At 42.1% G+C, this 72089-nt stretch overlaps 1 protein-coding gene across 2 annotated transcripts; it reads right to left on the bottom strand.

The window, feature by feature from the left end:
- Nucleotides 1-5560: 5560 nt before the first annotated feature.
- On the bottom strand, nucleotides 5561-41951 carry NUF2 (NUF2 component of NDC80 kinetochore complex). 2 transcript variants are annotated; one of them, XM_007075666.3, is made up of 14 exons: nucleotides 41834-41951; nucleotides 38384-38532; nucleotides 37058-37132; nucleotides 36016-36092; nucleotides 35458-35519; nucleotides 30658-30755; nucleotides 29444-29517; nucleotides 28050-28146; nucleotides 26697-26759; nucleotides 16416-16553; nucleotides 14285-14425; nucleotides 12946-13121; nucleotides 11716-11851; nucleotides 5561-5910 (listed from the first exon to the last, which is right to left on the bottom strand). In XM_007075666.3, the coding sequence occupies exons 2-14, from the start codon at nucleotides 38504-38506 to the stop codon at nucleotides 5776-5778; spliced, it is 1395 nt and encodes a 464-aa protein (XP_007075728.1). In that variant the 5' UTR covers nucleotides 38507-38532; nucleotides 41834-41951; the 3' UTR covers nucleotides 5561-5775. The 2 variants fall into 2 exon arrangements, with proteins under 2 accessions (XP_007075728.1, XP_015390122.1); XM_015534636.2 differs by lacking the exon at nucleotides 5561-5910 and having other exon boundaries at nucleotides 11755-11851; nucleotides 12954-13121.
- Nucleotides 41952-72089: the final 30138 nt, after the last annotated feature.

The raw sequence follows: 72089 nt of genomic DNA on the forward strand, positions 1-72089 counted from the left end.
CTTCCTCTGTCCCTCTCCCCAGCTCACACACTCACTCTAATAAAAAAAAATATAAAATAATCTTAAAAAGATAATAAAACCGGGTCAGAAATTGGAGCTTTGGGATGAATTATCCAGGTAGCAAAATTTTAAATAATTTTAAGTTACTGTTTAGAATCTATTTTGACTCTGAATAGATTGTCTCTCAGTTCTTTCTGACACTGGTTTTTGTTTTTTGTTTTTTTTTTTTTCAGTCGTTGCTATCACTTTAAATTTGTCAGCTTTCAAATCTGAAAACCAAGTTATTCTAGCATTGGTTATGCAAGTTGCGTTATGCCCCCTGGTGGCAATATGGGTAGGCAGAACAGAGTCCTGTTTTCAATCAAAGGGACAGAGCCAACTTAATTGAAGTAGGTGGCGGGCCCTGAATTTGAAATGGAATTTCATATAAAACTTTTCTGGTCTTACTAAAAATAGGAAACATCCCGCGAAGCTAAAATCAGATGTATTAAGTTTAGCCTGCAAGGTGCATATTTCAATTTCCCTTGCTTTGTCATAAAATGGATTAGCTCCTTGAAATATGTCAGTTGAATTGGAAATTAAATATTTGCTCTACATACAGCTGAGTGGCTGGATTCCTACAAGAGGGGCTAGAGTCTAAATACGTGCAGAACGTCCTTCAAGATCAGGCCGCAGTGAGTGTCACACACAATGCCATTTATTTCCTTCAGAGCACTAGTTTCCCCGCGAATAAACTTGAAAACGTTACGCTGCTCACATAAGTCATATATGTTCAAGAAGGCTTTGGGACAAAAACTTCAAATTTTGTACTGTATTCTTCAATGTTAACAGCCAAATACAGGTTATCATTTGGATTACACTGAGGGCTTCTTGAATGTGTTTGTTTTTTTACCTGTTTGGGGGGGGGGAGAGTAAAGCTCTCAAACTAGCGGAGCATATGTTGGTGTTTGGTGTGAAAAAAGACCAAAGATATGGGGGCGTCTGGGTGGCTCAGTGAGTCGTGTCCAACTTCGGCTCAGGTCATGATCTCGTGGTTCATGGGTTCGGGCCCCGTGTCAGGCTCTGTGCTGACAGTTCAGAGCCTGGAACCTGCTTCAGATTCTGTGTCTCCCTCTCTCTCTGCCTCTCCCCTGTTCCTGCCTTCTCTCTCTCTCTCTCTCAAAATTAACAAAAAAATAAAAAATAAATCAAATAAAGGATGAGAGAAATAAGTTTCTTGCTGGATTCAGATAAACCTGACCTCGATGGATACATTATTTGGTCACGGGAGGAAAAAATGGCAGTGCCTTAACTAAACATAAGTGACTACCAGGTGCTTAGCACGATGCTGCCCTAGAAAGTACTAGAGAGAACTGGGGGAGACACGGCCTCAAGAAACATTAAGTGTAGCAAGTGAAGATGTGTAAAAACTCACAATGATATAAATTAATGAAAATAATAACAGATATAAAGGAAAACCTGATATAAAGTTTAAAAGGGTGTATCAGCTGTAGTTTGGACTGAGACTTGAAAACGGACTACTTTCCACATGAACATACAAAGGAGAAACATAAGCTGAGGGAGAAAACACGTGCAAACAGAAAGTTCACGGAAGTGAGATGGGCCAAAAGGACACTCAACCAGTTTGCTACCGCTTCCAGGATAAAGTTCTGATGAGAAATGGCGAGAGACAAGGCCAGAGTCTGGATTAAGAAGGGTCTTAATAGAACTCATCACATTTACTTTATCCTGTAAGTGAGGGGTTCCATGACTTTCTCATTCATGAAGCCCGTCTTTCAGAGATTCTTTCACTGTGCCCCTTGGCCAAACAAAACAAACCAAAACAAAACAAACAAACAAACAAAAAAAACAGGTCCATTAAGAAGTAGTTAGATTAGAACAACTTAAGGGGCATTTATGTCCTAACAATGTGTGCTTAGGAAAAATAACACAAAAACAGAAAGACTATTTTTATTGTGCTCTTAAATAACCAGTTACTAAGTGGATACGCATGCCTGTTGGGCACTGTACACATTCTCGAAACTTGCTCTGGAAGCTTGCAATCAGATTAGACCTCACTACCCTCATTTCTTATTCCATAATGATTTCCATGTGATACTTATTATCACAGCAAATGCCAGAAACCCACTTCATAAAGATGTATCATGGAAAGGAATGCAGGGTGATCGAACTTTGAAACCTTGGACTACCTTGGGCTAGTAGTTTCCATGGTGTCCAATAGGGAGCAACTATCGCTGTTTTCCTTTGCAAATCGCAACTATCCTGTGGTTCCCCCGTGGGGTCACCACGTCACCCTGGCACAGCTGGAAAATCCAGAAAGACTTTGCACAAATCGCTGACATAATCTAACTTGCATGTTTAAAATGCCCTGATGCCTTTGTGAGGGTGGTGAGACCAGGATCCTGGTAAGATCATGGCAAACATCGGGTAGGAAATGAGGATGCGAATTGCACCACAGGTGAAGACGTGACAAGAGGCAGAGTGGGGTCCATCGAGCCACAGCTCTTGCAACTAAATGATATGAAGGAGTGAGGCGAGTGTCACAAGAGGGAAAGCAGAGGAGTTACTTTTCCAACACGGGCAGAGTGTAGTTAGTGATACTGTTTAGCAGAACGTGTGTTGAGTATTTTGATAATCGTGCTTGAATCTAATTGGTTGCCCTGGCAATCCTACATTTTATTTCATGCGCGGAAAACATCATTTTGAGAGGGCCCATTAAGCTCCACCAGAATGCCAAAAGGTTAAAACCATCTACTGACTGTTGGATATACAAGTGCGAAATTCAGGGGAAACAGGAAAAATGTAATTAAACGTACGTAGTGCAAGTAAGAGTTGCATAGATGTTTCTAGCTTGTGGTGGAAGCTATGGGTGTAGATAAAAGTTTTCAAGGAAAAGTAAGAGGTAGGAGATCAAGGGCAGAAGCCTGGAACACAAACACTTCAGAGGTGAACGTTGAAAGTGGCCCCGGGGGAAAAATTTAAAGGGACAGGGAGTGAAGAGAACCAAGAAAGTGGTGCTACGGAGACAAAGAGAAAAAAGTATCGGGCAGGTGGAATGTAAGAAACATAGAGATTTGAACAAGTATCCAGGGAACTTGGATATCAGCAATGTTTTGGTGATCTTAGAAAGTCCAATAAATTAGCATGGATAGAAGGAACAATGTCATGAAGGGCAGAGAAGGACGCAGATTCACGTGGATAGATTACGGTTTCTAGAAATCCGGTTCTTTTTGAAGGTTAATTAACCAGTCATGGTAACTATTACTAGTTTCAGGCGTACCATATCGCGATTTGGCAATTCTGTCCATGAGTCAGTGTTCATCATGCTAAGTGTGCCCTTGATCCCCCTCCCCTCACCCTCTCCCCGTTGGTGAGAAGCAGTTTGCTCTCTGGATTCCAGGGTCTGTTTCTCATTTTTCCCTTTTTTTTGTTTCTCAAATTCCGCCTGAGTGAAATCATATAATATGTCTAATTTCACTTAGCATTATACTCTCTAGGTCCATCCATGTTGTTGCAAATGGCAAGATCTCATTCTTTTTTATGGCTGAGTAATATTCTGAAACACACACACACACACACACACACACACACACACACACACCTTGTGTCCATTCATCCATCGATGGACACTTGGGTTGCTTCCCTATCTTGGCCTTTCTAAATGATGCTGCCATAGACATAGGGGCCCATGTGGCTCCCTGAATTCGTGTTTCCAATACCCAGTAGTGGAATTACTGCGACATATTCTATTTTATTTTTAATTTTGTGAGGAACCTCCATACCGTTTTCCACAGTGGCTGCACCAATTTACATTCCCGCCAACAGTGCATGAGGGTTCCTTTTTCTCAACACCCTTGCCAACGCTTCCTCCCTCTCTTTTTTATTTTAGCCATTCTGACAAGTGTAAGGTGGCATCTTGGTTGGGGGTAGGGGTGGGGGACAACAGCTTAAAGGTGGAGATAGGTCCAGGGGGTTAAACTTTTAAATATAAAAAGAAAGAGAGGGTCGCCTGGGTAGCTCAGTGGGTTGAATGTCCGACTTCGGCTCAGGTCATGATCTCACAGCTCATGGGTTCTAGTCCCACATCGGGCTCTGTGCTGACAGCTCAGAGCCTGGAGCCTGCTTCAGATTCTGTGTCTCCCTCTCTCTCTGCTCTTCCCCCACTTGTGGTCTCTCTCAATAATAAATAAACATTTAAAAAAATTGTCTAGGGGTGCCTGGGTGGCCCAGTCGGTTAAGCGTCCAACTTCAGCTCAGGCCATGATCTCACAGTTCCTGAGTTCAAACCCCATGTCGGGCTCTGGGCTAACAACTCAGAGCCTGGAGCCTGCTTCGGATTCTGTGTCTCCCTCTCTGCACCTCCCCTGCTCCCACGCTGTCTCTCTCTCTCTCAAAAATAAATGTTAAAAAAAAAATTTTTTTTAATAAAATAAAATAAAAAGAGACATGGTCATGTTTACACCTGTTACCTAGCCTCATAAACAGACCTTTTAAAGGCTTAAAATTCTAACTATTTAAAAAGAAGCAAGAAAGGAACAGCGCAATAGTTCAGCCTTAGCCCAACTATCCCTCCCTGGACACCCAGATTTCTCCAGTGCCTCCATTCCAGGGCTTTTCCTCTCACTGAAAGGCTGGTCTCTACCTGCACTAATATTTTATTATCTCTGACAGAGACAGAAATACCCGGATTTCCCATGACTCCAGATGCTAATATGGAATACGTATTGATATCTTCTAGGCACTTGGCGCATTTTACCTCATTTTCCTCATAAAGGTGTCATGGCGCCATGAACATGAACAAAAGGAAACCTCACCACAGTGGGGTCTGGAGGCTAGAAGGGGGAGCCCTACCTCTCAACATCAATCACTGGAAGAACGACAGCTGCAGATCCCAACAAAAGAATCGTCCACAGTAAGGAATCATCATCCAACAGGGAGTGATGAGCTCTGCATCTCCTACCAGGAAGAGACCACGCTGGCAACTCAGCCGATGAGAAACCATCATCGCCTTCAACTCTCACTTCTCTCCAACGGACCTGGGATCAAACGACCCCTCCCGACATCCATCTTTTCCGGAGACAGTGTTCCTCTCGTTTGCCGGACCCGCCTGTGGTCCCGCCGTTGCCCGCACGTCCTGAACTGCAATTCTCTATTACTGAATAATCCCATTTTTGCTGGTGGAAAAACTGACAGTTTATTTTTAAGTGAAGCATCAGTGAAGAACTGGACCGCCACACTCAAACCTTCTCTCGCAAGTAATCACGCTAGAAAGTGGTACAGCACACACGTTCCGCACTCCAGTACCAAACAGAGCCCGGTTCAAATCTTGGCAAACCCGTTCCGTCTCTCAGGACCCACAGAGCAGTAACAGAAATATGTACGCGAGTTGCCCAAGTGAGCAGCGAACAAGACCCGGACCACGCTGCTCAGTGATACCACACCTCCTGATGTCCACAAAGCAAGCAAAGGCAGCAGAAGGCAACAGGAAGATTTTGCATTCCAGTGCACCCATTTTTGTCTTACTCCAACTACTGACAACGAGGGGCAGAGGAGACACATGAACAGCTGCACAGGTTATTTTAATTGTAAGTTAATAAAAGTCTACATCACACGTGTTCTCTTACAAAATAACAACCTAGAAGAGCCCGTGAAAACGGCTGAGCCAACATTACGTGCTGCTTCCGATACTTCCAAGAACTTCAACCGAACTGTCCTCTTTCCCAATGTAAAAGGAAGGCGGCTAGCTGCTTGCGGAAAGCCAAGTGCCTGCGTTAATCAGGCCGACGTTCTGAACATGTTCTTCTTCAGTTCAGCCGTTTTCGCCTCGATTTTAGCACCACAGTCCTCGGCTGCCTTTTCAATGCCTTCATGGTACTTCTCCAAAGCAGCTTTCAAACTCAGAAAGATTTCCTAGGTGGGAAATGAACTGGAGTAAGGATTATCCCATGCATCAAGCTAACCTGATAATGAGTGGCAAGAACTCGAACCATCTCGTTAATATGCATTAGTCATATTTTAAAGCCCCAACGATCGTATGTGCACACGCACGCACACGTGTACCGGCTCGTTTTAAAAATTCCTTCTGCAAGCTGGGCAGACACAACGAAAAAGTCTGCTACTCAGAAGAAAGCAGAGATGTGCACAACAATGCCTTGGATTCCACGATGTCAAGAACATATTTCTAATTGTCAAGGAAGAGTTCCTACTTTGGAGCTTTTCATCTGTACCAGGCAAGTACCTGGGTTACTGACTGTATATACCACTACACCCTGTGCATCTGGCCCCGATCACCACTGAAAAGCTGTGTATGCAGGTCTAAGAAGTAATCGGGAGGACTGGAAAATACATGGTAGAGCCGCTTTAATAAAGCCATCAGGTAATTCTAATAAGCAATACTGAGTTTTCATAGAAACATGGGGATGGGCTAAGAATTTAGAAAACCACGAGAGAACAATTTTTATAGATGGAATAAAATAAAAGAAGCCAGTTGGCCTCCATGCATTCTCTTCTCTCTCGTACTTTACATAGTATGATTTTGACCTTCATATTATTCCTTTTTCTTGAACAAAACAATTCTCAAACCTCGGTACAAGAAAAAGTGGCATTCTGAAAGTTTATAGTTTCATCACTGAAATAAAATAGCAGACAGCAGTCCTTTTCCAATGAGAAGAAAAAGCAGTAAATGGGTGTGACGGGGATAATGTTCTTAATTTTAATCGTCCCTCCCATTAACTTTTTCTTAAACCTATACTTTGTCTACTACTGACCTTAGGGGTTTTTGTTTGTTTTAAAACGTTTATTTGTTTTAAGAGAAACAGAGAGAGTGCACGTGAGAGCAATGGAGGAGCAGAGACAGAGGGAGAGAGAGAATCCCAAGCAGGCTCTGCACTAAGCAAGGACCGTGGACCGTGGAGCTCGACGCAGGGCTCAATCCCAGGACCCTGAGATCACCACCTGAGCCGCTATGGAGAGTCAGATGCTTAGCCAACTGAGCCACCCAGGTGCCCCACTACTTATCAAGCTTAAGTTTTAGTGTAGACACTACCTCTTTTTGAACAAACTATATAGATTATAATTTAATATATTGCAGTTCACAGTGTTTCCAAAAAGAACAAAACTATTTCCAGACTCTGACATCTATGCAAGTGTGAGCACTCCTGCTCAAGATTCCGTGAATATAAATAGATGCTTAAGGCTAAACACTTCCCCAAATCCAAACACAGATAGTTATTAAATCCTAATACAAAAATAGAAGAGTCTTATTTAGATTTCTAAGATCTAATTGGGCATCAAATTACTACAACTATGGGATGTGAATCATTAAGAAAATAAATCAAACATTTTTGAAAGCTTTATTTCTTAAGTCTTAAAGGAAAAACAAGGTGAATTAGTTGCTAGCTTGTGTAAACACCATTTTAAAAAACTCAGCACATTCAGCAGCCATAGATCAATTTACCTTCCCAGTTCCATAGGAATGTACATTTATTCTTACTAAAAAGGAAGCTGAATAAATTTGGTAGTAAGGCAGTACTCGTGAAAAACTATTAAAACTAAGTGTTTAAATAAAGATACACAATCTAAATATCTGAACCCACCGCTTCAACACCCCCAAACCCCCTCCTTCTGAGAACAGACAGACTCTCACGGAGGAACCAAAGCCCACAGATGGAGCCAGCTAAATGAGTGACGCATCAAAGCCCATTCCAGGGCACAGCAACAGAAGCAAGCCGACCCTCATGGCCCTCACAGGACGTTAATGACAAGAAACCACAGCCCAAACAAATGCAGTTTTAGTTTCCAATTAAATTCTGTATCCAGGGGCACCTGGGTGGCTCAGTCGGGCAAGTATCCAACTTCGGCTCAGGTCACGACCTCGCAGTTTGCGAGCTGGGGCCCCGCGTCAGGCTCTGTGCTGTCAGCGCAGGGCCCACTCTGGATCCCCCGTCTCCGTCTCTCTGCCTCTCCTCTGCTCGTGCACGCACGCACGCTCTCTCTCTCTCTCTCTCAAAAATAAACATTTAAAATAAAAGTCCTAGAAGGCAGGGATCATGCCTTCCTTAGTCACAACTTATTCCAAGACAGGTGTAGCACCTGGCACCCAGACGGTGCACAGGCCATTTGGAGAACGAGTGCCTGGATGAATAAAGTACAGAAAAAACAGGGAGCTCCTGTTTTCACCAGGGAAGTGTAACAACAGTGATATTCAGCAGGATGAATCTGGCAGCACTTAGGGCAGATCTGATGTAGAGAATCCTAAGTCAAGGAAGAAACTTAGCAAGTTTTTGGTACAATCCACGAGCATCACAGAATTTCGCGACAGAAGTAGACCAGAAAAGGGTGGTTGTGAACAGTGTCACTGACTTTTAAAAAATCCTAACATTAACTTGGTGACCAGACACCAGGATTATCGAAACAAAGTCCAAAATTTCAACTCTTTGTGATAGAAAGTGATGATGCCATCACATGAAGACATTGGGAAGAAATGGAGTAAAAGGGAAAGAGACAAAGGGCAGAGGGGAAAGAAAAAGTGAGGAGGAGGAAGGCTGCTGGAAGATGCTGGATGTCATCTGGATGTCACTCTGAAAACGTTATTTTTGTCGAGGTGGGCAAGCCCACGGAAAATATCCAGCAGGCAGTTACGAAAAAGAGCACAGTTGAGGCCACTGGACAGAACAGGAAGAGACTATGAGAAAACCCGTCCAAATAAAGGTGGTAACTGGAAGCAGAAGAGGCAGGTATCTCTGGGAAAAAGGTATTTAAGGAAGAAAGGAATGTGAAGATCATTAGGGTCCCAGAGAATCGCACACAGCATAACTGGGCAACCGCAGTGCATCTTTTCCTTTCCAGGGAGGGGGCTTATGAAAGAAGCTAAGAGGAGCTCTTTGGCAAAATGCATCGTGATTGGCCAAGGATTCAGACGCCCCCATCCTGTTCACAACCAACGGATATCACAGTGCAGACTGGGTAAAGGTTAGAGCCACCAGGCACCTTCAACAACTATCTCCCAAGTCTTGATCAGAGGTTCTCTGCCAGTCTGAAGGAAGAAAAACTTAACACAGCAAAGGGCCCAATTCTAGTCAACATTCTTATTCTGGAGAAAAAGGCATGTTGGTCAAGTGTGCGGGTGACAGCTAAGCCACGAAAAACAGTTAATGTGAGTGATACAAAGATTTCAAACGACCTTGATCCTTTGAAATCCACACTGAAGGAAATAAATGAAGCCTTGAAAAAATAGTAATAAAATTCTAAATTAAAAGTTCCAAGAAATGGCTGCATTAAAGTACGGTGAGACATTTTAACTAGGCAGAACTACATGTGGAAACGATAGGGGTCATTTAATTGATCACCAGCTCAATATGAGCCAAGGGCAAGCTGTTGCTCTAAAAATCCAAGCCAGGATCACACTTCATTAACAGGAGCGCCGTGCTCGGGGGCTGGCCACACCATTATTTGGAAGGCTATGTTTAGAACCAGGTCCTACATTTTAAACAGAATAATGACAAGCAGGAAACGGGGCGGAGTGGGGGGGAGAGACAGTAAACAGGATAGTAATGAATCTGAAAATTAAGCTATATAAAGAGTGGCTGGAAAACTGGGGCTCATTAACCCAGATGAGAAGGCTGAAGGAACCCATGATCATTATCCTCAAATGTCTGCAGTGATATTAAGCAGAGGAGGATACAGATTTGTTCCAGAGAGATCCTGGTTCACTAGACTACAGAAATTATATTCTAAACTAAAAACGACAAGTAACATTTTAACAACCAAAGCTGTCCTGGTAAAACAGCTTGGGTGGTTATGGGCTCTGTGATACTGAAAACAATGAAGCGGAACCTATCAGTGGTTCTCAAAAGCCACAATAAAAAATTCCAGTCCGTGGACCCCGTTGCTGAGGATTCTAATTCAGGACATCTGGGTGGGGGGTTGTGTTTATTTTGCAATTCCTGTTTGAATTCTAATACAGAGCCAGTTTTAGCAATTTCATGCTAGAGGACCATCCAAGTTTACAAATATTCATGAAAAGCACACTACATAGAAGGCACCCGCCTAGGCACGGTTTCACGTACAATGATAAAAAACACGTAATTGCTGCTGTCGAGAAACTTGAAATGTTACTGGCCAGACATCTCTGCGTTGCACACAGTAACATAAGGCAAGCAGGGCTGAGGGGCAGGAAGTCCTCCCACAGTAACTGCTTCACTAACTGTGCTTGACCCTGTGATAACAAATAAATATTAATTGATTGAGTGATTTGGTTAAGAAGGAGGATTAAGTATCTCCTCTAAGATCTTTGTAAGCCACATTTTAGAGATAAATAGAGGGACAAAGCCTGAGTCTTGGTGCATATCCAGGTAAGAGGCAGAAAAAAGAGAAGCCGTTGAAATGTAGAAAGAAAAGGGAAGGGCAGAAAAAGTCAGGGCAGCACACTGGGCAGACAGGCACAGGGAAACACAGCCCTTTTCCTTTCCTTTCTTGCTTCCTTCCCTCCACAGTGGCCTCAAGACAGCCTTCAGTGTATGCACATGCACACCTACAAGTGGCCGTGCAACAACCTCTTTCAAGGAGATGACAGTCCCGAGAACAGGTGAGGGGCGTGTCTGCAGTGGCTTTTAGCATTCTGACTCCTGGCAAACTGGATGTGGATGGTGGAAGGTAGTGACGGCAAGTATTTAAACACTTTTCAGCTTTCAGGTTTTAGGAAACCTTGATCCAATATGGCAATATAGGTAAGGTGAAGAATAAGAAAAAAAAAAAAAGAGGCCATGGGATTTCACGTGATAAAGGGCTGTTTTCAGTGATTTCTGGTAGCAGTTTGGGCCAGTCTTGAGGATATAGGTCAAACTTCAAAAGTGAAGAGAAAATGAGGGGCTCCTGGGTGGCTCAGTCGGTTGAGCGTCCGACTTCAGCTCAGGTCATGATCTCGCGGTTCACGAGTTGAAGCCCCACGTCGGGGTCTCTGCTGACAGCTCGGAGCCTGGAGCCTGCCTCGGATTCTGTGTCTCCTTCTCTCTCTGCCCCTCCCCTGCTTGTGCTCTTTCTCTCTCAAAAATAAAAAAAAACATTAAAAAAAAAAAAAAGATTAAGAGAAAATGAGCTCTAATCAACACATCAGGAATAGATTACTTCTTTGAGACATCAGCAGTTAAGAAAAGGACAGAAGGTAAACACTTTATGTTTGGCACTACACTGACATTTTGGAAGACACAAACGTGGAAGTCAAGATGTGTGTCCTCATTAAACTTGGAACTATGTACGAAATAAAATAAATACGCTGAAACAAGCAAAGAATAAAACCAGTAAGTAACTTTCAGGAATTGTGATAAAGATACCATTAAAAGTCTCCTCACACAGGGACTAACCTAAGCTATTTCGTTTCACGTAACAACTCAAACACACTGAACACTGATGATAAATCATTTGGAGAGAAACTTTTTAGAGGACATTACTTACGATCATTATGCAAGTTTACTTATCAAAAAACGGTCAGAGCCTTTCGGGAGCACCTGCTCTTAACTGTAGTCAGGCCAGGGGGAAAGACCAGTGAAGAAAAGGTACGAAGGAGACAAACAAACACAGGTGAATGGAGACAGAACCCAAGGACGTAGGAGGTCAAGTTCTGCTTCAGAGAATGGACAAACCCCGAAGATGAGGGTGACGGAACCGCCACTGTGAGCTGGTAGACGATGTGAAATTCACTTGTGAACACACACTCACTTGGGACTTCAGTCTCTCCCTTTCAGTGGCATCTTTCAGTTGCTGAATTCCCAATTTAATCTTTTGGATTTCTTGATTAATTGTGGTTACTCGCTCATAGACAGCTCCTCTTTTTTCTTGAACTTTATTGCAATCTCTAAAGGAAAACAGAGACAGCTAAATTTTAATTCCACTCAAGCATCTGAAAAGGAAAACATTAACTCTAATACCGACTCCGAAGTGATCGCATCGATTTGTTTGACAAACCTAAACCCCTTCTCAAGACATAAAAGCAAATGGATGCAAACTCCGTGTGGTGCAGCCCCCGAGGGCTATTATTTAAAGCGGAGACTTGAAGTTACACTCCCCCAGGTGTCTTCACTCCTGTACTACGGGTGGGGATGTGAATCAGTACAACTTTTCTGCAAGGCGGATTGGCCACAAATACAAAATCCACCGCTTCTGCCCTTTTTCTTCATCCGCATGAGGCAGAACAAAGGAAATCTTCACCATATACAGGCTGAAACATGGGTCTTATGGGCATACATGCGGTGCGTACTCTAAAAATACAGTCTCTGGGGCGCCTGGGTGGCTGAGTCAGTTAAGTGTCTGACTTGGGCTCAGGTCATGATCTCGTGGTTCATGGGTTGGGGCCCCGCGTCGGGCTCTATGCTGACAGCTCGGAGCCTGGAACCTGCTTCGGATTCTGTGTCTCCATCTCTCTCTGCCCCTCCCTGGCTCACACTCTGTCTCTCTTGCTCTCAAAAATAAATAAATATTAAATAAATAAACAAACAAACAAACAAAAGGGAACGGACAGGAAGCACACTGGCTAACAACAATAACATGCTTACTGAAGTATTAATTCTTACTAGATTAAAAAACGGGGGCAACCTTTTCTCAAAACAAAACATGGATGCTATAATGTCATAGCCCAGCTGGACTGTAAGACGGGCCAGGCGGTTCATCTTCCGAGAGGGCACGGACATGAGCAGAGATACCAGAGGCCCTTCTGGAGAACCAGGCAAAGGAAACACTAGTGTAATGTACGGAAAAGGAAAAACCGAGGACCTACAACATCTCTCCATCCACACACAGCATTAGGAGATTCATAATGAATTCATCTCTGGTCACCCAAAGGCGGGACACCTTTTTGAGATTACAGGAGCTTTGGAATCTTAGGGAGGTGACAACATGCTAGCTTTCCCCGCTTATTTTCTCTAACACATTGAAGTGACAATGACTCCATACTCAATCACCGTGCGTTTGTACTGCTTGACGTCCTCGTGCTTCTTATTTATTTTGAATTGTGCTGTGGCAAGTTTTTCCTTCTTCCCAATCATCAGTCTTTTGAAGGAATTTTCTTCAGTCTTCAGTTTCTTCAGTTCTGACTCATCACTCTCAATTTGGTCCTCCAAGTTCAGGCTCTGCGTTTTACCACAAGGACGTAAAGTCAATACAACCCATTAGGATTTATAAACAAGAGGAATGTCTATTTCTTGGATGAGCTCTACGAAGATACAGTTGGAAGATGAGAAAAACCCGGACCGTCCGGAGGGCACGGGAAGGCGCCGGGGACCCTGGGAAAGGACGGGACACCCGGCGAGGGGTCCGTACGGGGTCGCTCATCGGTGAGGATGAGGACAGAGCCGTGTGCTAGGAGGACCGGCCGAGAGGCTGTGCCGAGGGCGCTGGGCCTGAACTAAGGTAGGAGGAACAAGGAGAAAGGGGAAGTGCAAGGAACTGTTACAGCAGGTGCACCTCAATCTTCTTGCTGACTCTAGACGGCAGATAAGGGAGTACGCGCTTGGGAAAGATTACCCCAGGCAACCTCACCTTCTACCCCTCTCTTCCCTCAAAGAAGTCCTTTATCAAATGCAAAGTCAGTGATCCTGGGGATAGTCTGGATTACTATGATAGAGTGAAGACGTGACAAAGGATTTTCAAGCTTCCAGCCTGAGAAACTTAAGTAACATTAGTATACCTGTGGACCCCCAGAGCAGGGCCTACATTGTAAACCTAAATCTCCTTATAGACCCCAGGGACGGCGCATTTGCAACTGTTAGTACAGGTTTAAAATTCCATTACTTTTCCCCCAAAATACACATGGCAATATGCCATGTTACTGAATTTATTATTCATCTCATCTGAAAGTTTAACATAGGCCTTCCCACTACTGTGTGCAACAAGAAAACTGTTTTGGGGCGCCTGGGTGGCCCCATCGGGTAAGCATCCAACTCAATCTCGGCTCAGATCATGATCTCACGGTGCGGGAGATCGAGCCCCATGTTAGGCTCTGTGCTGACAGCTCAGAATCTGCTTGGGATTCTCTGTCTCCCTCTCTCTGCCCCTCCCCGACTCTTTCTCTCTTTCTCTCTTTCTCTCTCTCTCTCAAATATAAAATAAGGTAAGTATTTAAAAACAAAAAAAGAAGAATGTTTCGTTGCCCAGCATACACTGCCACATCTATTATTCTCTAGAATGACCTTGCTTTTCTTTAGGAAAATAGTAACAAAAAGTAAAAGCAAATCCAAGCAACTATAGTAAACCATTACATAATAAAAGCATTAAAATGCTACATAATACAAACCTCCTTTAAGATGTTGGTTAACTTTTCCCTATTGTCTGCAAGGTCCTGTATTTTCTTCTGATATAACTGTACCTCCAGCTGACATGAAGGCAAGCACTCAACTGAGTCTCTGTAGATTTCGTATTTCTCCATCACTTCTTGCTTTGAGAGAGAAAACAAAAAACATAAAAGCCAGTGTGATAGTCTCCTTTATGAAACTGCAGTACTGTGTTTGCTCTTAAATAATTTCTGCACTTAATACTGAAAGCTTAAGAGCAGAGAACAATTAAGTTTCTGGGTCCGGGAGAAAGCACTATTACTGACACGTGTCTAAGTACATATAATTATGCTTCCTAATTGCCAGATATCCTTGCACAGTGGAGAACTGCCACAATTTTACTAAATCACTCACTGAAGTACCTTCCAAAGGTTATTCATGGTGAGTTTAAGAGAGTTCGTGTCTGCTAATATTCAAACTACTCCTAATTACTCCTGGGCAATCGTATTACCAATGATAATCTTCCTGTTCATCTTTCTAATAACCATTGCTACAGCAGATTCTTTTTAAAAGATTAATTCGTCTTCTGAAATTAGAAAATGAGCATGTTTACTACAACCCCTGGAACAACAGGCTTCCTTTCCTTCTCCCAGGGGCCCGTCCCCGTCCCCGCCCACCTTATTGGCCAACTGGACTTTGTCCTCAGTGAAACGCTTCATCAGATGACTGCTCACTTTTCTGTTGTCTTTTTCTTCCCAATTTGTAAATACTTTTGCATCTCTGAGTGTCATAGATATAACCCCTTTACCTCTCATGCACTATAAACATGTTCCATAGGTCCTCTTTTCTCTACAGATTTGATTTCCTGTCTTAATTTAAAAAAAAAAAAAAAAAACTAGCCCAGTTCAAGATTATACAAATGTTCTCCTAAAATTTCTAAAATTAAGTTTTAATCCACATAGAATTTACTTTTGTAAATGGCACAAGGTGTAGACCCAGCTCCCTTTTCTTCTAAATGAATGGCCAACTGAGCCAGAACTGTTTACTAAATAAACTACACTTTTCTCTTAAATACTCAGATCTATTTGTTGGCTTTCATTTCCGTTCTGCTGTCTATTCCTGTAATAGGATCTTAATGATCAGGAATGGCTGGAATAACGAATTCAGAGATAAACCAGAAATGTTCCTTTAATGGAGTTTAAAAACCCTGCCTCACAAAGGATGCTAAATTGTCCACCCACTTCTACTTCTGTCCCTGTCCACCTCCATCCATCTCCCACAGTGACCCATCATCTTTTTAAACATAAATTATATCATGTTCCAACATCCCCCTTTTAAACTAGTCAGTGGTATGTCCTGCTCCCACAGTAAAATCCAGCACCCTGAAAAATCTGCCAGTTTTTCTATCATCACCTCATGCCATTCCCCTTCTTACGTTTAAGGTGTTATTCTTTGAATATACCTTGCTCCCTTCTACCTCAGAGAATTTGCAAATGCTGTTCCCACTCCTCAGATCCTTTTCCATGCATTTAGTAGGATAAACATTGTTTATCCTTCAGATGTCAGCATCAATTTCTACTTCCTTCCCCCTCTACTCCCAGAGTTCCAAAATATTAAATTAGACCACCATCATTGCATTATTTCAAAGAACCCCATATTATTTTGTTCGTTTCTCTTTTTGGCACTTTTTAAAAAGTATTTTTAGAACAGTTTTAGGTTCACAGTAAAACTGAGCAGCAGGTACAGGGATTTCCCATGTACTTCCTACCCCAACACATGCACACCCTACGCATTTTCATAATACATATTATAATCCGTAATTATGTAATTGATTATAAACTTAATACCTTTCTCCATCATATAAAGTAAGCAGGTCTCACAAGGACAAAGAATTTCTATTTTGATCATCCAGGACAAGGTCTCAAAACTTTGTTGTATAATTGAACAAATGTCTTAAAATTGTACTTCCTTTCCCTACACCTGCTTTAGAGAAGAGCTATATCTTAGAGACAAGGGCAAGAAGCTTGAGAAAAAAAGAAATGTAGATAAACTGGATACCACAAAATTAACACACCACTAAGCAAGAGTTGCTAAAAAGAAAAAATACATATAGAGAAAAGCATTAAAATTTTTTTAAATAAAAAGGAAATTCACCCTGGAATTTTTAAGTTTCTGGACGGTATCTTTCATTTTTTCTTTATAATTCTTTAGTTTCTCTGGAGAATCCACAATTTTTGTTTTCAAACTCTCTTGCACTTCTTTCAAAGAAACTACGGACAATTTTAGTTCATTCTGTTGAGAAAACATATTTATATTAGATACAGTAATAAAACTGGTAACTTACCATTACGACAACGGAAAAGGACAAAGGAACGGGGTCTCTGCTCGCCGTGGTGGGGGCGGCTGTACAACTACGACCCTGTCACTCGCCTGCGTATTTGTTCCCATTCGTCTGTGGGCCGAAGACCAAGCCCCTGAGCAGGACATTCAAAGGCCCTTTGCCGTGTACCCCTCCCGTCCTCGCCAGGGTCCTCTTCCACCAGGGCCCCGCTCTACCTACGACCTGCTAACGTCAGGCCTAGGCTCGGAAGGTGCCAGCAATGTCTCTCTGATCAGCACGGTCCTTCTGAAAACCGTCAGCCCTGTGCCGCCTGTGAGCTCCATTAATCCTTGGAAATCCTGCCCCCACTGCCTTTACGTCCTTCTATAAACAACACCATCACTGTTCAGGGGACGCTATCCGTATGTACTTCATATGTGTTGCTGACTTTGGCTGGGTGACCTGGAGTTGTGTAAAGTTCTTTTGTGTTCCCAGAGCACACACCAAGCACTAGCACTGGGGGGGTGATCGACACATGCTCGCTGAATTAAAACAAATTTCCTTAGTCTCCCGAATTTCAAACCACCCGGGGAACTGAGGTGAAGGGCATCAGAAAACGCTATTAAAACTTCTGTGTAAGTGTAAGGGCGCCTGAGTGGCTCAGTCAGTTGAACCTCTGACTCTTGATTTCGGCTCAGGTCGTGATCTCACGGTTCGTAGGTTCAAGCGCGGAGCCTGCTTGGGATTCTCCCTCTCTCCCTCTCTTTCTGCCCTTCCCCTGTTCATGCTGTTTCTCTCTCTCTCTCAAAATAAATAAATATTAAAAAAAAAAATCTCTGCAAGTCTAAAATTATATAAAAAGAAAAATATTCACATGAACTTCCTCCCAAAGTATTAGCTGATAAATTACATTGTTTTGAAACACTCTATGACTCAATGAATCGATATAGAAAGGTTTCCAAGAAATATGAAGTGCAAGAACCAATTACAGATCAACATACAACACAAAACGGAATAGTTTCTACGAAAGCAGAATAATGAAAAAGCAAGACAACCATATGCCTCTACACAGGTGCACACCATGTCAGGGAAAAGGACGGGAGGGTGTGGCCTGCAGGGTAAGCGGGCCCAGAGAAGAGGGGCTTTGTGTCTCACTCGCTGTCCCTTGTCTCTCCCTGCATATATAACGATATACACGTTATGCCACTTGAGTGTTTCACAACAGGAATGTACTGCTATGTGGCTCGTGTAACTTGTCTACAAGTTATTTTTTTTAACTAAAAAGTACCACAACTGATCTCACCTTTTTTCCAACTAACTCAGGGAGGCAAGTTAAATGTTTGAAACAGTGTGTCTGTTATTTTAGTAGACCGCCCCACTGTCCGCTCCCTCATGCTCCACAAAACTAGTGATCACTTTCCTTCCAATTGATACTGACTTTCATCACAGTTTTTCCCTTTATAAAAAGCTTAGATTGGATATTATAATTACAAAATGATTTTATTTTAATGTAGCTTTAAATGGGACAGAAAGAAATGAATAATAAAACTGAACCACAGCCAATACTACTCAGATAAAAGCCTTTGCTAATAAAAAGAGTGACAGAAAAACAAGGAACATGTTCCACCAAAGTAAATTTCAGGTGGATCTAAAGTGTCAGCGTTAACAGGGAAGCCATAAAAGTACAACGAGACAATGTGGGATTAAACAAATGAGAAGTGGGACGGTATTTTCTACGTAAAGAATTCAAGCCACAGAGGTATCCGGAAGATGGCGGCGTAGGAGGACGCGGGGCTCACAGCGCGTCCTGCCGATCACTTAGATTCCACCTACACCTGCCTAAAGAACCCAGAAAACCGCCAGAGGATTAGCAGAAGGGAGTCTCCGGAGTCAAGCGCAGACTAGAGGCCCACGGAAGAGGGTAGGAAGGGCGGCGAGGCGGTGCGCGCTCCACGGACTGGCGGGAGGGAGCCGGGGCGGAGGGGCGGCTCGCCGGCCAAGCGGAGCCCCCGAGTCTGGCTGGCAAAAGCGGAGGGGCCGGACGGACTGTGTTCCGACAGCAAGCGCGACTTAGCGTCTGGGAGGTCATAAGTTAACAGCTCTGCTCAGAAAGCGGGAAGGCTGGAGGACAAAGGGAGGGAGAGCTGCTGAGCCCCCAGACGGCAGAGCTCAGCTTGGTGGGGAACAAAGGCGCCAGCGCCATCTCCCCCGCCCATCCCCCAGCCAAAATCCCAAAGGGAACCGGTTCCTGCCAGGGAACTTGCTCGCTCCGCGCAAACACCCAACTCTGTGCTTCTGCGGAGCCAAACCTCTGGCAGCGGATCTGACTCCCTCCCGCTGCCACAGGGCTCCTCCTGAAGTGGATCACCTAAGGAGAAGCGAGCTAAGCCTGCCCCTCCAGCCCCCGTGCACCTTGCCTACCCACCCCAGCTAATACGCCAGATCCCCAGCAACACAAGCCTGGCAGTGTGCAAGTAGCCCAGACGGGACACGCCACCCCACAGTGAATCCCGCCCCTAGGAGAGGGGAAGAGAAGGCACACACCAGTCTGACTGTGGCCCCAGCAGTGGGCTAGGGGCAGACATCGACATCGGGTCGGACTGCGGCCCCGCCCACTAACTCCAGTTATACACCACAGCACAGGGGAAGTGCACTGCAGGTCCTCACCACGCCAGGGACTCTCCAAAATGACCAAACGGAAGAATTCCCCTCAGAAGAATCTCCAGGAAATAACAACAGCTAATGGACTGATCAAAAAGGATTTAAATAATATAACAGAAAGTGAATTTAGAATAATAGTCATAAAATTAATCGCTGGGCTTGAAAACAGTATACAGGACAGCAGAGAATCTCTTGCCACAAAGATCGAGGGACTAAGGAACAGTCACGAGGAGTTGAAAAACGCTTTAAACGAATTGCAAAACAAAATGGAATCCACGATGGCTCGGCTTGAAGAGGCAGAGGAGAGAATAGGTGAACTAGAAGATAAAGTTATGGAGAAAGAGGAAGCTGAAAGAAAGAGAGATAAAAAAATCCAGGAGTATGAGGGGAAAATTAGAGAACTAAGTGATACACTAAAAAAAAATAATATACGCATAATTGGTATCCCAGAGGAGGAAGAGAGAGGGAAGGGTGCTGAAGGGGTACTTGAACAAATTATAGCTGAGAACTTCCCTGAACTGGGGAAGGAAAAAGGCATTGAAATCCAAGAGGCACAGAGAACTCCCTTCAGACGTAACTTGAATCGATCTTCTGCACGACATATCATAGTGAAACTGGCAAAATACAAGGATAAAGAGAAAATTCTGAAAGCAGCAAGGGATAAACGTGCCCTCACATATAAAGGGAGACCTATAAGACTCGTGACTGATCTCTCCTTTGAAACTTGGCAGGCCAGAAAGGCTTGGCACGATATCTACAGTGTGCTAAACAGAAAAAATATGCAGCCGAGAATCCTTTATCCAGCAAGTCTGTCATTTAGAATAGAAGGAGAGATAAAGGTCTTCCCAAACAAACAAAAACTGAAGGAATTTGTCACCACGAAACCAGCCCTACAAGAGATCCTAAGGGGGATCCTGTGAGACAAAGTACCAGAGACATCACTACAAGCATAAAACATACAGACATTCACAATGACTCTAAACCCATATCTTTCTATAATAACACTGAATGTAAATGGATTAAATGCGCCAACCAAAAGACATAGGGTATCAGAATGGATAAAAAAACAAGACCCATCTATTTGCTGTCTACAAGAGACTCATTTTAGATCTGAGGACACCTTTAGATTGAGAGTGAGGGGATGGAGAACTATTTATCATGCTCCTGGAAGCCAAAAGAAAGCTGGAGTAGCCATACTTATATCAGACAAACTAGACTTTAAATTAAAGGCTGTAACAAGAGATGAAGAAGGGCATTATAGAATAATCACAGGGTCTATCCACCAGGAAGAGCTAACTATTATAAATGTCTATGCGCCAAATACCCGAGCCCCCAGATATATAAAACAATTACTCATAAACATAAGCAACCTTATTGATAAGAATGTGGTCATTGCAGGGGACTTTAACACCCCACTTACAGAAATGGATAGATCATCTAGACACACAGTCAATAAAGAAACAAGGGCCCTGAATGATACATTGGATCAGATGGACTTGACAGATATATTTAGAACTCTGCATCCCAAAGCAACAGAATATACTTTCTTCTCGAGTGCACATGGAACATTCTCCAAGATAGATCATATGCTGGGTCACAAAACAGCCCTTCATAAGTTTACAAGAATTGAAATTATACCATGCATACTTTCAGACCACAATGCTATGAAGCTTGAAATCAACCACAGGAAAAAGCCTGGAAAACCTCCAAAAGCATGGAGGTTAAAGAACACCCTACTAACGAATGAGTGGGTCAACCAGGCAATTAGAGAAGAAATTAAAACATATATGGAAACAAACGAAAATGAAAATACAACAATCCAAACGCTTTGGGATGCAGCGAAGGCAGTCCTGAGAGGAAAATACATTGCAATCCAGGCCTATCTCAAGAAACAAGAAAAATGCCAAATACAAAACCTAACAGCACACCTAAAGGAAATAGAAGCAGAACAGCAAAGGCAGCCTAAACCCAGCAGAAGAAGAGAAATAATAAAGATCAGAGCAGAAATAAACAATATAGAATCTAAAAAAACTGTAGAGCAGATCAACGAAACCAAGAGTTGGTTTTTTGAAAAAATAAACAAAATTGACAAACCTCTAGCCAGGCTTCTCAAAAAGAAAAGGGAGATGACCCAAATAGATAAAATCATGAATGAAAATGGAATGATTACAACCAATCCCTCAGAGATACAAACAATTATCAGGGAATACTATGAAAAATTATATGCCAGCAAATTGGACAACCTGGAAGAAATGGACAAATTTCTAAACACCCACACTCTTCCAAAACTCAATCAGGAGGAAATAGAAAGCTTGAACAGACCCATAACCAGCGAAGAAATTGAATCGGTTATCAAAAATCTCCCAACAAATAAGAGTCCAGGACCAGATGGCTTCCCAGGGGAGTTCTACCAGACATTTAAAGCAGAGATAATACCTATCCTTCTCAAGCTATTCCAAGAAATAGAAAGGGAAGGAAAACTTCCAGACTCATTCTATGAAGCCAGTATTACTTTGATTCCTAAACCAGACAGAGACCCAGTAAAAAAAGAGAACTACAGGCCAATATCCCTGATGAATATGGATGCAAAAATTCTTAATAAGATACTAGCAAATCGAATTCAACAGCATATAAAAAGAATTATTCACCATGATCAAGTGGGATTCATTCCTGGGATGCAGGGCTGGTTCAACATTCGCAAATCGATCAACGTGATACATCACATTAACAAAAAAAAAGAGAAGAACCATATGATCCTGTCAATCGATGCAGAAAAGGCCTTTGACAAAATCCAGCACCCTTTCTTAATAAAAACCCTTGAGAAAGTCGGGATAGAAGGAACATACTTAAAGATCATAAAGGCCATTTATGAAAAGCCCACAGCTAACATCATCCTCAACGGGGAAAAACTGAGAGCTTTTTCCCTAAGATCAGGAACACGACAGGGATGCCCACTGTCACCGCTGCTGTTTAATATAGTGCTGGAAGTTCTAGCATCAGCAATCAGACAACAAAAGGAAATCAAAGGCATCAAAATTGGCAAAGATGAAGTCAAGCTTTCGCTTTTTGCAGATGACATGATATTATACATGGAAAATCCGATAGACTCCACCAAAAGTCTGCTAGAACTGATACATGAATTCAGCAAAGTTGCAGGATACAAAATCAACGTGCAGAAATCAGTTGCATTCTTATACACTAACAATGAAGCAACAGAAAGACAAATGAAGAAACTGATCCCATTCACAATTGCACCAAGAAGCATAAAATACCTAGGAATAAATCTAACCAAAGATGTAAAAGATCTGTATGCTGAAAACTATAGAAAGCTTATGCAGGTAATTGAAGAAGATATAAAGAAATGGAAAGACATTCCCTGCTCATGGATTGGAAGAATAAATATTGTCAAAATGTCAATACTACCCAAAGCTATCTACACATTCAATGCAATCCCAATCAAAATTGCACCAGCATTCTTCTCGAAACTAGAACAAGCAATCCTAAAATTCATATGGAACCACAAAAGGCCCCGAATAGCCAAAGTAATTTTGAAGAAGAAGACCAAAGCAGGAGGCATCACAATCCCAGACTTTAGCCTCTACTACAAAGCTGTCATCATCAAGACAGCATGGTATTGGCATAAAAACAGACACATAGACCAATGGAATAGAATAGAAACCCCAGAACTAGACCCACAAACGTATGGCCAACTCATCTTTGACAAAGCAGGAAAGAACATCCAATGGAAAAAAGACAGTCTCTTTAACAAATGGTGCTGGGAGAACTGGACAGCAACATGCAGAAGGTTGAAACTAGACCACTTTCTCACACCATTCACAAAAATAAACTCAAAATGGATAAAGGACCTGAATGTGAGACAGGAAACCATCAAAACCTTAGAGGAGAAAGCAGGAAAAGACCTCTCTGACCTCAGCCGTAGCAATCTCTTACTCGGCACATCCCCAAAGGCAAGGGAATTAAAAGCAAAAGTGAATTACTGGGACCTTATGAAGATAAAAAGCTTCTGCACAGCAAAGGAAACAACCAACAAAACTAAAAGGCAACCAACGGAATGGGAAAAGATATTTGCAAATGACACATCAGACAAAGGGCTAGTATCCAAAATCTATAAAGAGCTCATCAAACTCCACACCAGAAAAACAAATAACCCAGTGAAGAAATGGGCAGAAAACATGAATAGACACTTCTCTAAAGAAGACATCCGGATGGCCAACAGGCACATGAAAAGATGTTCAACGTCGCTCCTTATCAGGGAAATACAAATCAAAACCACACTCAGATACCACCTCACGCCAGTCAGAGTGGCCAAAATGAAGAAATCAGGAGACTATAGATGCTGGAGAGGATGTGGAGAAACAGGAACCCTCTTGCACTGTTGGTGGGAATGCAAATTGGTGCAGCCGCTCTGGAAAGCAGTGTGGAGGTTCCTCAGAAAATTAAAAATAGACCTACCCTATGACCCAGCAATAGCACTGCTAGGAATTTATCCAAGGGATACAGGAGTACTGATGCATAGGGGCACCTGTACCCCAATGTTTATAGCGGCACTCTCAACAATAGCCAAATTATGGAAAGAGCCTAAATGTCCATCAACTGATGAATGGATAAAGAAATTGTGGTTTATATACACAATGGAATACTACGTGGCAATGAGAAAAAATGAAATATGGCCTTTTGTAGCAACATGGATGGAACTGGAGAGTGTGATGCTAAGTGAAATAAGCCATACAGAGAAAGACAGATACCATATGGTTTCACTCTTATGTGGATCCTGAGAAACATAACAGAAACCCATGGGGGAGGGGAAGGAAAAAAAAAAAAAAAAAAAAGAGGTTAGAGTGGGAGAGAGCCAAAGCATTAGAGACTGTTAAAAACTGAGAACAAACTGAGGGTTGATGGGGGGTGGGAGGGAGGGCAGGGTGAGAGGGAGGGCAGGGTGGGTGATGGGTATTGAGGAGGGCACCTTTTGGGATGAGCACTGGGTGTTGTATGGAAACCAATTTGACAGTAAATTTCATATATTAAAAAATAAAAAAAAATTAAAAAAAAAAAAAGAATTCAAGCCACAAACCATGAAGGCCATGTCTATACATTTTACCACATTGAAAACATAAGCCTTCTAATGGGGAAAAAATGATGAATTTTTTTTTTTTTTTTTTTTTTGCCCATAAACCATCATTTTAATTGCAGCATTACGACCTTTTATTGAAATCATCTGATTACATGGATATTTTTATTACTACCTATAGGACAGGTAGAGACTGCATCTTGGGCATTTTTATATTCATAGAAATTCTTACTATTGGCTTCATTGAGTAATTGAGTATGTATATAATAAATATCATATAAACAGTGATTTTAGAAAATATAAAACACTTAATAGAAATATGGGTAGAAGACATGAGTATACAACACATATACAAGACAATCCAGCTATTTAAGACACAACAAAAGTTAAATATTATAGTAGTTAAAAATTCCATTAAAAGGCATGATGAGATACTATTTTAAGCCCTTTAGATTACCAAAAAAAAAAAAAAATCCCAAACTATTGAAAGCATCATTGATGACAAGAGCAAGAGAAAAATCAGCAGTACTGTAATACTGGTGGGAGCATAAACTAGTATTATCTTTTAGATTCATAAAAATCTTCACTGTTTTTGGCCACATCATTTCACTTCTTGAATTCAATTTTAACAAAGTGATTTGAACTAATTTTGTTAAAAATGATTTAAAAAGAAAAAGAAAAAAATATCATTCAAAAGTAAACAGCCTTAACGTTCGTTTTTGGATCTTTAGAGGGGCAAATGATTTTAGCTTGATTTATTATGTTGTTTTATAATGAAGATCAGGCTCCTTTCTGAACTATGGTTGTTTTCAGCTTTGTTTCTTAAACCTTTATATATTATCTGAGGATATCTTTTCTTTCCTTGCCTTTCTTTTCCCTTCTCCTTTCTTCCTTCAAAAAAACATTTTCCTTTCCTGTACAAAGACTGTGTATTACTTTTAGAATATCTACAATGTGAATGTGTTCATTCAAAAAGTCAACTTTTATTATAAGATAATTTATAAAGTAAAAGACAAATAGTTAATACCCCAAACTCATAAATCTTCTTTAAAAAAAATGAAATAAGCAGGGTGCCCGCGTGGCTCAGTTGGTTGAGCGTCTGACTTTGGCTCAGGTCATGATCTCACGGCTCGGCTCGTGAGTTCGAGCCCCGCGTCGGGCTCGGTGCTGACAGCTCGGAGCCTGGAGCCTGCTTCGGATTCTGGGTCTCCCTCTCTCTCTGCCCCTCCCCCACTTGTGCTCTGTCTCTCTCTCAAAAATAAGTAAACATTAAAAAAATAAATTAAAAAAATGAAATGAAATGAAAAGAACGCAGATAGCTTACAAAATAAGAAATAACAGTAAACCATTGAATCAAGATGTCGAAATCACTAAGAACCAAAAAAAATCAAAATTAAAATGAGGTGTTTTTTTTCCTACAAAAGTGACAAAGAGAGCAAACTAAAAACATCCAATTTTGGCAAGAGTGTAGGGAAAAGAACACTCATATTGTATCAGTAGAAATGCAAGTTGATATCTTTTTAGAAGTCAGTTTAGCAAGGTGGATCAATTTTAAATACTTTTTCAAGTTTATTTATTTATGTTTGAGAGACAGACAAAGAGAGTGAGCAGGGGAAGGGGAAGGAGAGAGGGAGAGACAGAATCCCAAGCAAGCTCCGCACGGTCAGCACAGAGCCCGACGCGGAGCTCGAACTCACAAACCGTGAGATCACGACCTGAGCCAAAACCAAGAGTCAGAGGCTCAACCGACTGAGCCACCCAGGGGCCCCTCGGTGGGTCGATTTTACACGTGTGTTCCCCTTAACCCAGAAATCCTACATGTGGGAATTTATTCTAAGATGAAGGGCAGCAGGTGCACAAATATCGACGCCCGTACGTGTGTAGCCCGTACACGCTGCTGTCCGATCGCAGAAAAATTAGAAGCCAGCGGACGTCTATCAACAGGACACTAGAAGTAGCTACGTTAGCCCAACGCACAACCATGGGTAACCATTTAGATGATGAGGATCGACGGTGACGTGCTAACTCTCTACACTCTTTTGTTACGTGAAAGCAGGCAGGTCTGAGGCGTGAAGGGTCTAGCATTCCCCGTGTACAATCACACGTGCTTGTCCGCAGAGACAAGCGTCATCTGGGACACATCTCAGACTGTGCGGGAGCTTTCAGGTGATTTTTGCTCTCCTCACACATTTCTGTGTTTCCGTTTTTTGACAGTAGTCAGCTATTGTATTTAAATTGAGAAAAGTTCAATTAGTCTCGTTTTAAGGAAAAAGGGAGAAACATGTGACCGTAACACACACAGTTCAAACATTCCTCACATAACACAGTCAAACCTTCAGGGCTAGTTATATGAAAAGGAGCTTACCAAACGCTTGGTTTTCTCTGAAATCTCTGACTTCTTTTGGGAATTTCCGTCTTGTAGCACTATCTAAGGAAAAAAGCAAACAACTCTTCTCTAATGATTCAAAATAGATTTAAATTTGCCGCTAACATAAAGGTAAGAAAGAAGAGGAGTTAAATGGATTAGACCATAATATATATTCTCAAACTTATCTATTTGTGATACCACTGCTCCAAAACAAGTATCTAACAGCTCCTCTACTAAGCAGTGAAGTCCAAATAAGTGCATAAGTACTTATGTCCTAACAACTCAGTAGCCCTTTGAAAAAGCAATATATACAAATTGAAAGAAAAAGATGTTTATTTTATTCTCAAATAACCACAACTACTCCCAAATTGGATGTGTGTACCTGTTGCACACTGCACAAATGCACACATCTTGGAATCAGATTGGACTCAGACAGTCTCATTTCCTGTTCTGAGATTTTTTCACGTAGTACTGGTTTTTTAGCATGGCCAATGTCAAAACCCAGGTTCACAAAGACACGAAAGGAAGGTAATGTGAGTTGTTGGAACTGTGGACTATCTTCAACAGGTGGTTCAAGCAGGGTATGGCAGATGCTGCTTATCATTGTTTCCCTTGAAATTTTAAAATATCCTGAAGCACCCCTGCGGGTTCGCTGTGGTGTCCAGGGTGCCATGGGACAGTTTGGGAACGGCGGGAGCAGAAAAAGGGAAATCCTAAAAAACTCTAGTCAAGGAGACAGCGTGTAACTCTGACAACACGAATAAATAACTCATGGTCAACAGAAGTATACATCCATTCTAAGGGGCACAAGTGGGCACAGCAAGGTACCCTGCATCTTTAGCAACTGGAAGTAACATTCCCTTACCCCTCCACACCCACCAAAAAAAAAAAAAAAAAAAAAAAGCGGTGTTTTTAAATTTTAAGCTAACAACCGTGAAAATAAAACGAGACCTCGCTCACGTGGAGTCGGGAGGCCAGGAGGGGGAGCCCTCACCCCGCACCACTCCATGTCAATTACAGGAAGCCTCGGCAACCGCAGGCCCAATGCTGGCAGGAGGTTCGTGGCATCTCCACTGGGAATCCACTCCCCCAACCACCGCGCCACTCAGCCAAGGAGAAGCCACCAGCAGCCTCAACTTCTGCTTTTCTTCCGTGGACTTTCTTTCAAAGTCGCCCCTCCCCACCCCCTCCTTCTCCATAAAGTAACATCGCTCTCCTCGTCCGACTAGCCCTCGGCTTGTGCTCAGCTGACGTGTACCAAGCTGCAACTCTCTGCTCTTCCCACATAAACCCATTTTTGCTGATAAGATTAACTGGCTGTTTCATTTTTACGGTCAACACAGCTGATACCGTTTTCTGACGAAACTCTTGATTCAGTGATTGCTGCAGCTCCTGAATATCATCTGAAAGCTGCTTGAACTCTGCTTGTTCTTCGACTGGAACAGAACTAAACATAGCAAAATAGATTAAAATGACACATATCAAGTTCTTAACTGTGCAAGGCCAAAACCGTCCCTGTCCTCAAATAACTCAGATGAAAAAACAAGAAACAAAAAACTGTTTTCATGTGTCTGAATTCTCATCCTTTCATGTGACAGGGGTTTAAAATAGACGACCTGACCTCTACGACACAGAAAATAAAACTCAGATGGGCTCCTTCGGCCTCCCACCTCCCAATCTATGGATGGACTCCTCTGCACTCATACCTGCCCCTTCTAACTCGGCTCCTGATACGAGGGGCGGGACATCCCTTTCTGTTCGTGCCGGTTCCTGCCTGGCTGCTCTCCTCCCCTCTCTCTCCTGGGTCCCGCATTCCTTTACTCTGCCCGTCCTTCCTACCAGCACTTGCCCACGTAAAGGTCTCTGCCCTGCGCGTGGCTCTCAACTTCGGTTTTGAGACGCGGTCTAGAACTGTGGTTTTTGCTATCACTTCCCTGGCTGCTAGCGCGCCGAATAATCTTGACATGCTTTCAACTGGCTATTTGCACGTATTCCTCCGTAAATCCCGTTTTCAACCTTTGCCCATTTTTCTCTCATCCTTTGGCTCCTGGTTTGTACATGTGTGTATCAGGCTTCGTTAGGGACAGGGCCGTTCTGCTGCACATGCTGGAAACACCTGCTCCTGGTTTGTTACTCATCTTTCCCCTTGGCTCACGCCAAATTTACCTGTTACATTTTACTACCTGCCTCCTACCCCTAGACTTCACAGCTCCCGGCTGTCTCTAAATCTACACACGGACAGGTGAGGAATGTTCTCCCCGAAGCAGGTCAACTCAAAACCGTCAAGAAATCAGAAGGGATAAAAAAAAAATCCCTCTGCTCAAAGTCCATGTACCTGGCCAAGAAATCACAACTCCTGAATGACTCTCCCCACTGACCAACGAAGCAAAACAAAGCTCTGTTGAAGGAGTAAAACTTGCCCAGAATTAACAGACCTTAAGGAACAGAGGCCAGTTAGGCCCCTACACTAGTAACTCCAGACACAACTTAGGAGGTAAGTTCACGGCTTTACACATCTCAGGCTAATTTCACTAACCACAAGGATAAAGTTAAAGAATATATTATGTACGAAGAGTTAGAAAGAAGGAAAGCTAGTTTTTCTTTTTAGAACAGGTAAACTTAGACCGTCTGCTATTTAGTGAGGGCAGTGGGGGAGACCTGAAGGGGACCGCAGGACTGCAAAGTCCTACCCGCGATTCACTCTGCGCCCCGAAACCGTACTTATTCGTAAATCTCCGACTTACTCAAGTCTCTCCAGTTTCATCAGTGCCTCCTGGTGTGCAGTATTCAACTGGTGCATTTTGTCCACAGAAGATTTCTGTTAAAGCAAATTTTGTATTAGTGCTTTTCAATATAAACAGCGATGTGTTTCGAAAAACATCTACCGGTTCACACCACAGAATGCTTACCCCTCATCTTTCACCATCAGAAATAAGAAATTTAAGAGAGAACAGGCATTCGTGATGAGTGAACTAGAAACTTTCTTGTTCACACACAAATGCCCAGTTCCTACCATAGGCAGGCACTGCGCTAAGTGCCAGGAACAATACCCAAGAAGGCGAAGTTACACTTCGGACTTAAGTAGCTCCTAGAAGAGTCAGACACACGCCCGGAAGACCGCAGAGCAACCTGCTACAGGACTAGATACAATGACACCCAAACCCGACGTGGGTAGCGGCTGGGGAGGAGTGTCCCCGGGGCTTCGTGAAACCAACAGATGTTTGAGCTGTGGCTTAAAAAATGAGAAATCAGCCAAGCAAAAGTGTATGTTTCTGTGTGTGTAGCAAATACGTGTGTAAGCTCTGGAGAGTGTGTGATGTTGAGGAAGCATAAGCTTAACGGGATTTGTGCAAGGAAGCACTTACATACACACTCAGTGTAGCTGGAGCTTAAGTTCTAATTGTCTGGTGGTCCTCTGGCACTCTTCTAAGAATATGATAACCCCACACTGAGGACAGATGGAAACAAATCACACAGATGACCCATAATCTTTCCAAATTCTCTAAATTGTTGGCGAAACGAGTTTCCATCTGTTAGAGTGATTTACTTGGCTTGAATCTTGTAACACAATGTTGGGCAAGCTTGATAAACAGAACATCCTTTTAGGCTATTTTTTAGAAAGCAAATACAAACCTCAAATATCTAATTAAATAAAAACAGACAGATTCGTTACTATTTCTCTTCCAATTCCTAATATAGGAAAAGGAGCCTCAGCTACAAGAAGAAAACAAAAGGGAACAAAAGTTCCCTAACATGATCAAATAGCAAAGAAAAACTCCTTTTGGTAGATGCTTTCCAGTCATTAAAATCTTCAACTTCACATAAATATTAAAATAAATTGGGCTCTAACAGCCATACGACAATTAGATACCCACGACAACTATTTCAAAACAGGTTAGTAGCTCATAAATGATGTTACTGATCTGCTATGTGACCCCAAAATATATTTAAATCTTACGTATTGCCAAAGAAATTCCATGTATGTCTCACGGCACGCTTCTCTGAAGTGAATAAAGTTGATAATGCCACTTAAAAACCGACTTGTTCGTTTTGCCTCTAAAACAGAAAGCAAGACTCCTTAAATAAATCCTGGAGACAATGTGAAAATAAAAATTCATCCTCTCCCACTATATACGTGGCTCAGTTTATAGAATAAAACTGAGAATGTGCTATAATTAGCCAAAGTGCAAAAAAAATGTGCTCTAATATAAAGATCAGAATGATCTTTGCATTAATAACTAAAAAAGAAAAAAAAATGGCAAATCATTTCTGGCTGAGAGAGAATGATAGGGAGCAGATTTACTCTCCCATCTTAAACAACTAGGAAACCAGACAAAATGTATGAAGCAACAGATTTTAGACACCGGACAACAGGCACCACAGGACAGCAGTCCCCAAGACAAACACATGAGTGAACCCTGTTCATGCACCAGCCTGCTACTTGGGACTTTTCAGGCTGGGAGGGAAGGACACCATCAGAACTCACAGGTCCTGCTGAGTCACAGAGATAGAGTGTGGAGTTTGGGGACCCCAAGGCAACTAGAATTTACGAGTTCTAGATGCCTTGGCCTCTCCAAACTAATATCTTCCTGACAGCCTTTATTCTATACAGATATTGTTTGTTCAGGAACACAGAGAGACACATCAGCATTAAAAAGGGATGATTTTTAATTTTTTTTAACGTTTATTTATTTTTGAGAGAGAAGACAGAATGTGAGCAGGGTTGGTGGGGGGTGGAAGGTTGCAGAGAGACAGAGAGAGAGAGAGAGAGAGAGAGAGAGAGAGACAGAATCGGAAGCAGGCTCCAGGCTCCAAGCTGTCAGCACAGAGCCTGACGTGGGGCTCAAACTCATGAACTGTGAGATCATGACCTGAGCAGAAGTGTGAGGCTTAACTGAGACTGAGCCACCCAGGTGCCCCGGGGAAGAATTTCTTTTTTAAGGCCCGAATCAAACTTTTATACTTAAAAAATATCTGAAATGAAAAATACACCAGATAGGATGAACAGCAGAACGGCCTGAGAGATGGATATATTAGTGAAAATGAAGACAGGACAATCAAACCTATCTACAAGGCCAGAGAGAAAAAATGAATAGAGTATCTATGAGCCGAGAGACATCAAGTAGCATAACAAACGTGTCATCGGAGCCCCACCAAAAGAACTGGCAGAAAAAACTTATAACAGATATCTGAATATTTTCCAAATTTGATAGACACTATAGACATAGGCAAGGAAGTGAGCAAATCTAAGTTGGGTCAGGGGGAACACGACAAAGAGAAATGCCCCAAAAAGCACATCATAATCGAACTGCTAAAAACTTACGATAAGGAGAAAGTCTTACAAGCAACCAGACGGAGGAGAACCAAAAGAGATAAGTCCAGACTAAATAAGCAAATGGTTTGGATTATGAACTTTCACGTAAGAAGAGTTGCAAATGCCTTGGGAATTGGAGCGGAGAGGCCCCAGAAGACGTGGGATGCTAGAAGGCGACATGTCTAGTGGAAAGGTAGACTAGGGAAAGAAAATCTCTCACGCCAGTGAGGAAAATGTCAGGTAACACTGTCTCTTAGCCTTATCTCTGGCAAGAAGACAAACACTGAGAATTCTAAACCCGGAGCCGACTACCATAGTGATTTCCGGTTTGAATTCAACTACATATGTGGTCTGAGAACTACCAAAATTAGGAATTAAAAAGTGATCTTTGTCCAATGATAACCCCGGAACAACTGCCAAAGGCAAAAAAGTATCTCAGGAGGGATGTGGCCTCAACCCCAGAAGCAGAAGACCGCAGGACTACTCTGTTAAAGACAGACTGTTGAACAAGCTTAAATTTATTACACTGCAAAGGCACACGTGCATGTGTACGTTAGTGCACACACACACACGCGCACAACACACACAGAAGACACAACCTGTCATCAGTGTGTGGGATGCAGCTAAAGCAGGACGAAAAGGAAATTTATAGCACTAAACACCTGTATTAGGAAAGAAGAAAGCTGTCGCATTCATGTCCTCAGCTTCTACTCAAAAAAAAAAAAAAAAAAAAAAAAAAAAACCAGTGGGAAAATAAAGAGCAAATCCAAAGAAAGCATGAGAAGAGAAGGAATAACAATAAGCCCAGAAACCAATAAAATAGACAAAAGAAATAAAATACAGAAAAATCAATGAAATCAAAGGCTGGTTCTACAAAAAGATAAAATTGATAAGCCTCTAGCCAGACGGGTCCGGGAAAAACAAGAGTGAAAAAGAAATGATAAATATTAGAATGAGACAGGGGACTTCACTACTGAGCCCAAAGACTGTTAAAAAATGATACAGGAAAATTACGAACAACTTTATGTTAATAAATTGCCAATTTAAATGAAGTGTATAAGTTCCCTAAAAAGGGGAAACACCAAAGCTCACTCAGGAGTTTGGCAATAAACCACCAGCATTTGATATTATCAGTGTTCCAGATTTTTCCTCTTCTAATAGGTGTGCAGTGTTTGGTCAACTGATTTTTTACAAAAAGTGTTAAGGTTAATTCCATGGGAAAAGAATAATCTTTTCAGGGGCGCCTGGGTGACTCAGTCGGTTAAGCGTCCAACTCAGCATTTCGACTCAGGTCATGATCTCACAGTTCGCGGGTTTGAGCCCCGCATCGGGCTCCACGTTGGCAGCGCAGAGCCTGCTTGGAGTCTCTCTTTTTTTCTTATTCTCTCTGCCCCTTCTCTAAGTAAATACAGAAACTTTAGAAAAAAAGAAAAAAAGAAGAATACTGTGGTGCTGGAATAATTTGATGAGTATATGCAAAAAGGAAACAATATGAACCTTGACCTTACATAATATATAAAAATTCAAGCATTAAATAGTAAAAGCATATTATAGTATGCTTAAAGCAAAGTATCTGAGTAACTCTTAGCAACCAAGATTTTTTTAATAGTACATACAAAAAACTGGTTTTATGAATCATAAATGAAAAAACTGATCAATTAGAATCTTCAAAATGGAAATATATTTTGCTCTTCAAAAGACACTATTATAAAATTAAAAAGGCAAGTAATGGGCAGAAAATATTTGCATAATACATATCTGGTAAGTTATGTATTTTCATATCTGAAGAAGCCATACAATTCAGTAAGACAATTCAAAACATAATTATTAGTTAATTAATTAAACAAACAAACTCAAGCAAATGATTCAAAAAGACACTACACCAGAGAAGATACGTGGATAGTAAATAAGTATATGAAAATATGTTGCTATTAGTCATCAGGGAAATGAAAATTAAAACCATGAGATAAAACTATGTAGCCGCTAAAATGGCCAAAATTAAACCATTCTGATACCAGGCAAGTCAGGAGAGGATATGGAACAACTGAAATGACCAGATGTTGCCGATGGTGCGATGCCGCCACTTTGGCGAACGCTTTGGCAGTTTCCTAAAACAGTAAGTATGCATTTGCCCCGTGAACCAGCATTTCTACCGCAAGGTATTTACCCGGAGAAATGAAAACACGTGTTCTTACAAAGACTTGTAACCTAACGTTCCGAGCAGCTTTGTTCATAACGGCCAAAAATTGGAAACAATTCGAATGTCTCTCAACGGGTCCCTGAGTAAATCATTGGGTAAATAAGTTGTGGTTTATACTTTCAAGAGAATATTATTCCAAAATAAAAAGAAACAAAGTACTAATAAATACAATTAACATGGACGAATCTCAAAAGCATTCTAAGTTGAGGAATCCGAATGCAAAAGGCTACAGATTATTTCATTTATATCAGATGTTAGAAAAGTCAAGAAACTACAGTGACAGAAAGCAGCCCAGCAGTCGCAAGGGAAGGGGCGTTGGTCAGAAGTAACCAACTGCAAAGGACCTGAGAGAACTCTCGCAGGGTCATCGAAATCTCTATACTTGACTGTGGTAGTGGCTATACAACTCTATACGCCTGTTAAGATTCACTTAATTATACATTTAAAACTGGTGAATTTTTATTTTGTGTAAATTATACATTGATAAACAAAACAAAAAATTACATCAGAAAGAGGGAAAAAAAACAGTTTTAAATGGCACACTGAATCTCTTGCAACATAAAATAACTTGACATAGAAATATCAAAGAGTCAGGGGTGCCTGGGTGGATTGGTCGGTTAAGCGTCTGACTACAGCTCAGGTCATGATCTCCCAGTTCTTTGGTTCAAGCCCCACACCGGCTTTGCACTGACTGACACTGCAGAGCCTGCTTGGGATTCATTCTCTCTCTCTCTCTCTCTCTCTCTCTCTCTCTCTCTCTCTCTCTCAAAATAAATAAATAAACTTTAAAAAGTAAGTAGACATATATCAAAGAGTCAAACGAATTAAGGACATTTAAATAGTTAAGAGAAATTGACATTTTAATCTAATATCAAGGCTCTTCTTAGCAGTGCTAAAAGATATTCTCTTCATGGTAAAAAGTAATTCTTACATTTGATAAAATTGTAATGAAGAATCCGCTATGCAATATCACAGCTTGTATATTACTCATAAGCTTATTTTCAAATTTACAGAGTGTTTTTTAAATGTAAGCAGTTAAGAAAAACAGATCAAGAAAAGAGTTTTTCTGCAGATCTACGAAAGAAAAAATTCCAGTCATAGGAAATGAAAAAATTCATCCTTAAGAATGGGATACACTTTCTAAAGCCAATTTCCTACAGTTTTTTTTTTTTACATTTGTTAATGGAAAGGTAATATATGAGATTGGAGTCAGATATTAAAAACTGTTTCAAATTCCCACTTACTTGGATATAGGATATCAGCAATCTCAAAGTCATTCACCCGACAGATGGGCAGAAAGGAGTCCCTTGAAGACGAAGGAGAGAAAGAATGTCATAAATTATATACAAACCATAGGACATAAACATTTCATTTTCAGAGAGCTCTCTGGAGATGTTTCTCAACATCAAAAGACCAAGTCAGAAGCCTACTACCGTGCATAATCCTGCAGTACAGAAACCTATGTTTTGTGCACACTCTACGGGTATTCATGCCATACCAAGGTATAAATTCTAATAAACAACACACACTTAGAGGTACTAGGACTCTTTAAGAACTCAAAACACTGCCAACAATTTTAGATTCACAACATCTCAAAACTTCCATCGCAAGCAGGGTTCAAAGTGCCACAGAGGGAAGCAGTTAGTTCTATCCGGGGCGAAGTCTGCAATTTTGAACGTACTGATGGAGTGGAGAGGGAGATGACAGAAATTCTCTCTCCAAGAAACCCTGTCATTAAGAAAGCTTAATGTAATGCGCATGTGCATGTAGGTGGTCCAAGAAAATAAAAGCACTTTACTCACAGATGAATAAACAGATTGCTAACTGGCAAGAAGCCTTCCATGATATGTGGATACATGACTTCTGAGTTCACGGGCATCTAGATGTGACACATCACAAAATCTAAGTTACACACTCATTGGACAAAACGAGAAAAATCTTCAACCTCAAGATAACTTTAGTCATAAGTTAAGATTAAAATAATCCTATTATCATTAAAAACATTTTTAAATTCAGCCAACAATATAGATCCTAGCACAAAACTAGAGTTGTTGCTAATATTATAATCTAGGTTCACAGCAGGAGCTCAGTAAAGATGTTTCAAATGAATGAAACAATGGAGGGGTAAGGCTAGCGCATATTAGGTATCAGGAACCAGGCTAAGCATTTTCTACATATTCTTTTTTAATTTTCACAAGAACCCTAGGACAGGCTAGGACATATTCTTTTTTAATTTTTACAAGACCCTATTTTATAAACAAAGAAACTAAGCCTTGGCAAGATTTCATAGCAAATAAGCAGCAAAGCCTTTGATTTTTAAACAACATGTAATCATACTGGTGAGATTCTAAAGATACTACATTTTTAGTTAAAACTTCAGATAATGCCCTGAAGATGTAACAACGACAAAATTAAGAAAAATGACCTTTCCTACTAGAAATATCTAATTTGCTAAAAGCTCAGTTGCCTCATTTCATTTTTTCCCAATCTTAGTGCATATCTTCTCCCCTATTTTGGGAGTCCTGCCCCGGAAGAGAACAGAATCTGTGGAGACTCCACCGTCGTTCATTATTGTCTCTGCAGACCAGTCTGTACGTCTGTGAATACGTGCACAGCGTCGAGGAGTCGTGCCATTTAAGTCTTTTACTTCTGTTCTTGTCTTACTAAGGCTATCAATATAAGCCACTATTATGCCTAAGATTCTTCTGTAGGTGACATTAATTTTACATAAGCCTTTGACTTTGTTAAAAACAAAGTCAAGAACTTCTTATCCTGAAACCAGCATGCGATGCGAACGAGGGAAATACAGCAGAAGAACGTAATTTTGCCTCATCTTAAACCCACCATGTAAAAATGCTCCAGTCGAATCCCATACACTATTTGCAAGGCTCGCATGTAGATCATGTTCAAGACTTCGGGCTACAAGAGAAAAACAACTGTTCACACTCGGACGCGTGACTGTAACGCTGTGTCACTATCATCGTCACCATCCAATATTGTCACCACTGGATGCAGAGAAGAAAAGAGAAACAAAATGGCTCTATTGCCCTTGAAATATTCAATTTTTCCAAATTTTAACACACTTCTACACTTACCAGTCTGTTCAGATGTAGTAGGTGGTGAATAAGATTATTTGTCTCAGCTTCTGAACAGAATGAGAGCAAGTATATTCAATCCAACCCAATCCAATCCAAGCAATCCATCCACATTAGGGAAGGGAAGAAGGGTTAGTCTTTCAAAACAGATTGCGGACATGTGGCAAAAATTAAAGCACACTGAGGGTGGGGTGTTCTGTTTTCTTTTCGTTTTTTAAACAAAGACCATGGGCAAACTTAGTTCATGTTCTAGATGTTAAGGTTTCCCAACATGTTAATAGTTTAAGTGAACACCATGACCTTGGGGATATAAACTTAACAGGGTAGCCTGGGATTTTTTAAATGTTTCCTAATACAGTAGTTGCCAAACGCTGGCCTGTAGAACCTGTTCTGTTCCATATACAAGTTCATTTATTGGGAGATTATTCATTCCCTTTTAAAGAACTAAAAAGGCACTGAGATCACCAAGTTTGAGTTCTACATCATTAAACCAGGTTTTATTATGTTATCACTTCAAGACCAACACAGGAAAATGGAAGGAGACTCTGGGATTTTCTGTGACACATAAATAGTTCATTTTTGCATTTAATAACTAAAGAAATAAGAACGATGCCTGTCAAAACAACTCAATCCCCCCTTGGGGCACAATGCAAGAAAATTAATCTGCAAGCTTCCAAAGAGAATTGTTTCTAAACAATTTTTTTGTGGTTGGAAACCACCTGGAATAGGTTCCTTCAAGCCCTACCAATAAATAATGCACTCAGACCACCACTCCAATAATAATAAAAAATTTAATATACTTTAATACGCTTATGATTTAGAAGGTTTGTTGTTTTTTTTTTTTTAAAGAAAACTACCATATTAAAGAATTGAATTCCTAATGGAAATGTAGAAGTCACCCCAGATACAGACTTAACATTATTTTAAAATTACAAGAAGTGAGAGATTGCTTCTGGATTAAAATGACTGGCTTACATCAAAAGGTAGCATACATGCCCTTCTCCACAAACACTGCAGACCTAAGTAGTTTCATTTGTATTTAAAGGCCATCACCCACATGCAAATCACATATTACCTTTGGATTTGGATAAAGATCATTCTTGGAGAGGTTTTTACCATCAGCTCCTGTTAAGATTTTGTTGCGAATATGAATCACAATCTCCGCTACATTGTATCTGGGGAAAGACAAAGTTTCCATCCTGGGAATGTCCTGCTAGCCTGAGTCTGAAGGAAGAAAAACAAAGATCAGTAACCTGGCAAGAGCAGCTGATCTCTTGATCCAGAAGCTGATAAACAGGAGTAAAATTAACAAGCCGAGGTTGAATATTCATAGTAGTGATAACTATCATCAAACATCCCAGGAAGAGAACACAAATGGCATATATATAAAAATCCTACATCATACATCTGAATTATAAATGTGGATATATGGATCCTAAAATATCTTTTATTCTGAAATGGCACCATCGTTCTCTAAGTTTCCTAACGCTGTTCTCTTTCATATGGGAAAGAGGACTTTGCATGAATATACCTGAAAAAGCATGTTTTTTTTTCTTTTTTAAATTTGGGGGGCATGGAGTTTAACAAGTTTGGTCCTGAGAATTATTCTTCAAACCAAGATACAGAGGCAACCCTATCAGCAGAAGCTGTATATAAACAGTAGCAACAGAGGGCACATAATAAAACCGAACTCTGACCTTACATTCTATGCAATGTACACATAGTGAGACGGGTAATAAGATTTAAGATGCACATAGGAAGAAGAGAGGGGAAACAATACAGGAGGAATAGAATGCTGCAACTGGAAGGCATTCCAATCACCGGAGAAGAGAACTTTAAAAACAACAACAAAAACCACTTGCCCCTCAGGGCCCTCAGAGGTACTCCGGCCTGTGCCCCTAGATCAGTAGTTCCCACAATGTCGCCCACCCCCCCACCCCCCGCCCCAGTGGGGGGACATCTGGCAATGTCTGAAGACATCTTTGGTTGTCCGGACTGGAGTGGGGGCGCTACTGGGACCTATGGGCAGAGGACCAGCACGCTGCTGAACAACCTAATGCACAGGGCAGCCCCCCACAGCAAAGAATTATTCCGTCCGATTGTGGATACCGCTGAGGTTAAGAAACTCTGCCCTAGAGCCTTTAACTGTTCTAACGCCTGCCACAGCGTATTGCGATTGTGTTTACAGAACGGACACTACACTTGGAGCCCCGGTAAGCCAACGCTTTTTCACTTTCTTCGTATTTCTAGCTGTGCCCAGGAGAACAGCAGTAGTGGTAACACAGCAGGAGGAGCACCGGAGAGCAGCTCCTGCCTCCGCCACTCAGTTAACAACACCCGGTTTATTACATACGGACCCCCCACTCTGTAAGGCAGTAGCGTAACTCAGGAGATCCCGTGTGGCTACGTTCCATTTTGCAAACAAACTGAAGTGACCCACAATTCTGGACGCCCAATTCCTTAGGTTCCTAATGTTTCTTAGAACACTACAGTTAAAAAGCAGCTTCGGTAACTTGCCTCAACTCTGATAAACGTAGCAAGCCAATCTGAAAGACCATTGGCAAGTAACTTCCCACTTCTGCTTGAACACGTGCAAACATCACAAAATTCGCTAACTCTCAAGGCAACTTCTTCCCGCTTCACTATGGCTCTAACGATCAGATAACTCTTGGGCAGACTGTGCAGAAATCCGTGCGTTGTAACCTTCACCCACCGGTCCCCTTTCCAGTCTGTGCAGCTACAAAGAGCATGTTCATCTCTGTTTACGTGACACCACTCTCAAAAGTGTGAAGAGAGCTACCACGTCCCTGTTCAGCCGCCTCTTCTCTAAGGTTAAGCATGATGTAAGTATAGTCGCTCCTCACACATCACTTTGGAGACTTTACCGTTCTACTCACTTTCCTCTAAAACCAACTATTTTGTGGTCAATGTCTTCTTAAAATCTGATGCTTAAACTGAACACGAGACTCCAGAGATGGTTTGTCGAGGGCAGCAGATCAATACAGTGACCCTGGCCACTGCTGCTCTGGTCTACCGCTGTAGCACTTACTGTCTGTCTGTCTGTCTCCCTCTCTCTCTCTCACACACACACACACTCACGCACACACCCACGATCAACTAAAAACTCCCAGAACTTCTCCAGTGCGACCCACTTTTATGAAGCCAGGACTTCTCCATGTTTTTCTTAGAGAACTATTTGAACCTTAGGCGAGGATTTGCACTTCCCATCACTGACCCTCATAAATTCAAGCTTTCATTCCATAGCCCGCATCTTTCTGACTCCAAATCCTGACACACCTCACATATTAGGTGTCCTTTTCAGCACAAATACACATTCCACATTTTCATCTAAGTCACAGATTTAAAAACCAACAAGCTACATCTGGATCAAGGATCGTCACGCTAGAGAAAGAGCAGGTGTAAAAGACCTTCGTAATCATTGTCGCACATCCTTCTCCTCTCTGCCTTGCACACTCTGTTATCAGATTAACCCTTATAAACATCACATGCCTCAGGTAACATCGCTACAAAAATACTTCAATTACCCTACCCACCACATAAATTCAAATTTTAGCGTTGGTTTCTGAAACCTTCCAATATTTAGTAACTCAATGACTTTTCTGTTTCACGTTGGTCTCCTCCAAGATGTTTCCCAAACTCCCAGTGCTTCTTTTTGGAATCATCTGCCATTTCCAATTTCAATTTCAGTTCCGATTCATTTTTGGCCGGTGGGGGGAAAGGCCTCCCACCTACACCGTCTGAGCTCTCTCCTGGGATAAAGCATACAAATGACCTAATAATATACGTAGAGTGACCCTCAGAGAGCTTAGCAAGGAAGCAGAGATTATCTGCTAATGCTCACTCCGGTTTCTTATGTATTTGCAACACCAAAGACGCTGGGCCGAGTAGACGTTGGCAGAATACCTCTTAAATGGTACACACTTCGTCTTGCTAACACAAACTAGTTCATGGAAGTCAAAATTCCGGGAGGCAAAGGCGATAAACAAAAACAAACAGAAATGACTCTCAACCTCAATAAATTAAGTACTGTAAAAAGTTTCCCGAAGTCGTTCAGAGAAAAGGATCGTCCCACGCAGGCACAGTGCCATACATGTACGGCTCTTTCCTTCGACGTTTGGGTTAAGTATGTATGTTTGCCTTTCTTGATTTTGTGGGTAAGCGATGTGTGAGCAACGGAGGTCTGCAGGAAGTTGATGAGCATCTCAACCCTACCGCCTTCTAAATAAGCGGATTAACAGTACATATAAACACAAGCTGCACACGGCCAGCTTCAGCTCAAGTGTCTTCTCACACAGTCTACGCGGCACCAGACGATACTCGTTCGTTTCGTAGGAACGGAGCCTAGGTTGTTTCTGGGACCAACGCCAAATCCAAAGAGCCCCCACCTCCCGGGGGCTGGCTTCTCCGGCCTCCTCCCCAGCGCTGCGCGCAACGAAAACACTGCCAGGCCCGGCGTCCGGGCTCCAGTCCTCCCGTCCTCCCGTGTCCGTTCGCGTTCACTTACCGCGCCAGCCGCCCGCGGGAGAGCAGCGAGCCCCGGGAGGTCCTGCAGGCGAAGGCAGAAGTCGGCCGACAACAACCGTCGACGCTTTTCAAACTTGCCGCCTCCTCCTGGAAGTCCCGCCCCCTCCGCCCAGCCCACTTCCTGCGCGGCGGCCGCGCCGGGTGCCCGTAAGGCTCAACAGACTCCAGGCGGGCGGGGCTTGTGCTGCGAAGCGAGCGCGCCCGACTCCAAGCGGAACCCTTTTTCGCGGCGTCGGCGTCCAGTCGGACCTGGAGTCCGCAGGACGTGGGGGCGTCGCGGCTCGCCGGAAGGGTCGGGCGTTTAGGGGGTGGGGTGCTGCGGCCTTCCCCCGGACGTTTGAGAGCGTCTGGGGCCCAAGGTGAAGAGCAAAAGCCAGCGAAGACGTCCTAGAGTCTTGAGCCAAGCTCAGAGTGAGAAGGGAGAGGATGTAGGGCTCCCCGTGGGGCAGGGTGAGTCCCAGGGTGATGATAATACCGATGATCTGATATTGACCGTGAGCGCACGCGTTCTGTTAGGCCACATTAAAAGGGGGAAGGAAGGAGGGGCGAATAGATACTGTCATCAGATGAGGGATCTGAATCAGAGACGTTATGGAGCTGGCCCAAGGACGCGCACGGTAGTCTGTGAGTAGCACGGCCAGTATCCTGACACAGGCCCCCTGATCCGGCGTTGGTGAGCACGACTTCGAGAGGTGGATGGAACCCACGAGTACGTCTGGTCAAAGCCGTTCACCTTTGCCGACAGGCGAACGGGGGTTAGCAGTGATTTGTACCAAGACAGTAAGCGGCACTGTCTGTAGCAGAACCCAGGTCTCCCGATTTTAGCTCCTCCCTCCCTCCGTGCATCTCTCCATAGAAGCCAGGCGCTGCAGGTGCTGCCCAGCACCAACTGTTCCCCAAACGTGCCGGTCCCCCAGTGAAGGGCCCTTCATACATGATCACAAGCCAAGAGTGTTGCAGACTGGACTAGATGTCATTGGAGAAGTCCTTAAGTTTTATGGCGGTTTGGGACACGGAGAGGCCATAATAGGACCTGCGTCTGGCTGCAGGCAGGGTAGAGTATTAGCTGGTGAGGGTCGTATGTTGGATGGGGAGTCTGGACTGGATAAAGTGAAAATGCTGAAAATCTTGTGTTGGAAGTAGACGTTCTGGTGCTTTGTTGTGCGTATTCATAGAGAAGTCTATACCGTTTCGAACAAATACGTTCCATATTAAGTAGTTGAGGGCTAATTTTCCCCTATCTAAGCCCATGTACTTAGGTAAATCTCAAAGTCAGACTTTCGTAAAACTCAAAAGTAGGTTAGGAAAATAGAATATTAGAGATCTCAGAGAGTCAGTGAGGAAAGGAGAGAAAAACGACCTTTCATTGGCACTTGCCAAATCAAATTCATTACTTGTGTATACACTTCCTCTACGGGAGCACATCTCCTCAGAGGCAGGGGAAGTGGGGACACTGAAGGACAGAGAGCACAGGTCTGGAATCAGAAGTAGCTGGTTCAATCCCCAATCACACTACCTACTACTACCTATGTGGACTCAGGCTAGTTGTTTAACCTAAGCTGGTCTCCACCTGTTCAAAAATGGAGATAACCTTCCTATTCAACGTACAGGGTGTCATGAAGATTAAATGAATTAGTTCTTATAAAGTACCTGGCAGAACTGTGGGCCCTTGGGGCACCTGGGTAGCACAGTGGGTTAAGCATCCAACTTCTGCTCAGGTCATGATCTCATGGTTCGTGGGTTCGAGCCCTGTATCAGGCTCTGTGCTGACAGCTTGGAGCCTGGGTCCTGCTTCAGATTCTGTGTCTCCCTCTCTCTTTGTGCCCTCCTCCCTCCTCTCTCAAAAATGAATAAACATTAAAAAAAAGAAAGAAAGAATTGTGGGCAATCAAAAAATGTTAGCTGTTCTTTTGACTGATAGTATTTATACTTGGTCCCTGGTAAAATATCTTGCAAATGGTAAGAGCTTAACAAAATATGTAAACTGTTGAGAGTCCAAAGGAGAAAAGAGTGACCTCTGTGTAGGCCAAGAAGAGAATGGACCCAATGGGGGAGGAAAAACTGAGGTGAAGGACGAGCAAGAGAACTCTACAGCATAACTGTTCAGTTGGGGGATAATTTTACCAGAGCTGTGGCGATTTGGTAGTTCTATTAGAATGAAAAGTGTGAAAAAGCAAATGGGTATTTATTAAAATCAACTCAGTTACAAGGGTAAGTGTGATTTTTTAGAAATTCGGTTGCCCAGGGGTGCCTGGGTGGCTCAGTCGGTTAAGCATCCGACTTTGGCTCAGGTCATGATCTCGCAGTTTGTGAGTTCGAGCCCCGCATCAGGCTCTGTGTTGACAGCTCAGAGCCTGGAGCCTGCTTCTGATCCTGTGGCTCCCTCTCTCTCTGCCCCTCCCCTGCTCATGTTCTGTCTCTGTTTCTCAATAATAAATAAACATTTCTTAAAAAGAAAAGAAATTCAGTTGCCTGCCACTGAGCAGTGTGAGGTAGTGAGGTAGAGACTGGAAGGGTAGAAATCTCTAGAGTTTTCCATCATCATCCAGAAAGACACTAACTACAGCAGACAATTAAACCTATAGCATTCTTTACAACTGTGGCATCTTGTTTTTCGGTACCTGTGTACCCTCACATGCTCTAATATCTATACTTTTATTTCATTATCCTTGTTAGCCCTCAGGCCATTGCCTCCCTTCCCAGCCTAAACTGCAGGGTTTATCAGCATCCAAACTCCCTGCGTCCAGTGCCTCTGACCCGGGTGCTGTCAAAACTACCCCTGAATGGATCCCACAAATCCCTACCCTGGCACCCTCGAGGAAATAATACACGGGGACAGGTGACAGAGTCTTGGTCTCCAGCTTCAGCTCACCTCTTGATTCTTGACACGCCTTTAATTTATCATTCCTCAGTTTCCCATCTTAACAGCTTTCAGGAAACTTTGTAACAAACTACCACTTCCCTCAACCCCTTCCCAGCCCCTCCTTCTCTCTAGGAGGAGGGGGCCAGTGTGGCCAAAGGTATTTTTCAAGCACTTCACACACATGCACGTTCACCTGCAGTTTTTATGCCTGTACCTTTTCTCATTTCCATTTCATGTTCCCTCCCTAGAGTGCAGAGAGATTGTGTGACAGACCTGTAAGGACTGAACAGAAGTCACGTGATGGGGATGCTCAGCTAGACGATGGCATCCTGTAACACAAAGCTAGTACTTTGGGTTAAAGTAAATCCCTTTTTTAAGTGCTGGGTTCCAAATTGTTGCTCTGCTTTGTTTGGAGGAGATAAGTAAGGATGAAAAGTCACTTCACTTGGTCTAGGGTGGTAGAAAATAGGGGAAATCCTAAGACTGGATCCTACTCCCTACTTGCCATCAGGCACCCATTCATGTGAACAGAGATTGTCTAGGGGCCACACACATTCCCTGTAGTCTTGTTTCCAGGGAAGTGAGAAAACTCAAGCCATCAGGCAACACATTCCTGCCTCTCCCTTTCCCTCCCTGCCACATGTACCTCCTTGCTTATTTCAGAAAATGAAATATACCACCTCCACCAATGCTATGCATCGTGCTTCTCTTTCTAGACCTCTGGGCTACATTTGTTACCATAGAGCAGACAGACCCTCCTTGAAACTTAATTCCCTTTGCTTCCCTCCCTGTTTCTTCTACCTGCCTCCCACTTCTTAGCTGGCTCTTTCTCTGTCTTAACCAGTGTAAGTTCCAACCTGTTGTTGTTGTTGTTGTTGTTTTGTCTATATTTTCTCCTTGGGATTATCATCCACTCTCACTTTTTTAATCCGTTTGCTCATGGAGCCTAAATCTATTGCTATTCCTGACTTCTCCCTTGAGATTCAGGCTTTTATTTCTGTTGGTTCACAAACTCCTTGGCCGGGTGTAACCTGGGTGTAACCAGACCCATACTTGGAGGGCTGGGGGAGATGGGCCACTCCAGGTTGGTACATAGCACATTGAATCGGCAAGGGAATTTACACACAAGGCTTGTCTTGGGTGCCCACAAGAGGAGTGGACCTCCACACTTGCCTGCCAAATCTTAACAGTTTATATAGAATCCTTCAGTCACATATACAATCCAGATGGCTCTCCACACCACATCACTGTCACAAGGCTGTGTCCTTGGAACCTCCTCTGGGAGGGGGGAAGGCAAGCTGGATGCACGTTCCAAGGACGGGCAGGGTGGTCAGGGGGGAGCCTCCAGTTGCCAGCGTCCAACTCGTAGGTCAACCAGCGGTCATGTCCTCCTGGTGACTCCTTCAGTAATTTCTTTGCCTTCTAAATAGTTACATTGGGAGGGCGCATGAGCCATTCCAAATTTAACTTGACCCTTTCATTTCAACTATCTCAGTGCTGTCTCTAGCCTTACCACCCCTGCCCACATCCCCAACTTCATCTTATAAGTAGCAGCCAGAATGATCAGTTTCAAATGTAAACCTGACCATTTCACTTGTCTGCTTAGATTTCTTCTGCCCATCCTTCTTCTCACCTCCAACATCAAGTCTTAACTCCATAGCCTGGCTTGCTGGGACCTCCATGATCTTGTCACTATGTTTCCAACCTCACCTCCCCATCACACCTACTTCCCGTTCATGAGGCTGTTTTATACTTTGAGACTTATGTTTGTTGACTCTCTGAACTATCCTGATTTCTTTGCCTGACTCTTACTTATCCTTACTTATTTTTCAGATGTCTTTCAAGAAGTTTTTACCTATTCCACAGTCTGAATTAGTTGACTTGCCCCCAGCAATCATTTATTCATACAAAAATATTAAGCCCCTAATTTTATGCCAGATACTGAGCTAGATACTAGAAATAGAATAGTGAACAAACAAATGTGGTAAAAACCAATCTAATAGTTGACCTGACCAATCTTATATTCTCATAGGGAAAGGAGGCAAGTAATAAAAAAAAATTTTTTTAATGCAGTTCAGTCTCACTGGCTTCATGCTTGAGAATATCTAGAAATTGGCCAGGTTAAAGGTAGGGGTGGAGGGGAGGCAAGCATTGAAGATATAGGTAGCAACTCGTATGAAGGCCCACGCATGACAGGAGAGCACAGTCTGTGAACACAGATTGTAGACTCAGGACTGAGAAGGTAAATAGGGACCAGATCATGAAGAGTATTCTAGTCATAAGGAGTTAGGACTAGTTAAGGAGTTTGGACTTCTTCCTAAAGGTGATGGAAAGTTTGTAGGTTTAGGTTTAATATAAACATGATTAGGTCTGTATTTTAGATGATGACTCTGAAATTTGTGAGAAAAATGGAATTCAGGATTGGCAAGGAAACCAGTCCAAGAGGGAGAGAAACCAACTGGGACATCAGTGTAGTAATCCAGAGAAAAGAAGAGGGCAGCCTGTCCTAGGGTATTGCCAGTGTAATGGAAATAGGTCTCAGAGGAATTTAAGAAGTAGAAGAGGCAGAACTTGATGACTGATTGGACAAGGAGGGCAGAAGTATGAGAAAGCAAGGACAGAGTCTCATAAACAGGTTTTGCTGAAGACAAGAACTACCCTATTTACCGTCATATATTCATAGCCTAGCACAAGTCCGTAGTTGTTGTAGATGCTTGATAAATGTCTGTTTAGCGAGAGTTTTCTGGCTCAAGCACCTGGATAAATGGGGTGTCATTCTCTGATTTGCAGAGGGAAGCTCATTTTGGGTGGTGAGTGGTGGTTGAGTTTTGGACCTGTCAAGCTCGAGATGCCTGTGGGAGATCCACATGAAAATGTCCAGATACATGACAATTGGAAGAGATCAGTGGATTCTTTGCATACTTAAAAAAAATAAAAGTTTATGTTACATGGAAATGATCTGTTTTGTGTCTGTCTCAACCACTTCACGGGGCTGGTTCTTAATGACTTGATTCCCTAGCACCTAACGCTACGTCTGGCACAAACTGAACACCCCGTTAACGTCTGTTGTTGAAATTAACTATTCCTTTTTAAACATGGTTCATCTGGGGTGCCTGGGTGGCTCAGCCAGTTAAGCCTCCAACTTTAGCTCAGGTCATGATCTCATGTTTTGTGGGTTCAAGCCCTACGTTGGGCTCTGTGCTGACAGATTAGAGTCTGGAGCCTGTGTCTCCCTCTCCCTCTGCCCCTTCCCCGCTTGTACTGTTTTTCTCTCTCTCTCTCTCAATAAGCAAATAAACATTTAAAAAATAAATAAATAAACATGATTCATCTAACAAAAGAAAGTAGTAATAACAGTAGTAGCCTCTGAGCAGGGAAACGGGGGGTCAGAGTGAAAGGAGGTTTTTATTGTACTTCGTTTGGTTCTTCATACGTCCCCCTCTTAAGAGGGCTTATATTTCTAAGCAAAATAAAAGGATGACCAAAAAAGTTGTCTATTCAATTTTTGTGAACTTTAAACTGAAAACAATATCTATGGCCTGATTGGTAGAAGGTAGGATAGTAATCCTACCTGAAATCATGACAGCATTTTTGACCACATCACATCACTTAATTCACAAATTATTTCGCTGTATCACTGATGCCATTATTCAACCCACTTCTATGAATTATTAATAATATTCATTCATTTCTTAAAAATGATGACTAACCACAAATAGCAAGCTGAAGTGAAATTATGAGCTCATGTTGCTTGAATGGCATCAGACAAAATCTCTGAAACTTCTTATTGTGAGGTGTAGACAACATTTCCTACTGCAAAGGCATGTCATTGTTTTGTGCCTGCCTAACATTTCATAAGACAGAAAACAATGGGCCTCCTTCACCTGTCATCTAACCTCTATTGCTTGCCAACATTAGAGGTTACATCGAATATGCAAAACCCTTTATTTACAAGGGTTGGACTAGCCTTTGAACATTTTAACTGTAATTCTGCATGAGTAGGTAGAAATGTATAATGCTCTTATATTGTTTTGAACTACTATTTTAGTGCATGATTTTATAGGAAAAGTTGGGGCTGTAGGTCTACTGAAAATGCACTAATTTTAAAGAAAATGCTAAATTCTAGGAACATTTTTGTATGCACGGCATATTCACTGGGTGGCGTGGTTGCATTAACGTTAACCTTATGCCCTTTGAAAGTTTTATTTCATTTTCTTTTACATAAGTCAACAGAATTAGAGTGATAAGCATCGCACACAATGTTCTGGGGGGGATAATTAGATTCTAAATTTATTGGTTTTAAACTACACGTTTAGAGTTCAGGCTAAAGAAGACACAGAGGATTGAAGTCAAAGTAGCTGCTGCTTTTACTGCCTTTTAATCGTTCCAGACCTATTGATCTCCTTCATTCCTTGGCTGTGTTCACTTTTGTTGGTGGATTTGGGAACTGAGCTGTGCATTTGCAACAGTTTAAACCTTATTTTTGTTATGGACTCAAATGGAATGACTCAAATTTAGGTCAGAACCATAAAATACATGTCCTTGGCTCATTTTCGATGAGCTCTAAACCAGATCCAAGGGAGCAAACACATAGTGTGTTACGTTCTAACCCCTCTCGTGTCCTCTCCCCAACTTTCACACCAACATCTTGTTTTAACTTAGGTAATGTAGAATACCTTAGGGATTAATAGCCCAAACTAATTGGATACTGATAAAAATCTTTGTCCAATGTGACATTTTTTTCCAAATACAAATTTTATACTCTGGTATTTCCAATGTTGATATTTTAACATCCTGTGGTAATTCCAGTTTTTTCAAGGGTGTTTATGAGAGTCGCAAGAAAAAACATTAGTATTAATGAATTTAAAAAACAAAACAGGTGAACGTAGGGGGACAAAGAAGAGAGGAACACCAGAAAACAGACTCTCAACTGTAGAGCAAATGGAGGGTTACTGGAGGGGAGGCGGGTTGTGGGATATGTTAAATGGGTGATGGGTACCAAGGAAGGCACTTGTGATGAGCACTGGGTGTCGTATGTCAGTGATGAATCGCTGAATTCTACACCTGAAATTAATATTACACTGTATGTTAGCTAACTGGAATTAAAAAAAAAAAAAAACTTGAAAAACTATTAATAAATAATAATGTTAAAATGTATCATTCATAACAAATTTTGGAAAAGAAAGTTACAGTGAGACCAATAATAACAGTGTCACAAATCAGAAAACTTGGGGGGAAAAATAGCTCTTGTCAAGAGCTTGTCAAGAACAATAGTTCTTGTGTCGTGTTGTCATTCCTATGCTAGTTCCTTTATGCTAGTGACTTCTCTTACCTAGAGTAAGTCTAAGGGTGCCCGGGTGGCTCAGTCTTGATGTTGGCTCAGGTCATGATCTCATGGTCATGGAATTGAGCCCCGTATCAGGCTCCGTGCTGAATGTGGAGCCTACTTGGTCTCTCTCTTTCTCTCTCTCTCTGCCCACCCTCTAAACAAACAAACAAACAAACAAATGAGTAAACCTTCAGGGTAAGTCTAATACACATTGTAGTTAGTGAACCCTTACAGGGAAATCCCTTCTCAATTGCAAACATCTTTTCATAGACCCTAATTCTGTTTTCTCTCAAGAAAGAGACTCCACGTTTTATCAACAACTTCTACGTAAGTACTAAGTAACAGTATTCTAAAAATACTGTTATCAAGCAGATTCGACCTGGTCAATAGTTTGGCCATATAAATTCAAAATTAATACCGAATAGTGTTCCCAGGATAGCCCATTAAGACATTTCCCTTTCATACATCTTTTACTTGTGGTGTTCTAATACTAATAATTACTCAGATTCATAGAAGCTCTCCCAGGTTCTAGTCCCTCTCCGTGCACTACCCCATGAATGCTCACAGCTGCCTGAAGTCGTTTCTAGGCCCATTTTCCGATGAAAAGCCAACAGTGTAAATCACGTAAGAAAACGTTAACAGTTTACTCATAGTCACGTATCTGAGAAAGCAGGGAACCAAAACTGGGCCCCGAGTAACCTCATAATAAAAGATCTGTCTATAGCTACTGCAACCCGCCCCCCCCATACACACACACACACACACACACACACACACACACATCCAATGAGAGAGTTCCCCGGGGGGCGTTAAGCAGTTCCTTTGGGAAGGGTTTAGCCCATGGAACCTTTGACCTAACTAATTTGCCTCCTTGTGTTGTTCGATTGTTCCAGGCCTTATGACCCTCTGGAGGCTTTTGGGTGGGCTGGCAGTCTCACAAGGGTATTCTAGGCCTTCAGAGGTGTCCTGTGTAGATATCGTCTCATACCCAACCCTGTTCTTCCACAATTTGACAGCTTCCAGGTCTCTCCCAGCCCCCGTTTCTCCAGGACCTACCGTCTCTCCAAAGGGAGGAAAGTCCCAAGACCTCCCAGTCTCTCCCTTTGTCTTAAAAGGAAATCTCACTGCTTTAGCTGTTTGTTGATTGCCTCTTGCTTCTGGTTCCGTTCATTGACCTGCTGTCCTCCGAGGGTGGGTTTGGTTTTTTGTTTTTTTTTTTCCTGCAGTTAATATGAACTAAAACAAAACACATTTAGTAATTTATCCCCACCCTAAGCATTAATTTCCTTAAGAAGACCACTATTTTCTCTACATGAAAACTTCATGGTCATAGTATTTACATAATTTTGACCTTATTTCTTAGAAATAAAACAGCTATATTATGCTCAGAGATCACTCCTACCCGGAGTGACAATGAATTAGTTATCTCAAGATCACTTTATTTCTCCCCTAACCAACCGCGGCAAGGGTGTAGTTGTGTGGGGGAATGAGGACATTTTATTTCACCCCCTCTTGTGTTTTCATTTTCGGCTTGGAGACAGAAAGCACGGTGCCAAACCACCCGCATGGTTAGAACTAAGACTCTAACCCCAGGATAAATCACACTTGGCAAGGACTGCAAAGATTTGGTATAGATTATAAATATAGTGATAATCACTGTCTGTCAACAGGAATTCATTGAACACTGCTATGTGTCAGGCACTGTATTTTCAGAACCCCAAATTGGGGCAGATTACTGGCCAGTGCAAAATAATGTCTTAACTTTTTATTCTTCTCTAGGTGAGTGACAAGGGAAGACCGTTACTCCCGTCAACGTTCCATTTCACTGCTGGTCACCAAATGTGTGTGGTTTTTTCCACACCACCTAATTCTCCAGTGCCAGCTGGGTGTCCTACAATTCAATTCAGTTCTGACACCATCTGCCCGGGGGGTTAGTGTCAGCCCCTAAGGGGCGCCTGGGTGACTCAGTCAGTTGAGCATCTGACTTCGGCTCAGGTCATGATTTCACGGTTTGTGGGTTCCAGCCCTGCATCCAGCTCTGTGCTGACCGCTCGGAGCCTGGAGCCTGCTTCGGATTCTGCGTCTCCCTCTCGCTCTGCCCTTCCCCCTCTCACACTCTGTCTCTCTCTCTCTCTCAAAAATAAATAAACATTAAAAAATTAAAAAGCAAACAAAAAGAGCTTAAAAAACTCAACCCAAAGACTGCCCTACTTCAGATACCAGTCTCAAGCCCCAGGCTGTCACCCATGCTTCTGACCAACCAGCTATAAACTGGAGGTTCCATGACCCTTTCCTCAGGTTCAATAATTTGCTAAAATGGCTCAAAGAACTCCAGGAAAAGCATTTACTGGTTTATTATATAGCAAAGGACATGATAAAAGATATAGGTGAACAGCCAGATGAAGAGACACACAACGAGGTCTGGGAATTTCTGTCCCCATGGAATTGGGGTACTACCTTCTGATATGTGGATGTGTTCACCTACCAGAAGCTCTCGGAACCCCGTAGTATTGGAATGTTTATGGAGACTTCATCACACAGGCATGATTGATCATTAACTCAATCATTATCCCTCTCCTTGCCCTGAGAATGGGGGAAGGGCTGTAAATTCTAAGCTTCTAATCATGGCTTCGTCTTCCTGGTGACCAGCCCCCATCCTGAAGCTATCCAGAAGCCCACCACGAGTCCTCTCATTAGAACAAAAGATTCTTCTATCACCCGAGAAATCCCAAAGGATTTAGGAGCCCTGTGTCAGGAACTAGGCTCAAAAACCAAGTATTAGAACAAAACATCTTCCTAGTGTCCTTTTCACTGAGGATATTAGGACGGTTTCAGAAGCTCTGTGCCAGGAATGGGAGTGGGGGTGGAGAGAATATGCAGAGGAGGACAGACATCGTATATTTTTTCTATTATTTCAGTTTCCTTCTCAGTAAAGCAGAGGCTTTTTCTAGATGGGTGCTTCCCCTCCACCAAAAAAAGCCAAAAAGTTCTCATTTCTGTTTCACAAATATGTTACGTTCCCCAACTATTTGCCACTTTGCCGATGTAGAATTCTACATTTATGTTGGAGAAAACAATTTCATTTCAGGGAAAAGAACAAAGAATGCACTAGAGTTCATTTTTCCTGGGTGATGACGTCTCTTGGCTCAGAAAGGGGGTGAGGTAAAGAGGCTGGAGGGGGAAGGGCAGGAAAACCACACTTCGGGCAGCACGGCCACAGAATCCCAGGAGCTCTGCCCTCTGTTTTAGCCTCGTTTCCTATAGGTGCTTCTCCCAAATGGGAGGTGAGTGCCCTTGGTACATGAGTTTAGAAGTTAAGAGATTAAGAGAAAGGCCTTATGGATTAGGGCTGCCATAACAAGTGCCACAAACAGGCTGCCTTTAACAACAGAAATTCATGGTCTCACAGTCTGGAGACCAGAAGTCCAAGATCAAGGCGTCAGCAGGATTGATTCCTTTGGAGGCTGTGAGGAAGAACCCGTTCCCTGCTTCCCCCCGGCTTCCGGTAGTTTGCTGGTTGTCTCTGGTTTTCTTTGGCTTGTAGAAGTATCACCCCGGTCTCTGCTTTTCTCTTCACATGACATTCTTTGTCTGTGTGCGTCTGTGTCCAAATTTCCCATTCTTTTAAGGATACGGGTAATATTGGAATCAGGGCCACTTTAATGACCTCATTCAACTTGATTATGCCCATAAAGACCCTGTTTCCAAATAAGGTCACATTCTGAGGTTTTGTAGATGTGGACTTCAATATACCTCTCTTGGAGAACACCATTTAACCCCAAAAAACAAGGTTCACAACATCATGAACCAAAAGCCTTCCTGCACAGGGTCCATAAATAGCCTGAGGGCTTGAGCCAGGACAAATGCGCCAGCTCCCCTCTGAGCAGAATACGATTACTGGATTTGTACTTTAAAATTGAGTACTAATCACTTATTATGTTTGCATTACTAATGCCCTTTGAGAGCAACATGCTGAATATATGTGATTCATTTTATTTTTCTTAGAAACCATCCTCTTAAAAAGCACTGCTTGGATAACTTCAGAAGGAATAAACAGAAAGTTGATAGAATTGGTGACACTTTGGATCTCTTTCATAGAGAAAAAAATGCTCTGTTGTATCCAACAGAGCAGAGAGGATTGTCTTAATTTTCGCAGGAATGACAGCGTCTGTGAATTCTAAACTAGGCACTTAGTGACTACGTGAAGATTAAAATTGAAAGAAGCATAACTGGGGGACCTGGGTGGGTCAGTCAGGGGAGCGTCCGACTTTGGCTCAGGTCATGATCTTATGGTCCGTGAGTTCGAGCCCCGCGTTGGGCTCTGTGCTGACAACTCGGAGCCTGGAACCTGCTTCGGATTCTGTGTCTCCGTCTCTCTCTGCCCCTCCCCTGCTTGTTCTCTCTCTCTCTCTCTCTCTCTCTCTCTCTCTCTCTCTCTCAAATTTAAATAAATATTTAAAAAAATTTTAAAAAGAAGAATAACAAAGTGTCAGCGTAGAAACAACTTTTAAAATGTGCCCAAGCCCCAGACTGCTGCTAACAGGCTGGTTTGCTAACAGTGGGTTCTGCAAGGAGTTCTAGACCAGCATGGGGCGGCGCAACTCTGGTGATGTAGTTTTAGAGCATCGCTCACGGCTGACCAGGGGAGGGCCGCTGACCCTACTTAAGAAAAGTTGCCTAAGAGGATGGTCAAGGGGCATATGCTGCAAGAGAATCCTGGGTAGAGTTGGAGATGCCAACAGAAGGGAGAGTCTGTCTCCTTGTCCCTTGCTGACCTGTACAGCCTGCAGCTCACTGTAGAGCTCCCACTGGAAAACGGTGGAGCGTGGGGAGGGAGTCCTTAGGGAAACCTGACAAGGGATTCAGAGGAAGAGCATGTTTGTAAACATGGCAAAAGTGCCTATTTCTTATTCTTATATTTGTATTCTTATTCTTATATTAACGAATACAGAAAGTATGCTGGTGTAGCCTGTACCTGCAGGGCTCAAAGGCACCAACGTAAGTATTTAGGAAGAGAACCCATCATATCTGTCATTCCAAATGACAGGATACAGGGGTTCGGTGGGGGCAGGGTCTCTAGAGCAGCTCAGGCAGCCATAGGACCAAGGGACGGAGCCCTTACCCCCCAAAAAATATGGCAGCAGGGCTGGACTTAGACTAGCCTTGGGACAAGTGAACACCTCTCCAAGAAACGAAGGACACTTTCCTTACAGAGAGACCAGCACTGGTTCAACAGGAGCCACCAGTGAAGGACAGAGCCATTCCAAACCAGGGGAATTCCAGAAATGCCTTATACCTTGGTCCAGGATAGGGATGGTTTTATAAGTTGACCTTTAATTCTCCTGTCCCTCCTCCCTGCCCTCAACTTCAAAGAAAATGGGCCCAGAATGAAGGAATGAGAGTAGGGTAAGAACCTCACCCTCTCCCCTCCTGTTTTGAACTGACAAGTCTGTGTTTTAATGATTAAAAGTGGCCAGAAAGTTATGGAATCTGCCCAAGATGCTATTAAAGAAACAGAAGAGATTCAAAACAGCTTCGTTGGAGGCAACACTTAGAAGAAAAAAAACAGTTTAAGATTTATAATGCTTAGCATTGTAAACACTCCTGAACCAGTCATAATCCTATTCTTAGAAGGAATCTCCAGGCCTGACTGCTAGACATAACTGAAGACGGCTCGTTAGAACATGAGACAAGAAGAAAGCTTCTTTCCTGGCTATTTTCGGTGCTCGACCCTCTACTCATTTGAGAGTCACTGTATTGGCTGTTATACACCTAGGAATCCCAATTCAATAAACTTATCAAAATAGGAGAAATATATACTGATTGCCTATTATTAGATGGACATTATATTAGATGTTAGCAGCACACATATAAAGAAGGTATTGTCCCTGTTCTTGAAGAGGTCATTGTGTGTATGTGTGTGTGTGTGTGTGTGTGTGTGTGTGTGTGTGTCTGTGTGTGTGTGCGTGTTTATAAACAGCTAATTGTACTTCAGCCCGTGAAGAATGATACCACGGAGTTGATTGAAGTGTGGTGATAGACCCCCAAGAGGAAGCAGTTAATCTCCGGGGGAAATCAATAGAGTCCTCACACAAAGTATAGCGTTTGAGCTGGTTCTTGGAGGAGGTGCACACAAAACCCACTAAATCCATGTCGGCATTTAACGTTCAGCTTAGTTTGTCAGGTTGTTTTTCCACTTGGCAGTCGGATGACAGGAGGAAGCCTCCGAAGGGAGGAAGGAGGGCCAGAGACCCGGGGCCCTGTAAGGACAGAAGCTCGGTGGGCTGGGCTGAGTTTCCAAAGGGCAAGGAGACAGAGAGGTGGGGCCTCCATCACTTTCCTGAGGTCTGTCCTGGTTCTATTGACATATAGCAGGGGTCTTTTTGTAATTGTATTCTATTTAGCGTGCAGGATTGACCAGTGACCCAACAGACAGGAGAGTCCCTGATTCTTAAGACTTCATAGTTTGAAACAATGTGCAGATGTGTAGAGAGACATAAGGGCAGCAAAACAGAGGCTGAAACAGTCATACATGGAAACCCCAGAACGAGCCACTGAGTACGTCCAGAAGGTTCAAGTTCTCTCCAACCTTAGAGCTCTGTAAAGCTTCAGGGATCTATGTTATATTTTTAAAACAATACCAGCTAGTCGTGTGATTTGCAGCAAGTCTCAGAGAGAGCCCGCTTTGAAAAATAATCCTAAAACTAGAAGGTTGGGCTTAATTGCCATTATGACCCTTTCCAAAGCTATCTGTAATTTATGACTGTTTGAGCTTATAATGATACAGCAGTCAGATTTGGAGACTTGCACGAAATTCATTCATTCAAAAACCACGTGGTGAGGGGAGACCTGGGTGGCTCAGTCGGTTAAGCATCCGGCTTCAGCCCAGGCCATGATATTACGGTTCATGAGTTCAAGCCCCACATCGGGCTCTCTGCTGTCAACACAGAGCCCGCTTTGGGTCCTCTGTCCCCCTCTCCCTCTGCTCCTTCCCTGTTCACGCTCTCAAAAATAATAAATAAAAAGTTTTTTAAATAATTTGAATATCTACTTTTAAAGTTTCCAGGTAAAATACAGGATACCTACTTACATTTGAATTTCAGATAAGGAATAGGTACTTTTTAAAAAATATAAGTATGTTCTATGTAATAGTTTACATATTCAAATATTTTTAATGTTTACCTATTTATTTATTTTGAGAGACAGAGAAAGCGCGAGCAAGGAAGGGGCAGAGAGGGAGAGAGAGAGGATCCCAAGCAGAATCCACACTGCCAGCACAGAGCCCAATGTGGGGCTCCAACCCACAAACCACGAGATCATGACCTGAGCCAAAACCCAAGAGTCCAGTGCTTAACCAACTGAGCTACCCAGGCACCCCATATATTCAATTATACTTAAAAATTACACTTTATTTGAAATTCAATTTTAAGTAGATGTCCTTTTTAAATATATAGTTTTTTTCTAAATCTAGCATCCTTAAAATTATAAGCTAGGCTCTGTGGAAAACAGTGAATTGGGTACAGACCCTCCCTTGGCTCTAAAGTGTGAAATAAGACTCAAATATAAATACCATATTACAGTGTGAAAAGGAATAAGTTTACACAAAATATACAGAGAATGCTCTAAAAGTGCACGAGGAGAAATTGCTTCCAGCCACAAGAAGTAAGGGAAGCCTTGGAGGAGGGCTGGGAAAGTGGCAGGAGTGAGTCTCATGAAGGCAGAAGGGGCAGGGAGAAGGGCCTTCCTGGCTGAGTTGGTGGCCCTAGAAAAGTCTTGGAGGTTGCCTTTTAGTTTTGGTGATTGTTTCCGTTGCTGTGCAAAGGGCAACCAAGGGAATGGGAAAAGATATTTGCAAATGACATACCAGACAAAGGGCTAGTATCCAAAATCTATAAAGAGCTCACCAAACTCCACACCCGAAAAACAAATAATCCAGTGAAGAAATGGGCAGAAAACATGAATAGACACTTCTCTAAAGAAGACATCCAGATGGCCAACAGGCACATGAAAAGATGCTCAACGCCACTCCTCATTAGGGAAATACAAATCAAAACCACACTCAGATATCACCTCACGCCAGTCAGAGTGGCCAAAATGAACAAATCAGGAGACTATAGATGCTGGAGAGGATGTGGAGAAACGGGAACCCTCTTGCACTCTTGGTGGGAATGCAAACTGGTGCAGCCACTCTGGAAAACAGTGTGGAGGTTCCTCAGAAAATTAAAAATAGACCTACCCTATGACCCAGCAATAGCACTGCTAAGAATTTACCCAAGGGATACAGGAATGCTGATGCATAGGGGCATGTGTACCCTTGTGTTTATAGCAGCACTTTCAACAATAGCCAAATTATGGAAAGAGCCTAAATGTCCATCAGCTGACAAATGGATAAAGACATTGTGGTTTATATACACAATGGAGTACTACGTGGCAATGAGAAAGAATGAAATATGGCCCTTTGTAGCAACGTGGATGGCACTGGAGAGTGTGATGCTAAGTGAAATAAGCCATACAGAGAAAGACAGATACCATATGTTTTCCTCTTATGTGGATCCTGAGAAACTTAACAGAAGTCCATGGGGGAGGGGAAGAAAAAAAAAAAAAAGAGGTTAGAGAGGGAGAGAGCCAAAGCATAAGAGACTCTTAAAAACTAAGAACTAACTGAGGGTAGATGGGGGGAGGGAGGGAGGGGAGGGTGGGTGATGGGTATTGAGGAGGGCACCTTTTGGGATGAGCACTGGGTGTTGTATGGAAACCAATTTGACAATAAATTTCATATTAAAAAAAAAAAAAGAAAGAAAGGTCTTGAAGGTAGGAAAGTACAGAATAAGAGAAGGCACTGGTCACTTCATGGGCCTGTGGTCTGCCTGTAAGAAGGTAAATCATGGCAGAAGGGATTGGAGAGGTAGAGTTGGGCCACACCACAGGAGTCTGGCCAGAGACAGGATGGATGGAGGCTGGAAATCTGAAGAGGCTCAGGTGTTGTACTGGGTGCTTGAAGGTTTTTGATCTGAGGTGACACCTCACACCAAGAGAAGGGAGAGTGTGAAGGAATCGTCCCCAACCAATCATCTCCAAGAAAAATGGTCCGTTAGCGTCATCTCTGTTCACAAAAGAAAACGCCCATCTTAACAAATGTAGCAAAGGAGCCCCTGGGTGGCTCCGTTGGTTAAGCGTCTGACTCTCGGTTTCAGCTCAGGTCATGATTTCATGGTTAGTAAGTTCAAACCCCAAGCTGGGCCCTCTGCTGACAGCACAGAGCCTGCTTGGGATTCTCTCTTCCCCCCTCTCTCTGCCCCTACCCACCCCCTCTCAAAATAAGTAAAATTTAAAAATTAAAAAAAAAAACAAAAAACAAATATAGTAAGTGGAGGGGAAATGGGATAAAATGAGAAGATCACAAGCTTTGCTGTGAGTTCAAATCCACATTTCCCCTCTGTATGATCTTATTTCTGGTTTCTGAAGCACAGTTTCCTTATCTATAATTGGGACCGACAACGCTCTAGTTATGCTTGGATGTTATGAGTAAGTCCAACATATATCTGGAACACAGGAGGAGCTCACTAAATACTAACTGCTAAGTGAATTATTATTTTACTTACTACTTATTCCCCTCTAGCCTCAAGTGTCTTATTTTGTGGTAACAGGTGAAGATGCTGTTAGGAGATAGAAAACTTCCTTTCAAAATATTCATTTTTTTCTCTTTATGAAGAAATAAATCTCTTAAAATAAGGAACAACATACCCACTTGAGCTGAAAAAAAAAAAAAGAAAGAAAGAAAGAAAGAAAAAGAAAAGCCAAGAAGCTAATATTTGGAACGTTTGGGTGAAACATTTGCTCTCAAATGATTTTCTCAATACCAAAGGAAAACTAGATTTCTGTCCTGAAATATCATATCATTTTTTTAAATATTTATTTATTGAAAGAGAGAGAGAGAGAGAGAGAGAATGAGCAGGGGAGGGGCAGAGAGAGAGACAGAGAGAGAGAGAGAGAGAGAGAGAGAGAGAGAGAGAGAGATTGAATCCCAAGCAGGCTCCACACTTCAGCACAGAGCCCAACGCGGGGCTCAATTCCAAGAACCATGAGATCATGACCTGAGCTGAAATCAAGAGTTGGATGCTCAAAAGACTGAGCCACCCAGGCACCCCCCGCCCCCGAAACATCATCTAGTTTGAATGGGTATCCTGGGAAGAGCTTGAGTGTCTTTGGGTAATTATTAAATGAAAGTAGGCATTTCTACTTAATTATCTCTGGTCTGTCCAGATGGTGTGAAAGTTTTAGCTCAGCTGGTGAACCAGGGAATCTCAGGGATGTTCTGTGCTTGATGGGGTAACAGAGTCTGGTGTTCATGGCCTGTGAAAGCCCGAGAGAAGGGGGACTGGAGCAGGAATAGAATAGTTTACTCATTGTAGAGACTCATTCTGGATAATTCTTCTTGTTTCTGGTTTTGTCCGCTAGAATTCTGTCTCAGTTGTCTACATAGAATGGGCCACAAAGATTGATGATATATTTCTAAGATCTGTGAGAAAAGCACCAAGAGGAACAGTCACCCAAAGCATCCTGTCAAAGTCTGATATAGCCAGGACTGCTGAAATTGTGTTTACAGATAATGCCTCCCCATTTGGGCGTTTTTCTTTTACAAATGAATTATTGCCAGTAGCTACCTTTATTCATATCTTTTCTCCTCAACCTCATTCCTGTCCCCATTACCGAGCATCTAAAATAGATTTGCAGTGGAAGAAAAACTACCCAGTCCTTTGCCTTTCGTGCCAGGCCTGCAGCTTGCTTTGAGCTCATTCCTATGCACAGCACAGCGTGAGTTGTGTCTTAGCTTTATTCTCATACTTGGTATTTGGGGTCAATAAACTCGGTAAGCGCACAGCTGTGACACAGGAGGACTCCTACAGGCTTTAAGCAAACGTACGTGATTTTACCAGTCCCAGAAGACCTGCCCTTGAGTGATTTGCTTGGGTAACATTCTTGGCCCTGCTTCCTTCTTTGTTTTTAATAATGTTCTGGGTTCGTGTTTGTGAGACTCTCAGATTTATTTCCAATTAGATAAAGGTGACCTTCCCCTTCTCCAAGCTGCGTCTCCCGTGAGACTCATGAATCCTGCTGAGGTCTGTCAGAGCCCCCAGGAGCTAACTGTGAGAGCACCTTCAGCCTTAAAACAGCTGACGTAAAAATAAGACCGCAACACGAAGGAAGAACGGAATGGTCAGGCGACGCCCACGACAATTTTATCAAATGATTTGGAGGTGGCGCTTGAAAACCTGGTTAGTGCTTGAGCGCTGATGGACATTTTGAAGTCAAGGTGGAGACAGCGAAGGCCGCTCCGTCACAGAACATGGAATTAGGATCAGTCACATTCAGGATGGAAGCATCTTAGGCTCGATGTCTGGGGACACTGAGAATAGGCTGCTTTAGAACGCAGCTCTCGTTTGTCTGGGTGGCCCCCACGTACAAGCCATCACTCTCTGTTCCAGGTGACGCTGAGGTGACGATGATGAGACCATCGGCCTCCATCCCATCTGCTTGACAAGCCTTACTCCCCACAGGAGTCATTAGTGTCAGTCACCCTCTGGGAATCAGATATCAGCGTGACCCCCTTCTTCCTCCTTGTCTTTCTGCCTCTCTAGAAGAGGGACAAGTTTACTGTTTACCTTGAAAAAAGTACAAGTTAAACGCGATAGGGGCGCCTGGGTGGCTCAGTTGTTAAGCGTCTCACTCTTGGTTTCCATTCAGGTCATGATCTCGTGGTTTCATTCTGTGTCTCCCTCTCTCTCTGCCCCTCCCCTGCTCATGCTCTGTCTCTCTCTGTCTCAAAAATAAATAATAAAAACATTAAAAAAAAAAGTGGGACTTGATATTCTGAAGTAATCTGTGCTCCTCGTGTGTGCTTTTCTTTTCTTTTCTTTTCTTTTTTTTTTAAGAAAACACGGATGAGTCATCTTACAAGGTTAATTTCTGCCCCTTCTCCCAAATATTCCCCAAGCAATGACCGACGAAAGTTGTAACCTGAAACACTGGAGACACCATTGGTAGGAGAAAACTCTTGGCTTGCCTTTCAGGTAGGAAAGAATAACACCCAGATCAAAATCATAGACGAGTGACATTTTCTCAGAAGATAGCACAGGCCTCTGGGAACCAGAATCCAAACCATTATTTCTCAAAAACGTTCATCCCGGTGCCACAGATGGTTTCCCTACATGAGAAGACATCTCGGTTTTCCTTGCAGAGTCTCCATCAGCAAAGACCAGTACCTTGTACGTATTTTTCAAGGTATTTCCGTACGTGCTCCTTTATTGTGTATTACAATAATAACCCCGTGCTGATGTTACTACCCTCATTCTACAAATGAAGCAGAGAGGGAGAAGCGAAGGGACCTGTGTGGCGTACCTAAACTGTGGAGGCAGAGCAGAGACAAACTGGAGGGTCTCTGCCATGGTGCGCCTCCGCCCAGGGTCAAAGACCTCTGAGTTCTTTGCTGTCACTCTCCTATGGTGTGGCAAAGCCCTGCAAGATTGGGAAAGATACCAAAAGGAACAGAGGCCATTCTGCAACTGGCTTCCCCACAGGTCTTTCCTACCAGATGCAAAATCTGTAAAGGAAAGAAGACTGGCATTGTAAACACCGAGCGCTTGCCCAAAGATAGAAAAGGATCGAAGAGGAACATGCGTTCTTGTACAACCACCCTGTCCACTTTGATCATCTGGTTTCCAGGGGCTGCACTACACGGCTCCTTTTCCATCCCTTCAGTGCCTACCCCGAGAAAACAGAGAACATACTACTGGCTTCACCATCTTGGGAAACACGTGTTTGACTTTCCGAGTAGGGACAAGGTTAACACACAACAGGCCATCTTGTCAGTTTTATGCTTCCATCACAGAAACGTGAGTGTCCTTTTACAGGGAAGTATGAATTTGTTTCTTCCTGCCAGAAGCCACAAGGTAAGTAATGATCTACTTTACCTGCATAGTAGCAATCATAACAGTAATTTGGAATTTAACTAGTTGTGATATACACACAGGTATGTACTTGACATATCACCCCAAATGAGATGATGCACAGGTACATTCTACAGTTCCTATTGCTCTGCCCTGGGTCCCCTTCCATTCCTTGCATTAGGATATTATTAGTGCTCAGTAAATATTTGTCAAATCAATCAGAAATGAAATGAAAGAAATTAAAAGTCCCATCTACAAATGGATAATGATAAACAGTTATGGCAGTGTTTTTCTTTCCCCTTCCCAAGCAAAACCGACCTTTGATATGTTCCTTAATGACTTGGCGATCAATGGTTCCCAGCTCAAAAAATAAAATAGGGTAAAACAAAACATTATGTGTGCTGTTACAGATGCTATCAGAATAATTTGTTCATCTTAAACTCAATTATGATTAAATTGTCTTTTTACAAAATAATTGTGGATCTATTTCATTTTGCTCCCTGTTCTCAATTACATGTGTGGTAAGAGGGAATTCTCTTTCTTCCTCATTCCTTTTTCTCTACTCTGGCCATTTCCGTGAAATGGAGAACTGATTTAAAAAAAAAAAAGATTGAGACTTGGTGAGGGTAATAACAAGTGGCAGTCAATTGTCAAGAGAAAGAACTCTTGTTCTGTCTTCTAAATACCATACTCTGAGGAATTTAAGAAACAAAATGCCTGCTCTGAAGATGCACAGTATCTATGTGATGTCATCCATCAAGGATGGAGCCCGGATATTTGCTTTAAACCTTGATGCCTAGAGGGTTTCCAAAATGGATTCAAGTATGTGGGGATGGGCAGAAAAAGAAGAAAAAAAGGGGAGGAAGACCAGAGGGAGAGAGAAAGGATCTTGTATGTCTCGATCTGGGAGGCAGGATAATCTGGTGATTAGCGTTGAGATTCTCTGGAATCAAATGGCTAAAGTTGAATCTGCAACCTTGTTAAATGAGGAAGATAATAGTCCTGACTTCCAAGAGTTATTTTAAGAATTAAATGAGTTAGTCCATGTCAATTACTTAGAACAGTGGCTGACAAGTAAGCATTTTATAAATGTTAGCCATTAATATCTAAATTTGGGGATACCTGGGTGGCTCAGTCGGTTAAGCATCTGACTCTTGATTTTGGCTCAGGCCATGATCTCACAGTTCATGAGTTCGAGCCCTGCATCTGGCTCTGTGCTAATAGCTAGGAGCCTGCTTGGGATTCTCTGTCTCTGTCTCTGTCTCTCTGTCTCTCTCTCTCTCTCTCTGCCCTCCCCCATGTGCTCTCTCTCTCTCTCTCTCTCAAAAATAAATAAATATTTTTATAAAATATCTAAGTTTGTCTCTGTTGAATCAGTGGGGGATTCTGATGAGGAAAGTGTGCAAGTATTTTGGCCCCTTTTCTGGACTACATATGTATGTTGAATCAGCTGACAAAAATTTTGGTTATTACAGTCCTAAATGATGATCCATTTCATTTGGTTTCCAAATTCCCTACATAGCACAGTAATGCCTTTGGTTTTCCGGCTAACATAATACCATCACTGTTTCTGCTGATTCTATAACTCTTTCTGAGGAAATAGCTCAAGCTCCCTGCTTTTTTTCAAATTTACATGATTTGTTTGTTTCTTGAGCTAAGTCCACTAAGGCAACAGGTTATTTTCCTATTTTTAGTTTTCAGTCATATATTTTTTTACAGAAAATCTTGTGCTTCCCTTTTTATTCAAAGTGCTAAGAAAGGAAGTGCTCACAATATCCTTTTTTTTTAAGGCAGGACAAAACTCTATGGGCACAGGTTAGCCCTAATTATTTATTATAGGTGCCTCCAGAGATCAGCTGATGGGCCAGTTTCGTGTACTTCTTTATATTCTTGCATATTTTCTGAACGACCTTAATATGCTCAAATTACTTTGACAAATAATGACATTATTTAAAATGTTTGTGTCCTCTCCAAAATGTTATTTGAGACAAAGGAAAATTATCCAGGCTAAATTATAAATCGAGAAACCAAACCAAAAAGAAGTGCCTGATTTCCCTTGGAATGTATTCTCCCAGATTCCAACGGCCAGTTATTTTACCGCCAACCTAGGATTAAATGGCAAAAATATATGATACCAATACTTTTAAGGTTCTTTATCAGAATAATGTGCCTGATGGAACCTGAACACACAATACTTTCCTTAATACCATCTAGTCTGCACCACAAAGAATCGATGTATCAGTCCCACAAATAAGATGGCTATTAGGCCTATTGACAATTCCAGATTTCTAGAAAAATAAGGACAGAGGAAGTAGAAAAGATTTTGTCTAACCCTAAATGTTGTCCAACATTAAAACCATTTCCATCTGGGTTTTAAAAAGTAATTGTATTGGAGCTCCTGGGTGGCTCAGTCAGTTAAGTGTCCGACTTCGGCTCAGGTCATGATCTCGCGGTTGGTGGGTTCGAGCCCCGCGTCAGGCTCTGTGCTGACAGCTCAGAGCCTGGAGCCTGTTTCAGATTCTGTGTCTCCCTCTCTCTGACCCTCCCCCGTTCATGCTCTGTCTCTCTCTGTCTCAAAAATAAATAAACATTAAACAAAAAAAAAATTTTAAAGTAATTGTGTTGGTATATCTATGCCTTTTATCTTGGGAATTCACAACACATTAAATAAAACAATGAAGCTGTACCTAGAGATTTGACATGAGGTAGCTGAGTCTTTTGATTCAACAGAGGACCCTACTTTTTTAAAATGGCCTGGTTTCTCTTTCTCAAAATACAGTCTGCAGCACTGGGATCCATATGGTTCCAAAAGAAATGTTTTGATTCGTTTGCTTAAGTCAATATAGTCCAGGGGGTGAACAACAGACTGTGACTCAACTCTTCTGTTATTTGAAATCATTAAATTCTGGTGGTTGCCACTTATAAACATAATTTGGGCCTTTTTCTCCCTATTACTAAGCCCAAAGAATTCTATTCAAGTGATATTTCTTATTTTAACAGCCATGACTAGGACTGTATTTAATTTTTTTGTAAGTAAAAAAATTCAAATTGGGTTGATCTCACAGAATAGCCTTCATCTGGTGAAGTTATGGAAAGAAGAATTGAATGGAAACACTTTTTATGATATTTAAAGGCTTACCTTTTTCTCTTCCAGCTATGGAGGCCCTAAAGTCTTGATCTATAAAAGCTTCATATATTTTTTTCTGTATGAGCTGCCGTATCTTCTGAACAAGATACTTGAATGTGGATTTTTTGCCATGAGAGAGATGAATATAATATTGAATATGGTAATATCAAATATGCTATTTATTACAAGAGAATCCATAAACTTCTGTTAGCAACAAAGACATAATTAGATTATCCTAAAGAGACAAATATATTCGGATGGCTTAGTAAATGATGAAGAAATTTTGCACAATAGCTCTGGCAAGAATTATATAGGAGGAGAGAATAGTCAAATATTGTTTGTGAGATCAAATATGAATTGGGGCATAGCTTCACTGAACCAGAAGGTAATAGAATTATATAATTAGAATTTTAGGTCGGGAAGAGACCAACTACCCAACTAATCCAACCGTAGCACTTTAAAGTATAAAAAATAATGTTTAGAAAGGTGGACTTTTCCAAGGTCACAGTCACTATCACGATTAAGTTTAACGCAACATAATTATATTAGGTACTTACTATGCATTGGTATTTAGATGCTCAGAGAACAAAGATTTCTTAAAAGATTAAAAAAAAAAATCTTCCCATTTATCCGATTACCCCACTATCTGATTGGAGAGCCATGCATTTCCTAGATTTAAAATTTGAGTATGGTAACATAAGTACTATGAGAGAGGTGTACGAATTGCCTGACTTGAGTTTCTGAAAAACCTTTCTGGGAAAGATGATACATGAGTTAGCCAAGCCAAGAACATGAGGAAAGGTATCCTAGGGAAATGCAAAGAAGGAGCAAAGGCAGACGGGGTATTGTGCATACAGGAACTAACAAGAAGAAAAATGTGGAGGCCGAAGGTGGTGATAGTTTTCTGAGGCAGGAACAGGTCTTGCAGGGAATCATTGACAGACACTTGGACTTTATCCTTTAAAATAGAAATATGGGGCATGCAAAGGGTTTTAAGCCTGGACATATTATGCATTTGAATTTACTCGAACTTCTATTTGCATCATGGAGAAAAGGTGACCGGTTAGGAAGGGATCAGAGCAGCCCAGGCAAGACGTGATAGAGCCACAACCTAGAACAGTGATCAAACTGGAATATGCAACAACAATAAACAAAAAATGCCAAAAAGGAGCAGGTTCAAAACATATGAGGAGGCAGAACTTCATTCCTTTTTAATTATTTAATTTTTTTCCAGCCTGACTGAGGAAAAAAAATGACAAAATTGTCTATCTTTAAAGTGTACAACATGATGATCCGACCACACGTACGTTATGAAATGATTACCAGAGTCAAGGTAATTCACACACCCATCACCCCACATAGTTTTTTGCTGTCATGGTGAGAAAGCTTAAGATCTACTCTCTGGAAATACCGAGTATACAATACGGTATTATTCACTACAGTCACCGTGGTGCACATTAGATTTTGAAACGTATTCATCTTACAACAGGAAGTTTGTCCCCTTTGACCTACATCTCCGCATTTTCCCACCTCCCCCCCAAATCCCTGGCACCCACCGTTCTACTCTCTGTTTCTATAAAAGTCTGTTATATTCTACAGTATGGATGGATCTTGAAAATCCTATGCCAAGGAAGAAGTAAGGTACAAAAGGCCACATATTATATGATTATACTTATATCGAATGTCCAGAATAGGAAAATCCAATCAATTGGATTCGGAATTGGAAAGTGACAGGTATCAACCTTCTGGCTCAGTGCAACTCGACCCTAATCCAAATCAAAAGTAGACTTAATCATTGAAAGAGACTGAGGGGAAGGGGAAGTAGGAAGTGACTGCCAGTGGGCAAGGAGGGTTTTGTCGGTGTGATGTAAATGTGCTGGGATTAGATTGTGGTGATCGATATATAACTTTGTCAGCAGACTAAAAACTACCATGCTGTGCCATTCAACATGGTGAAAACTTTGTGGAAAGTTAGCTATCTTCCAACAAAGCTGCAATTAGGAAGAAACCCATTAAAATAAAAAAGAAACACGAAAAGGTAGAATTTCCAGGGATGAGAAGACGATGCTTGCTTTCGGGTTTCTGCACAGATGATGGTGCCCAAGTACTGGCACGGGAGATGTTGTGTTTGGGATAAAAAATGAATTCAGATTTGAACACAGTGAGTTGGCGGTGCCTGTGGGACAACCAAGCTGACATGTCCAAAAGGTTATGAGTCTCTGGTTCAGGAGGAGTCAGACTGGGGTAGTATCTGAGAGTCATCACTCTATGAGTCTTAGTCAAAATGATGAACATGGATGAGATAACTGAAGAGATTACAGAAATAACCAAGACTATTGACTGAAAACCTGTAAACCACATGCAAACATAACTATCAAGAAATGATCAGACGGGGCACCTGGGTGGCTCAGTTGGTTGGGCGTCCGACTTCAGCTCAGGTCATGATCTCGTGGTCTGTGAGTTCGAGCCCCGCGTCGGGCTCTGTGCTGACAGCTCAGAGCCTGGAGCCTGTTTCGGATTCTGTGTTTCCCTCTCTCTCTCTGACCCTCCCCCGTTCATGCTCTGTCTCTCTCTGTCTCAAAAATAAATAAACGTCAAAAAAATTAAAAAAAAAAAAAAAAGAAATGATCAGAGAAGAAAAGGGGACAGTTGATAGAGTTGTTATAGATGCCAGAGGAGAGGGATGAATCTCAAGAAGTGAATGGTCAACAATGTCAAATGTAGCAGTGAGGTCTAGAAAGATAAGGCTTGAGAAGCATTACTAGAGTTGGGTCATGTTTGGTAAATCTTTGACAACCATGGTGTTGGGAATCATGTTGCACAATGGAACAACAAATGGCTGAAATGACTCCCATTCCAGGGCTCTTCCTACTATGTAATACCATTACAAAACTTAATGTCCTCTCTCACCTCCACTCTCTCTCAAGTACTCAAAAGCCATGGGCAGATTACTATTATTCATGCGTTGTTTAAATACAGTAGAGGACTAGGGAGTAGAACTTCAGAGCCATTGGTTCGGTCAGCCTTTTATTGGATCCAAATTTATAGGTTCTGATGTGTCTGTTACTAGAAAAGAAAGTGATAAGGATTAGTTAGGGTCAGAGACGGGTTTCTGGAAACTGTGTGCTTTTAAATGTATCCAGTTTCTAAAGGAAACACTTAATTTAGTTTCTGGCTTTATGGCTTAAAAGATGCTCAATTAGCAGGATGGTCAGAAAGGATTAAAAGTAGGTTTGGGACTTCAAGTTACAATGACAGGCCAGAGGTCTCCCTTCGAGGAAATGCTTTGAATATGACAAAAAATTTAGAATAAAACTCAAAAAAGCTATATTTAAAAAAAAGTCTTAAAAAATCAAGAGGAAGGGCAAAGACCAAGGTCTCTGGCCAAGTCTGGCTTTGTATATTTAGACAAAAACTGAGTTACACAATGATTATTTTTCTTTCTCATCGTCTGACTTGATTAACTCTGCTTTCAGTAGTAAAAGTTTATGGGAAATTTAAATGCTTAATTCCCTAGAGGACTTTTGACTTTTTCTGTTGTCCTCAGAGGAGAAACATCCAAATAACAGATGCATGAATTTCATTAATGATGAAAACGGTAGAATTTTTTAAATTGTTTTTCAAGAAAGATTGCCAGTAGCTCTGTTTATTTGCCTAATAATCTCCTTTCTAGACCAGTAAATTCCCTTTCTGAAGCCCCCGCAGATGAAACTAACTACAGAGCCATGTCTTAACCAGTTCAGGCTGCTTTCACACACCTTCTAGACTGGGTGACTTAAACAATGAACATCTACCTCTCACTGTTCTGGAAACTGAGAAGTCCAGGATCAAGGTACCGGCCTATCAGTTCCCGGTAAGAGCCTTCTTCCTGGTTTGCAGATGGCCACCTTCTTATATCCTCATATGGCAGACAGAGATTATCTCTCTGGCGCCTCTTCTTAGAAGGGCACTAATATCATTCATGGGGGCTCCTTCATGATCTACCTCCCAAAGACCCCATCTCCAGATATGATCACATTGGGAATTAGAGCTCCAACATATAAATTTGGGGGGAACACAAACATTCAGGATAGCAGGCTATTCCTTGCAGAGTCTTTAAGCAAAGCAAAGAAAAAAAAACTCTATCAAAAATTCAAATATCTCTGAGCAATTATGGAGCGTGACCCCAAGTATATACATGCTAACTTTGTGCATTCATAAAGTTGAAAATACTGTTAGCCCTCGAACAACATGGGTTTGACCTGTGTGGGTCCACTCATACGCAGATTTTTTTAACAGTACACTGCTATGAATATATTTTCTCTTCCTTATGATTTTCTTCATAACATCTTCTTTTCTCTAACTCACTTTACTGTAAGAATATAGTATATAATACATTTAACATACAACATGTGTGTTAATCAGCTGTTCATGTCATCAGTGAGGCTTCCAGTCAACAATAGGCGATTAGTAGTCAACTTTGGGGGGAGTCAAGCACTATATGTGGATTTTTGACTACACAGGAGGTCAGTACTCCTAACTCCAGCATATAACAACTATAGTTCTACACTAGTAAATAGTCACCCTTTCGAGTTTAATAATCCAGATCTCCCATTTCTTTGCTACATTTGAATGTATGTCCCCTTTTCCGGTTAGACTTGGCAGGGTGCATAATGTCAAAATAAATGATTCATTCATTCCATTCAAGAGGGAAAAAGATCATTCCGGGGAAGTAAGAAAGTCGAGTCAGTTTTTGTCTGCCTGCAGGTTGGTGATTAAATAACCTTCTTATCTCCCCCAAATACTTCAAAAACAACACGAAACACTTAGCATAGTACATCCTGGGTCCATCCGTGTTGTTGCAAACGGCGAGATCTCATTCTTTTTTGTGACTGAGTAATATTCCATGTAGATATATATGCCACAACTTTATCCATCCATCTATCAAATGGACTCTGGGTTGCTTCCATATGTTGGCTATTCTAAATAATTCGAAATTATTGTCAGAAAACTAAAGCTATCTTCTATTGTGTTACCAATGACTCTGATTTCAGACATTTTAAATCTTCGATTTTCTTTTGTTCTCATATATTAAATGGAGTTAACAATAACTTAATACCTGTACAGTGCTGCAACGATAAATTAGAAAATTAATGGGTAACCTTAACCAGCATAATCCTAGCTCATTTCTAGCCCTAGAATATAGAAATGAGGTGAGGTTAGTATTAATAATTCAAACTTCCTTGCCTTAAAGTCCCACACTGGGAGTGCTTGGGTGGCCTAGTTGGTTGAGTGTCTGATTTTGGCTCAGGTCATGATCTCGGCGTTCATGAGTTCGAGCCCAACATTGGGCTTGCTTCTGTCAGTGCACAGCTCACTTTGGATCCTCTGGTCCCCCCTCTCTCTTGTCCTCCCCCACTCATGCCCTCTCTCTCTGTCTCTCTCCCTCAAAAATAAAATAAACATTAAGAAAGAAAGTCCCACCCATGCTGTACATGATCTCCCCATTACTTATTTATCCCATTGGGGTTAGGGCTTTAGCACGTGTGTTATATGTGAATACCAACATTCACTCCACAACGGCATGTGAAGGACACTTCCTGGCGTTATAAGGAGCACCATTGTCACAATAGTGTGTCTCTAAATATCCTTCAGCTGTTTGTCACACATGGTTTTATGCCATCTTCCAAAGTCCACTTAGGGTTCCAACTGCCCCTCTTATTTCTTTAATTCTTTAATTCTTCTTAATTTCTTCTTAATGCTCATTAAGTAGATATTTTCGGGCACCATGGCAGGTATTGGGAAGGTATGAGTGAATATGATACATCCCTGCTTTCTTTTGCCTTGCAATCCAGAGAAAGAGGTAAATCTTACATGCAGTATAGTACCCAAGATGCAGAGTATTAAGTCCAGACAAAGAAATGAGTAGTAAGAAAGAGAAAATAACTCATTGTATCAGAAAAAGCTGAGAGAGCCTGCGTGGAGGGAGTG

This window comes from Panthera tigris, chromosome F3 (assembly GCF_018350195.1).
Source record: "Panthera tigris isolate Pti1 chromosome F3, P.tigris_Pti1_mat1.1, whole genome shotgun sequence".
NCBI lineage: Eukaryota > Metazoa > Chordata > Mammalia > Carnivora > Felidae > Panthera > Panthera tigris.

Coding starts and splice junctions, on each gene's coding strand:
- NUF2 (XM_007075666.3), bottom strand. CDS start 38,506: ATGGAAACTTTGTCTTTCCCCAGATACAATGTAGCGGAGATTGTGATT. Junction 35,520..36,015: donor AGCAATCTGTTTATTCATCT/GTGAGTAAAGTG, acceptor TTCGTCTTCAAG/GGACTCCTTTCTGCCCATCT. Junction 5,911..11,715: donor GGGAGAGACTGAAGTCCCAA/GTGAGTGTGTGT, acceptor TTTCCCACCTAG/GAAATCTTTCTGAGTTTGAA.